Source organism: Glycine max, chromosome 4 (assembly GCF_000004515.6).
Source record: "Glycine max cultivar Williams 82 chromosome 4, Glycine_max_v4.0, whole genome shotgun sequence".
Lineage (NCBI taxonomy): Eukaryota > Viridiplantae > Streptophyta > Magnoliopsida > Fabales > Fabaceae > Glycine > Glycine max.
The window spans coordinates 18127260-18199348 of record NC_016091.4 but is presented as its reverse complement, the minus strand read 5'-3'; the positions used below and the strand labels follow the sequence as shown (position 1 = coordinate 18199348).

Genomic DNA, 72089 nt, shown 5'->3' with positions numbered 1-72089 from the left:
CTTGAAGATGAGACAATCAACCCTCAAATGTCCAGGTTGATTGCATTTAAAGCATTTTAAAGTAGAGGGTGAAGTTTATGTCCTTCTTTTAGGTTTAAAATTGGGTCGCTTTTGATTTCCTCTGACTCTCAAGAACTTGTTGAATCTTTTTACAAACAGACTAATATCTTCATCATTATCCAAGTCAATAGAATCTTCTTTATCACTGTTTTCTTGGATTGCAGATGAGGCTTTAAGAGCGATTCCCTTCTTCTTCTTATCAGTTTCTTCATGCTGATTTAATCTTAGTAATTCCATTTCATGCTCCTGCAATTTTCCAAATAATGTAGCAAGAGACATACTAGATAAATCTTGAGATTCTGTGATGGCTGTTACCTTTGGTTGCATTTCTCTATTAAGACATCTTAAGACTTTATTTACTAGATCTTCATTTTGAAAAGTTTTTCCTAGAGATGCAAGATGATTAACTATGTGTGTGAACCTCTTTTGCATGTCTTGTATACTTTCATTTACATTCATCCTAAAAGGTTCATATTCACGAGTTAAAGTGTTTATCCTAGATCTTTTAACATCTGTTGTGCCTTCATGTGTTACTTGTAGTGTATCCCACATATCCTTAGCACTTTTACAATTTGAAACCCTAAAGTATTCATCTATTCCTAAGGCAGATGTAATAATATTTTTGGTCTTTAAATTATATTGTACTAATCTTCTTTCTTCCTCAGTCCAATCTGCTCTAGGTTTTTCTATTGTTGCACTTTCGGCCATTATAGAGGGAACATAAGGTCCTTGTTCTATGGCTTCCCAAATATTTAAATCTATTGCCTCTATAAATATTTGCATGCGGGTTTTCCAGTAGTGGTAACCCACTCCATTAAAGATGAGAGGTCTATTTATAAAATTTCCCTTGGGAAACAAGTAGTTTGATGAGGCCATAATTCTTGAAGCTTCTAAACTTTATACAAGAATGAAGCTCTGATACCACTTGTTGGACAAGTGGCCTCAGATATCTTAAGAAGGGGGGGTTGAATTAAGATATTACAACTTATTTCCCCAATTAAAAATTCTATTTAACTTTCTATTCAAGTTATAAATTCCCTTAATAATGAATTTCTTAAATATTGATTCAAATAGAACAATTTGAATATGAATATAAAACTAATAAATAAAGGAGTTTAAGGGAAGAGAAAATGCAAACTCAGATTTATATTGGTTCGGCCACACCCTTGTGCCTACGTCCAGTCCCCAAGCAACCCGCTTGAGAGTTCCACTATCTTGTAAATTCCTTTTACAAGTTCTAAACACACAAGGACAACCCTTCCTTTGTGTTTAGAATTCTTTCACAACAAGAGACCCTCGGTCTCTTAATCCCTTTATAGAATGAAGAAGAAGAAAAGAAGAAATCTCTCTTGAAAGAGATAGATTGAACAATTTGAGCACTCAAATAATTCCTTATTGAATCACAAGTAATTTGGCCAAGGAATTTGTAAGAGAATAAAACGATTTTCTTTTTAAGAGGATAAGACCTTTTTGTTCTGAAAAACTCTTTGCGAATTCGTGTCTCAAGTCACATATATATAAGCCTTTGATAGCCATTCAAGAACCACACAAAAAGATGTGACTGTTGAGAATATTTTCTGAAAATCTCCTCTGGTAATCGATTACAATATGTGTGTAATCGATTACACGCTTTAAAATTTGAATTAAAACGTTCAGAAACTATTGGTAATCGATTACCATATATGTGTAATCAATTACACAGTGCAAATTTTGAATTCAAATTTTAATAGTTGTTGTAAATCAGTTTTGGCCACTGGCAATCGATTACATCCTCTGGTAATCGATTACCAGAGAGTAAATTTGTTGAAAAAGACTTTTTAACTTAAATTTCTTGGCCAAATCTTTTGTTACTTCAATTGGAATTCCCTTCCAATTTAATATACCTTTTCTAAGACTCTAAAGACTGTCTTGATCATCCATCTTGAATATTTTTAATTTCTTTGTCTTGAATAAAGCTTTGAGACGTATGTGAAACTTAGGCATCATCAAAACATTCAGCTTGATCCTTTGTCTACACTAATATATGGTTTAGGTCACTACTTTGCTTGATTATGACAATGTGTATACCATATCAAAGCTACTAGTGGTAAGGGACAATGGTCTCTTACAAATACCTATTACATAGAGACATACACATTTAAATTATTAAAACACATTTTATTACATAAGCCCTACACAAACATGATGATGATGTTTTTACTTGAACAAAATGATTGTCATACACATAACCGATACATATAACGCGATGTATAGAATAATCTCTTGGTGGTTGACTTCTAAGAGGAAAAAAACGTCATGCTTTGTTGGAGAGAAAGAGAAACAAGGATGACATTATACCTTGATGCAATCACATATCCCATGTCGGTTATAATCATCAACTTATCCATGGTAACATGCAAGTAACAGTTACAATTACATTTATTTAAAGCAAAATTAATCCATCAAAATGTAACAAAAAAAATTATATACCATGGATAATCCATCAACAAGTAGGGAACACTTTAATTCCTTAAATATGTCTATGGCACCAAGCAGGTTGATATACTCATTAGACCATTTTGCAAGTTCTTTAACCAAATGGTTGCGAACCAAAGAATATGAATCTTCACCCATACCTAATAAGACAACAATTGCATGATATCCATAGTTACCATCAACTTTGACATCAACAATGTTTTCAATGGAATCATGAATGCATGAATGAAATTGATCCAACATCGACATGGTCCTTCTTAGTTTTGCTTGCTTAGATGACGATGCACTACGTTTGATTGAAGAATTACTATTTTGTATAGAATGTAATGCATTAACATACTCCCCGTAAGATGGATCACGCTTTGTTGATCTTTGATGTTTGGTCATCGGTTTCTTCTAAGCAAATTTTCTTTTGACCTTTTCTAGAGGAGCACACATAGAGTTTAGATCAGGGTAGGCAATTTTCCAAAGTTTACTCTTTAGAGTAACTTTGCCACAAACATCAATCTCTTCAAACCGCTTGGATATGGTTTCCATCTCTTCGGTTATGCTGACTTTGGGCTTAGATAACCCTTGGTCTGAAAAACTTAGCCTCCGCCAAAACATATGGATTATGCCGAGAGGTATGCTATCGACAACATATCTATCTAACTCGCATGAACAAGGAAGATCATGAGTAGTTCTCATTACACATCCACAATGAGAACTGTCAATACCAACATAACTTACACGCTCAAACTCAACAACAATCTGGTTTAAAGCATACCTTGATACCATGCCAAGTAGTTTCTTGTATAAGGTAACTTTAAAAAAGTGTCCAGCCACATGTGTACTTGTCCCAAAAGATACCTTAATTTTGGTGTGTTGCAGCGTGATCATGTTGTTCATGGCTTCCCAAACACTACATAGGTCTCCAAGGCTATTTTGTAGTAGTCTCTTTAAGGCCCAATGAGCAGACTCAACTCTACATATGAAATACACAAACAAGTAAAGAAAAACAATTATTTTTATCCAAGAAATCCTAAACCCCAACAACAACAAATATTTACAACTTTCATATCAGTTAGTTTTTGTGTTTTCTAAATGCATCACCTTATTCGTCCAGGTTTTAACAAATCTTTCTTTATGGGGAATCAACCATGTTTGCTTGACATAGTCAACAAACATTGGCCATGGTGAGCAAGAAATTTCAAACTTCTAAAGACATTCATCATACTCTTTCTTGGAAGGATAATCCACCAAACTCCCTCAGGCTTCCATGACATAATCCTATGCATTTTTGTTAACAGTTTGACAAGTGCACCAAATGTCCAAGTAGTAAAACTCGAAAGTCGGAGTGTCAAATTCCACAGGGATTTTATGTTGTACTTTTTATTATATACTTTTCAATTTATAAGAGAAGAAATAATTAAAGAGAGGGGTAGAAGAAAGAATAGGAAATAATAACAGGAAATTATAAATAGTAGAAAGCAAAAGAATTAAATAGGGAATTCAATGGAATGTGAATGTTAGGACCTAACATGCCTTGTTTGCCTATGATGTATGATTTTAGGATTTTTCTTTATCAATTCAAGTGAATTTATCCTACCCACCTCTATTCATTTACTTGCCCTTGATGGCTCATGATGACAAGCCTATTTTATTTATCTATCCCCCAAATTCCTTTGAAAAGATTCAACAAATAAAATGCATGAAGCTTGAATTCTATATGTGTGCTTAAATGCATGGGCATAAAGTTATCATCCTATGTCTAGTAATGATTTCCTTACGATATCTTTTCTTTTTGTTCTATTAGAAATTATCCTCTGTCAAGCGTCTAACCCCTAAAACTAATGCATGCATATTTTCTTTATAACTTTATTAGAAGTTACCCTCTGTCGAACACCTAACCCCTAAAAGAATGTAAAGATGAATAATGCATAGGAGATAAATAGAAAAGACAATAGGATAGAAAACACATGTTGCATTGATAAATAGTAAGTACATCATACATCGCTTTAGCTTTTTAGGTTTGCCAAGCCCTAACTAGAGATTTAGCCTCTCATGGCCATTGGGGGTCTTACACATGAATGGTGATATAAGAATTGATGGAAGAAAAGGGGTCAAAGAAAGAAATGGAGAAAATGGTGGAAGAGAGAAGAGAATTCCCTAAGGAAGAGTTCTCAGGCTTTGGGTAGTAGTGAGAATACTCTAAGACTCGGTGTGTCTTTTTCCTTTGGCTTGACTCCCATTTTATAGTTGATGGAGTGGACTTGAGCCTGCGTACTTGCGCTTTGCTCGCTTAGCTCGAGTGCCTGTTTCCACACTTAGCGCGCGCTGTGCGCTTAGCACGGGCGGTGCGTTAAGCGCGCCTTTGGACTGGGCCTGATGCTAAAGCCTCAATTTTTCTTTGTAATTCATGTAGATTTTTGCTATTAGTCCCTCCAGTTTTTATATCTACAGCCAAAATTTGGAAAAACATCAATTCTTAATAAATAGGCACAAATAACTACTAAATAATTATTTTAAATACAATTTCTCTTTATTTTTCATTATCAACAACACATTTATTTAGCAGTTATCAATTTTTTTGACCAACTAGGGTTTTACATTTTGCCTTCACATTCTGATCAATGTGAAACCAACATAACAAATTGGTAGACTTAGGGAAAACAAATTTCACTACATTCATTGATGCTAGATCTCTGTTGGTTTCATCATTAACTTTGTCATAGCAGTAATAATAATCTTCTCATCCTTAGTCAATCGACTAACATATGGATGTCCAACTAATGATATAGCCAATTCATGATTATGACTCCCAAACATTAACTTCACCATCCATCCTTTGCCTCCCACAACTTGTTTCGCACACGGCTTAAAGGGGCACCCACATTTTCTACTACCAGTAAATGTTCATACTAAATCTTTCTTCTTGTCCTTATACTGGCCACTCCTTTCACCATCAAATAAAACAAACGAGGTCATTCCTCTAATACTAGTATTTGTGTCTGACCTCATAATCCCCGCCACAAAACCAATATCATAAGCGACAGATCGAGCCTAATGCAAAACATCATCACTTACAATGCAATTCATAAATGTTTAGTCTATAAGGAACATTCATTTACTTACTTGAACAACAAAAAATCATATTAATACCTGAGAAGTATTGAAGGCATTTGAACAATCAACGTGTTGATGCACACCAGGTTCTTCTTCATTTTCTTCATTCATATCTGTCATACCCTAATTTCGTCTGGGGACCATCTGTTTGGTGGGATGCGACCTTCGCTTGACCACTTCGGGGTACTTGGCACCCATTGTTAGGCAATCCGTGAAATTCCGTGACATGTCGGGAGTTAAAAGCAAGTGTTAATGCGCAATCCATCAAGTTTTGTAACATTCCGGAAGCCAAAGAAGGGATGATTGCGTAATCCGTAAGGTTTCGAGACATTACGGAAAGAAAACAAGTATCGTTTCGTAATTCGTAAAGTTTCGTAACATTATGGAAGAAGAATCAACAAAAAAGGGCAAATGGGGTGTATTTAGTAAAACGGGTGTGCAAATAGAAATCAGGCCCACTTGGGCCTTCCAGGATCTTCCAACAGAAGGCGGTGCCTTCTGGTGGAAGCAACCCAGCTCGCCTGGGCAAGCTGGGCGGCAACCACCTCCCTCTTTTCCCCTATAAATAGGGGAAGGAGGGCAGAACAAATTCGTTCAACCCTTCCAGGTATCTGAGAATCACTTAAAATTAGTGAGAAAAATTGTTTCCATGAAGAAAATCCAAGTCGAGACGCTTCCGTAATGCTTCTGAGACGTTTCCGTAGGCGATTTCGCGAAGGTTTTCCACCATTCTTCATCGTTCTTCGTTCGTTCTTCGTCGTTCTTCGGTTTTCAACCGATAAGTTCCCGAAATCGAACCTTTCAATTCATTCTATGTGCCCTTAGTGGTCCCCACTTGTTTTGCGTGCTTTTATTTTTATTTCATTTACTTTCCGTACCCCCTTTTGACGTGTTGTTGTCATTTATTTAACTCACTTTCTCGCCTAATAAAAAAATAAAATAAATTTCCACCGATCATTTGAGTTGTAATATCTTTTAATTTCTGTTAGAATAAAATCCGGTCGATCTTTCATGTCGTAACCACGTTTAAAACCAAAAAGAGAAAAAATAATAATATAATAATCGAAAAAAATATCTTTTAATAAAATAATAAAAAAATCAATCGGACGTTTTTCTTTGAGATTTTCTTTCTTAATCGAATTGACTAATAACCAAAGTGAAACTAAGGCTAAAATCAATTCATAAACCAAGCTTTTGTCATCGCCTAAAAACCATTTTTTAAAGGTCCAACGCCTTGAAATGGTCTTTTTCGCTTTTACTGGTTAAACGTGGATTTAAAAGCCTTAAAACAACACATAGCTTTGTCACCTCTTTCAAAAAACCAAGAGATCATTAATGGTCCAATGCCTTAATGTTTTCTCTCCTTTCAAAAGAATCGAAAGATCGTTTAATGGTCCAACGCCTTAAATAACCTTTCATTCAATCAAAATATATCTTGCAAAAAAGGATAAAAACAATTTAACCAACGTTTAGTTCTCAAAGAACTACGTAGGTCTGATTTTCTTATCACAATTGAGGAATACGTAGGAGCAAGGGAAACACCCTTGTCGACCACAAAAAGATAAAAAAATATAAAAGGCATAAAAAGACATAAAAAGCGTAAAAAAGGGAAGATAAAACAAATTGAAGTCATATTTGCACACTTGATTAAAGGCTGTCGTCCCTTGTGATGGACGCGTAGGGTGCTAATACCTTCCCCGTGCGTAAATATAACTCCCGAACCTTTCACACTTAAAGTTCATAGACCACGCCTTTTCCAGTTTTTCCGACGTTTTCCTCGAATAAACGTTGGTGGCGACTCCGCGCGTTTTCCTTCCTTGGAAGATGCACCCGTGAGCCCTCGCGTCGCCTTCCCGCCGAAGGGTAGGTTGTCACAGTTGGCGACTGCACTGGGGACAATTGTTAGAGAGTTAGGCCAATCAATCAGTGTGCTTTCCTTACTATGACTTCCCTTTTGTTCTTTTTCTTTGTCTTTTTTTTCTTATGTTCTTGTATATATAAACTCTTTTGATGCTATTAGTGTGTTTTAAAATGTATGCATGAGGTAAATATTTATTCATTTGACGCACACAAACACCAATACTATTTGCACACACGGTGAGTTGAAAAGGGGCCCTATACCCGGGTCCATGGGAACATAAGGAGTGGAGGTGAATCTGTGGTCATGCTAGGTCTCCGACTTGCTTGATTACAGTGAACCCTCATCTAGAGTTTTTCTCTTTGATAACATATTGTTGCTAGTAGTCTCTACTGCCGCAATATGTTCTTCGAAGGGGATGATACCTCTAGAGACCATCAAGAGAGATATGACCACCTTGGGAATTATCATTAAAAGGCCTTTTGGTTCCTCCCATGTAGGTCCCTAAAATAGGGGCACGGAGCAAACACGCTGCGTGCCGTTTTAAACACTGCCATGCATGTAGTCCTAAATGTCTTGTACGCCTTTGCTTGTAATTATTTGTGGATATTGTCGTACTATGTGCATCCCCGTGTTATGCTTTTGCGCGTCTACATCATGTCGTCACGCACGCATTGTATGTTGGTCTCGTCTTTTGTCATGGGAAGCCGGAAGGTCCATATCACCTTCTTAAACTGCACACATGGGGCACTGCACCCCCAAATGCGCAAGTAAGAAGAGATAATTTTTCGGGCTCTCGTGTCCGTAAATGCATTCATATCATGCATCGCATAAGCATCTCTTCATGGCATCATAATGAACATATTGTTCCTACATTTGTTCGTTATCATATTCCAGCCTCACATTTTGCATGAATCATTGCATCATCATGCATATGCATTCAACATACTTTTTGTTCTACAAACTGCATATCTTTTGTTTTCATGTTTTCTCATGCATGATCCTTGCGTTTTCCTCTACAAAACAAATACAAAAAAAGGAAGCAAGAAAATTCACGCTGCAGTCTTAGTTGCATATGTTAGGTACCATGAGCCAACCATGTTGGGATCATAAACCCATTTCTAAAAATAAAATAAAAACAACAATCAAAATGATTGAACATGGTACCTAATGCATGGTTAACTAAGAAAAGATGTTTCTTCGGGCATCTCGATCTCATAATTACATTTTCCATGCATAGCATACGTATTCCTGAGTCTTTCATCTCTATGAAATGTTGTCGAGTATTGGCGATCAGAATTGTCATTCCTTGGATTATGGGGTTGAACCAAGCTCATGCTTTTACGAAAAAGGTTCATCAAGTCAAGTTGAAGTATGGAAGTAACTACCTTGCAAAAATTGGGGCAAAAGATGGATCGAGTTACATCGCTGCTTCGTCTACTGCCCAACACATTTAGGACTGTCGATGTCCCTGTTACTTCCAGTTTCACCTTGATGAAGATGTCATGAACCATGTTGAAAATCTAAATTGATTCAACCCCATATCCTGCGTAAAAATTCGCAATACTTCAACTGTGCATCATTTGCATACATCCATGCTTTTCATTGGTTGCATTGCTCATTGCATTCTTTCCTTGAAAAAAAATGAACTTAATCATTGTTATAAAAAAGAAAAGAACACGCTTTACGGCGCCCTTACTGAACTCGTGCTAGAGCTAGAGTAATGGGTAAAGCAGAGGAGGTGCAAGATAAGATGAAGGCCGACATGGAGGCCATGAAAGAGCAAATGGCCACAATGATGGAGGCCATGATGAGCATGAAGAAGATAATGGAAGCCAATGCGATTGCAGTTGCCGCTACCAGCGCTGTTGCTAAGGTGAACCCGATGCCTCCATCTGATCTCAACCAAATGAATCATCCAACCTTAGTTATGGTAGGCAAAGATTTGGGAAGTATGGGCGGCCCCCATGATGTGAAAATTCAAAACGAGCACACCTTCCCGCCATATGGCTTGCCTCTCAACTTACACCACCCAATGTGACGTACACTCCCAATGAGAATGTCAATAACTCCACTTATATACTCATTGAGAGCCAACAACCTCAAACTGATCATGCACATGTCTCTTAACCCATAGGGGAGACACATGAAATGCCCCACCACCATCTAGCAGACTTTGAGCCTTGCCTCGAATATGCCACTTAAGGGCAAGCAGTTGGTGGCATACCCCTACAAAAAACTTTGGAGGGCCCTTAGTATCACCCACAACCACACCCCTTGCATTCCACAGCGGGTAAAAACCCTCATGCTATGGCAAAAATGAGAGAAGTTGGATCATCTAGAGGAAAGTCTCAGGGCCATTGAAGGAGGCGAAGATTATGCCTTTGCTAGCCTAGAAGAGTTGTTCCTAGTGCCCAATATCATCACCCCTCCCAAGTTCAAGGTGCTGGACTTTGACAAGTACAAGGGGACTACTTGCCCCAAGAACCATCTAAAGATATATTGTCGGAAGATGGGGGGCATACGCAAAAAATGAGAAACTGTTGATACATTTCTCCCAAGAAAGTCTTACTAGGGTAGTTGTTACCTGGTATACTAACTTGGAACCTTCCCGAGTCCATTCTTGGAAGGACCTAATGGTTGCCTTCGTTAGGCACGAATCTTTCAAAGAATACACCTAAAGGTGGAGGGATCTGGCAGCCCAGGTGGCACCCCCAATGACGAAAAGGGAGATGATAACAATGATAGTAGACATATTAACAGTGTTCTACTATGAAAAATGGTGGGTTACACACCTTCAAGTTTTACGGATTTGGTCTTCGCCTGTGAAAGGATGGATATGGGCCCAAAAAGAGGCAAATCTGATCATCCTGCTTTGATAAATGCAAAAACTGGGACAAATGAAGAGGGTGAGAATGAGGGAGAAACCCATGCTGTGATTGCCATTCCTATACAACCAAGTTTCCCACCAACCCAACAATGTCATTACTCAGCCAATAACAAACCTTCTCCTTACCCACCACCCAATTATCCACAAAGGTCATCCCTAAATCAACCACAAAGCCTGTCTACGGAACTTCCAATGACGAACACCACCTTTAGCACAAACCAAAACACCAACCAAGAAATGAATTTTGCAGCGAAAAAGTCTATAGAATTCACCCCAATTCTGGTGTCCTATGCTGACTTGCTCCCATATCTACTTGATAATTCAATGGTAGCCATAACCCCAGCCAAGGTTCATCAACCTCCATTTCTCCAAGAATACGACTCGAATGCAATGTGTGCTTATCATGGAGGAGCCCCGGGGCATTCCACTGAGCATTGTAAGGCCCTAAAGCGTAAGGTGCAAAGTCTAATTGATGCGGGCTGGCTAAAATTTGATGAGAATCGCTTGTGAATCCTAACATTTACAAACGACACCACACATGGGGCAATTTTGAAAGCTGCTGTCAGATGTCTCTAATGACTCATCAGGATTTTCAAGTTTATGCCATTATTATAAACCACAGTTACAATGCTAAAATGGATGAATTTGACATCCTTGTCTCTCTCATCCTCTCACAAACACATCTTTGCTTATTCAACTTCCACCGGAATGTGAGTGTAAGCCATTGGTTTGTTTGCTCAAAGCGACCTGCGCTCCTAAGTGTTGACTTCCAAGACCGTTCAATCAGAGATTACTCGTCCTGCACGTTGGTGGGGTGTCGTAAACAACGAGTAAAGCAGAAAAGTTCAAAAAGAAAAAAGAAACATTTGATTGACTGTGTTTTCAAGTAAAAATATAGACATTCATGTGACCTCATTTTATCATTCCAGAAATTTTGTCTTTTTAGAGAGAAGTGAGTTATCAAGAATAGGAGTCATTTGACTTAATCCGTCGATTGAAAAAATCCTTCAACTATTTCTCGTCCTTGGAAAATTCTTTTTGCAAGAATCAACCGCTTCTTTCATTCTTCCTTGCTACCAGGTTGTGAAAACAAAGATGGATACCTCAGAGCCCTACACTGGGGCAATGAGGGGCATCGTGCATGAACCTCAAGTGAACCTAGGGGCAGATTAGAAGTTCTCACCCAATAGGTTCCCTGCTACAAGGTCATGACAAAAGACAACGATTGGTACCTCAAAATCTTACACTGGGGCAATAAGGGGCACCGTGCATGAGCCTCAAGTAAACCTAGGGGCAGATTAGAAGTTCTCACCCAATAGGTTCCCAGCTAGAAGGTCATGAAGAAAAATGACAATTGGTACCTCAAAGCCTTACACTGGGGCAATGAGGGGCATTGTGCATGAGCCTCAAGTGAAAATAGGGGCAGATCAAAAGTTCTCACCCGTCGATGTTTTTAAACAAAAAAAAGGGGGACAAACACTAGAATTTCAATGGATTGATTAAACGTCAAACAGCTCCATTGCCGTCACTCCAAAATGGTCAAGTGACTAAATCAAACAGAACATACACTCTAAGGGAGTTCCTAGAGAGATTGCAAAAGATACGATAAGCTTGCATGAATTATCACCTCTTTCAAAAGGACAGTCAATCTGTGTTTTCCAAAAAAATTAAATCAAAATCAAAATCATAAAATAGGGAAAGAATGTTATGAACATTGTACAACTTTCCATTACATTGCATTGTTTCATATGAAGTCCGCATTTACCAAATTTCACGACAAAGGTTGCATGCATATGCATCCCTAAAAATGATGTTAACTGCATAGATTTCCTACATCTAATGTCCAATCTTTTGAATTTGGGATGATCGACCCTCTCAATGAGTCAATCTCATGCTTTCTCATAAGGGTGGACCTTTGGGTACTAGAACCTATTGCCTTCAGAGGACCAAGCGTCCTCGCCATCAGAGGGCTGCACGCCCTCACCTTCAGAGGACTACACGTCCTCACCTTTAGAGGGCAGCATGCCCTCGCCTTCATAGGACTAGACATCCTCACCCTCAGAGGACTACACGTCCTCACCATCAGAGGACTACACGTCCTCGCCTTCAGAGGGCTGCACGCCCTCACTTCATAGGACTACACGTCCTCACTTCATAGGACTACACGTCCTCGCCTTCAGAGGACTAGACGTCCTCACCCTCAGAGGACTACACGTCCTTGCCATCAGAGGGCTACATGCCCTCACCTTCAGAGGACTGCACGTCCTCGTCTTCGGAGGGCTGCTCGTCCTCACCCTCAGAGGACTACACGTCCTCGCCTTCATAGGACTACACGTCCTCGCCATCAAAGGACCACACGTCCTCGCCATCAGAGGACTACACGTCCTCGCCAACAGAGGGCTGCACGCCCTTACCTTTAGAGGACTATACATCCTCGCCTTCAGAGGACTACACATCCTCGCCATCAGAGGACTACACGTCCTCGCCATTAGAGGGTTGCACGCCCTCGCCTTCAGAGGGCTACACATCCTCACCTTCATAGGGCTACACGCCCTCACCTTTAGAGAATTAGACTTCCTCGCCTTCAGAGGACTGGACGTCCTCACCTTCAGAGGACTAGATGTTCTCGCCTTCAGAGGGCTGCACGCCCTCGCCTTCATAGGGCTACGCGTCCTCGCCTTCATAGGGTTACATGCCCTCACCTTTAGAGGACTACACATCCTCACCTTTAGAGGGCTACGCGTCCTCGCCTTCGTAGGGTTACATGCCCTTACCTTTAGAGGACCGCTCGTCCTCACCCTCAGAGGACTACACGTCCTCGCCATCAGAGGACTACACGTTCTCGCCAACAGAGGGCTGCACGCCCTCGCCTTCAGAGGACTATACGTCCTCGCCTTTAGAGGACTACACGTCCTCGCCAACAGAGGGTTGCACGCCCTCACCTTCAAAGGACTATGCGTTCTCGCCATCAGAGGACTACACATCCTCGCCATCAGAGGGCTGCACGCCCTCTGCTTTAGAAGGATACACGTCCTCACCTTCGTAGGGTTACATGCCTTCACCTTTAGAGGACTACACGTCCTCACCTTTAGAGGGCTACGCGTCCTCGCCTTCGTAGGGTTACATGCCCTCACCTTTAGAGGACTACATGCCCTCGCCTTCAGAGGACTACACGTCCTCACCTTCAGAGGGCTACACGCCCTCGCCTTTAGAGGACTACACGTCCTTACCGTCAGAGGACTACACGTCCTCGCCTTAAGAGGACTACACGTCCTCCACTTCAGAGGACTACATGTCCTCGCCTTCAGAAGGCTACACGCTCTCGCCTTCAGTGGGCTCCACATCCGCACCTTAAGAGAATTTAAGGTCCTCTGCCCTTAATGCTTAACCGAGACTTACGCTCCCGGTTAAGGGGCCAGTAGATTCCTTTTATCAGCTCCAAGGCCACCCCCCTGATCCTGGAGGAGGGCCAACTATGCAAGTACAACCAGAGGAGGAGGCTATCGCGCAGCTACTGTGCATACTAGAGCAAGATTTTTCCCATGCCGCTACAAAGAGACGAGTGCGGATCATGCGCACCAACATGACCACTCTTACACAGATATGGATGACATTGCTACTTAGAAACATTCCGTCCAGCAACCACAATGCCAATCTCCCCCTGTGAAAGTATTAGTTGGTTTGTGCCATCGTGACATAGGTAAGTATGCACATCGCTCCATTGATTTCTGATGTCATCTATTATTTGCATGGATCGCGCCCACAAGGCACCTAGTGGACCCGGGGAAGTCCAACAGGGCCCTGGGGTTTCCAGCTCTGGTTATGGGCCTCTGTTAGTCCTACAGGGTGCCCGTCCCCCCCAGCAAGGTCATGCCATCGTGACATAGGTAAGTATGCACTTCTCTCAACTGATTTCTGATGTCATCTATTGTTTGCAGGGATCGTGCCCGCAAGACACCCAGTGGACCCGGAGAAGTCCAACAGGGTCTTGGGGTTTTCAACCCTGATTACGGGCCTTGGTTAGTTCTACGGAGTGTCTGCCGCCCCCAGCAAGGTCATCAGGCCCCCTGCTAACCGAGCTTTCATCAAGAAGTATTGCGCCCCTAGGCAGGCGCAGGGCGATACACCACAACAGCTTGGGGATGGCCGGCAGTGGGCAACAGATGCACCGCCGACACCTCCAGAGCACCTCAGCTCATCCACAAAAAGGTTAGAGTGTTGCCTACGACACATGGTCGTCCAATAGGTGACCAAGTCCAAAGCCAAAGGTAAGCAAAAGTACTGGGTCCGTGACCGACAAGTCATTAGGCGTCCCGCTCAAGACGTTAAAGAAGCGCTACTAGGAGGCAACCTAATAAATTTTAAATTTCTGCTTGTTATTTGATCTCCTTTTGTTTCTTAAGTCATAATAGGACACACCTAGTTGCTCATGACCGTAGGAATTTAAATGAAATAAGCACAAGCTCGGAAGGTAGTCATGCCTCACAAAATATATGTATGTGTGTTTAGGTAGTGAAAATACCTTAGACATGCATGTATGTAGCAAAAAGATACCTCACAAAATATATATATGTATGTTTAGGTAGCAAGATACCTTGGATATGCATGTATATAGCAAAAATACCTCACAAAATATATATATGTATGTTTAGGTAGCAAGATACCTTGGATATGCATGTATACAACAAACATACCTCACAAAATATATATATGTATGTTTAGGTAGCAAGATACCTTGGATATGCATGTATATAGCAAAAATATCTCACAAAACATATTTATGTATGTTTAGGTAGCAAGATACCTTGGACACGCATGTATATAGCAAAATACCTCACAAAAATATACATATGTTTAGGTAGCAAAATACCTCATGGAAAAAGAAAAAGAGAGAAAAAAGAAAAAATAATAATAAGTTGTCTAGCTAAAAAACCAACATGCTTTTGAAAAGAGATAACTTCCAGCTTTTCTTTGAAGAAATTCACTGATCATAACCAGTTTTTGAAAAAAAATGTGAATACACCTGAAGAGTGAATGCTGTGAAAATTTTCCCGAACACCCAAAATAGACTCGGATGAATGCATGAATTGATAAAAGAACATATTTTGAAAACACTAGGTTGACTTAAATAGAGAAAACGAATCCTGAGCCCTAGTATCACATGACCATAAAAACTTGATGCGTAAGTGTCCACATAGGTGCATGCATGACCAGTTTTGCATAAAATTTCCAAATCATCATTGTTGCATGTGTATCATGGAAATAATGTGGGACATCTCCTTTTCCCCGAAGCCTTGAGCCAAAATCCCAACTAACCATAAACCTTGCCCTCGGAAGAAAACTAAGAAAAGAAGGTTCCCGATCAAAGAATCGGAAGAAAGCAAAAAGAGAAAATTCCCAATCAAAGAGTGGGAGAAAGCATGAACACAAAAGAAAGAAAATTCCCGATCAAGGATCGGAAGAAAACAGAAGAAATATGCAGAAAGGTCTTTGGACCAGACAACATCTGAACAATACAGAATTGTCACCAAGTAAACACAAAAAGAAAGGAAATCACGACCTAAAATGGTCCTCTCCCTTTGATTACCAACCAAAATCCTTTGTGTCGGTGGCTTGTTCACCTCACACTAAACAAAACCAAAAAAGGAAAAGGCCAGGAACACTCAAAGCCAAAGTTCCCACAAAAAAAAACCCATTCCCAAGAAAGGTCCTATTGATCCATGATCACGCATGTAATCTTTGATTTGATAGGAAATGATTTGCAAAATCAAGTCATGACATATCTATGGTTCGGAATTAGGATAAAACACTTGTGAGTTTATAGAAATTAATAAATAATCTTTTATCATGCTTTGTTCGTAACTCTAATGCGAGTTCGTCTATTATGGGTGACATTTGTGAGTTTATAGAAATTAATAAATAATCTTTTATAATAGTGACTCATCTGTTATGAAGCATTATGGTCTTTGGATAAGAAGTTATGTAAATACACACTCATGAATTGAGGTTTAATAGAAATTTTGACAAAGAAATGTGCACAAACTTGAATTGATTCAAATATTTTATGAGGAATTTTGACAATATATATAGTACAACTTCATGAATATATATATTGATGTTGTTGTTAATAATAATTTTTTTTTTCATTGTGTTTGAGACACGTGTAAGTATAATTGTTTCAATGCAAGGATAGATGGCAAATTGTACCCTTGCTTCTACTCGGAATGTATTTGAGCGGTTTGGACTTATAGAAGATTCATTCAACGCAAGTTTACAAATAATTAATTATCTTCTTAATTAAATGATTTTATTCTTTTAAAAACTTTATATCTTTTTTCTATCAGGATCATATATTTTTCTTCTGTTTTTTCCAAAACATCTATTTTCTTAATTGGATTTTGTGTTTTTTCTTTTTTTGCATATCAATATATTTTTTAATTGTGATGTTTCCCCCCCTTTTTTAGTCTTTTCTAATATATATATATATATATATATATATATATATATATATATATATATATATATATAATTCACTGAAAGAATTTTAAACTTCACGATAGTGGTTGATTTGATATAATCAAATTTAATATTATTAGATGATTAAATTACTCACATTAATGTTCTTTATTATACAATTTATGCATATACTTAAAATAATTTTATGCTTTTATTTATACAAATTTTGTGATATAATTTAGATATTATAATAATTTGATTCAATTTTATTTATTAATTAAAATTCAAATCTTATAATTTAATATACTTTTGTTTCTAATATAATTTTTTCAAAATCTTAATTACTATTATAGATACTTACAATTTAGATGCTACTATTTAGTATACTTTGTTTTTAATTTGATTTTATTCAATATACTATTATAGATATATTATTATTATTATTATTATTTTAATTTTTCTTACCAATAATAAATTTTCTAAAAAAATATATTTTAATGTTTATTATTTTATTTTATTTTTAAATATGATATAAATATGTAAATATACAAATATTATAATAAAAATATTTAATTGTAATTTTATTTTTTTTATTGAATATTATATTATACTTATTCTCAACTTTATTTACTTTTTGAAATTAGTTACATTACAATATTTTTCACAAGTAAAAATAGTAATTTTCTTTTAATATGCTTCTAAATATTTTAAAAATTCAAAATATTAACGTATATATATATATATATATATTTTATATAAATATAATATAATAAAATCTGTGGGAGTTTAAAATCTAGAATTTTTGAAAAGATAATTTATTTTTAAGAGATTGAAAATAAGCATTGCCCTACTGAGTGAATAAAAACATAATATTTAACTAGCCAATGAGTACAGCTCACTTAGTTGTAACACATATTGGACATATTGAACTGTAGAGAGAACATATATATATATTTTTTAAATATGATATAAAAGCATGATTACTCTATTTATGTTGTAATTTGTGATTTTTATGAAATAATTAATTAATTTCCCCATGGGTTATTTTTTTAAATTTTTTTTCTTAAATAGTAATAATTATTCCAAATTCGTTGAAATTTGTGAGTACTGGTACTAAGCGCCTAAGCGGTGTTTTTCCAAGGCTTGTGTTCAATAGTTCAACAAATCGAAATCGTTCTCTCCTCACTGAGCACTCACTCTATCACTTCAACTCTGCATTTGAGTGAGTGCCTCCACCTTTCTCTTCGATTTTCCAAGTTGGGTGCAATCAAAACGAGATTTTCGTTTATTTTATTCTATTTTCCTGCAGAATCTCAATTGGGGTGTTTTGCTGCCATATATTTCAATAGAAAAAGGGGATTTGCGTGCAAACTTCGTCATGGTAAGCTTCCTTCTTCATTTTTCCTGTGAAAAATTGTCTGAGGTTCAATTTTTAATGGGTAAAATTAAAAACCAAACCCTTGCACCATTTTTTTTTTCTTTTTCTTTTTTGTGTTCGGTGGGTTTGGTTCTCGAAGGGGCATGGTGAATACCTTATACCCAATTGTTTCTATGACTTTAGTGTTGTGCTGTGTATTTATTTATTTATATAGTTGCTAGCTAGACTGTGTAATGCAACTAATTTGTTTACCAGATCTTCTAGTATCAAACTAGATACGTTTTTATGGCTGAACTGCAATTCCATGTAATTTGTTTTTTTTTTTATATGGTTGGGTTTTTATTTCCCCCTCTGTTGTTTGTCATTTGTTTGATTTCATTTGGTTGTGTGTTTTCTGGTTTGTTGTTGTTCTCAGGAGGTATTCAAAAGGGCCATAATACAGCCTGGGCCACCGGAAAGTTTTGCTTTGAGGACGGTTCAAGAAGTAATTAAGCCTCAGGTACGTGCACTATTTTGAAAATTTAACTCCTCTACTGTACTTGGTAATGAGCATTTTGGAACTAGTTTGTAAAATTATGGTTGTAATAATGATTTGAGCTCTTTGTTCTAAGAGTACCTTGGCGGTGGTGGTTATAGAATTGATTGTGTCTGTTAGTCTGATTATTAGTTCCTTGGTTTTTTCTTCTTTTTATTTTTTTTTATTTTCTGAGGGGCAGTGGTGGTGGCCGGGTGTGGGGTGATGTGTGAATGGTTCAAAAAAAGGAAGAAATTTGTATTTAAGGCACTGCAAGAAGAGAGGGGAGGGACTGTCGATTCATAGTTGTCAATCCCAAATAATGGCGTGGAGCAACCAACCCCAAAAATGCTATAACAGGATAGTGGGATGACTGCTCTTTTGAACTGTAAACCTTATATTAACCCGTATATATGCTGAAAAATAAACAAAAAATACATAAGATTAAAGAGAAGTCATTGTTGTTTCATCTGGTTGAGATTGAAGACAGAAGAGAAGAAAGAAGTAGATAATAGGTTGAAATGGCAGTGGGTAGGCAACAACAGTGACTAAATCGCTGGAAATTGGTTGGAGACGAGATGGATCCCCATAAAGCGGCAAGAACAGAGCCTGGACATACTGAAAATTGGCCAGAAAATAGCTACACAGCGGTCTGCGATGGTGAGTAGAAACTGGTGGAGGAGTAAGTGCTGTGTTGAGGGTAGGGGTGCACGAACAAATGTAAGGGAAACCTGAACTGGAAACAAGTCAACTTGAAAACCTGTCTGATTTTCCTATCCCCCCCCCTCCCAAAACGACACTCGGGGGCAGGGGTGAAATAATCTTCAGCCCCATATATAAAATAGCAGCTGTGGAGGCCACAAACTGCTGCAAATGACAGCTTTGAATCATGCGTCTATCCTGTCTGTCGTCACAGTTCTGGCACAGCACAATAGAATGCTATAGTGTGCTGTTAACTACTCTGTTGATTGCAGAAGGGTTTTGCGTTATATGATATCTATAGCTTTAGTTGTGAATAAGACTATGTTTGTCTTTGTCTTTTGACTTGCCTTGTTAATCTGTGATTCCATTTCCATGATGTTTGCATGATTGATAACGCTAACATGAGGTTCCCTTTCTGTTAGTTTTCATGTGATTTTGTTAACTGCTGTAGCTAATTAAATTGACTTGTGTGTGACAGAAACAAACAAAATTGGCCCAAGATGAGAACCAGTTCCTAGAAAATATTCTACGTATGTTGCTTCAGGAGTTTGTGGTATGTCTAACTGTTGCCCTTGTTCCTACATTGGTCTTTTATTTTTTCTGTGCTTGTTGAATGTTTAATAGCAATCTAATTCTACTTAAAAAAATATTCTTGTAAAATACCAATGAGAATGCTCATGCCGTTTATCCATCATGAATGGTGCTTTTTAGGATTTTTTCCCCTATGGTATGCTTTTTATGCATGATATTTATGGGAATGGAAATTTAATATAATTTAATTTTACAACAGGAATTTTATTCCGTTAATTAAATGCACTAGAACTAAAAAGCATTATGCTTGTTAGAAAACAAGATTTCAAGCAATTGATGGAAAAATGGGACATTTAGACAGAGAGAATATCAGAATATTGAAATTCACTAACTACTTGGACTGTTTGTGACACAAAACAGTCTTTATTCTCATATTTATACTAATACTATGACTACCAAATGACACTTATACCTATACTTTGTTTGCCTACAATAACTACTCACTTAATCCCAAAGAGCTTTCATATCATTATACTATATTCTTAACACAAATCCTCACACTAGAAGTTTACTAGGATTTCGACATGTTAAGAAAAGTAACATCAATAAAGCTAGCAAATCAGGATTCCTATGTTTGTTGCATTTGAAGCCTGAGTTATACTACCATGACCTCAACGTGGAAAAAAAAATTCAAATCATTAAGTCACCCACAAATTCCAAAAACACTTAACTTTCCTTGAGTTTCTCATAGTAGTAATCGAGAAACAAACAATTACCAACATAGGCTCATTTCTTTCTTTCTATTTTTTTTAGTAAAAGAAGAAATTTGTTATGACGAAGAAAGGAATATTACACAGGGCTTAAAATAATGAAAACAAAATAGTTTATATTAAGGAACAAGACTAGCAACACGTTGAATTTTACTCAATAATAAAGTTTTATAAAAAGTGCGTAAGATAATATGTTGAAAATATAGTGTCAGTGTGTTGTTAGAATTTCTTTGAAGAACAATGGACATCAATGTAGTAAAGCCATCCAACCCTTAACATATTTGTAAGACAATGTGCTTTATAGTAAGACAAATGTCTAATATATTCCCTAAACAACTGCTTATCCAATGAGTTATGCTACACCCAAACACAGTAAAGTGTATCCAAAACCAGTAAATATGGTCAGCAAAAACTGGTCCAAGTATTATCTTTTTACTCTTTTTCTTTGCATTCAATTGTTATTGAATTGTATCGTATGGAGTGTATCTAGGCACTTTATTTACTCATATAAAGTGACCTCTTATCTAAAAGATTGTTTTAAGAAACATATTTTCAGATATGGGCTTATCTAATGCTGTTGTTGTTCTTCTCCTTTCTCTGTTGCATTGTTTCCTTGGTTATGTCTAACTATGATCGGAATTATTTTGCTTGTACTTTGCTTCAGTCAGCAGCGGTACAGTTTGGGGAGAAAATCATGCAATTTGGCCAATCAATTGATTCTAGTGAAACTACCCAGGGCCACATTCCCCGCCTTCTTGGTCTGTGCACCATTTCACTTATTGGAAAACATTCTTTCTAGTGCTTTACATTAATTTGTTCTTATATTTTGATGTAGTGTATGTTGTGCTTTCCTACAAGGATTTATTTTTAATTATAGGAACTTGTGAACTTCCATGTTTTTGCTTTGCTTAAAGTATAATGAGGGAGATGTTTTGAACTAGAAGCATATAACTTTTTTGATGGTTTGCATCGTTGAAAATCTGGTAGTTTGGTCTTTCCGAAGGAATCTATTTAAAGATTCTTATTTGCTTAGATTTTGAAAATCTATGCTTAGATTTCTCCCAACATGTGATTTGTTTGCCTAACCGGATTCGAGATAACAGATGGCGATGCTGATGGTTGGCCCTTACATGGGCAGTGTGGCAACAGCGGAATAAAATAATCTTTTCAAACGACACTTTTGATGGCAACAAGGTGATGGAGGATGCTATTTTTACACTTTGGATGTGGATGAGGAGTTTTGAGAAAGACTTTGCACTTCCCTACAGTTATTGGTCGACTAACATTTCATCAGTTTTTGTTACTACAGGGGGGTAGAAATTATAGGAAATGGAACTGTTAACAGAGTTTGTACCCAGCTATTGGTTCCCTCTGGGACTGACCTTAGTCTGATTTTGGAACCATGTGGCTGGTAGTCTAACTACTTGTACTGATAGTACCTCTGGTACTGATTATATATATAAATATAATTTATTTTTGCCGATAAAAAAAAAAATTGTGGATTTTATTTTGGTCATTAACTTTTACATTCTAATCCTATTTTGTCCATTTAGGAATGCTTTAATTAGTTATAGTTACATCTTAAATGTAAAGTCCTATGTTTCTCTCCTATTCATGTTGTATGTGGCTTTCAATTTTCAGATATTGTGCTATATCTTTGTGAGAAAGAACACATTGAAGGTGGTATGATTTTTCAGCTGTTGGAAGACTTGACAGAAATGTCTACAATGAAAAACTGCAAAGATATTTTTGGTTATATAGAGAGTAAGCAAGATATATTGGGCAAGGTATATTTCTCAGTTGTTTTTAGCTCTTTGTGCTTGTCTATTTAATTATTTATTGCATAAGTAATTTATCATGACCTATATTTCTCTGGAATTTGTGTTTGCATGACTTACAGCAAGAACTTTTTGCTCGAGGAAAACTTGTGATGCTGAGAACCTGCAATCAGCTTCTTCGTCGACTGTCAAAGGTACATTTGTTACAGATTTAAATAAAAAGTTAGCTTTTGACTAATAACCATCTCTAAATATACTATGGGCCCATTTGTTACAGATTTAAATTAAAAAAAAGTGATTCTGATGTAAAACAATTTATTGATTTTTTTTAAAGATTGTTAAGAAAAGAAAAAGCTAATTTATGTTTGTTTACAATCATAAAAATCATTTTTTGGAAGAGAAATAAACAGCTGATTTTTATGAGAACCATTTTAATCAAATTTTAGATTCTTTTCAACTTCTAATTATTTTGAAAAACTTGAACAAAACATGAAAAACCTTTAAAAGTGAGTATTTTCTTAAAAATGTGATTTGTTTTAACAAAAAAAGCTGTAACAAATGGATCCTACATTATTCCTGCCTCTTTTAGATATACATTTCAACTTTGAGTGCTCTTTTTGTCTCCTTTTTCTCGCTTTACTCTTTTTTCCAATATTCACCTGGGAGTGAATGGTGGCATGTATTGTCTGCTCATTTGGGGGTAAATGAGGACATTTGCATAAGAGTTATCATCTAAATATGATCCAATTTTTATTTGATGACATTTTTATAGATTATAGAGCATCTGTCACTGTTTGCAATCAATATGTTTGTTTACTGGAGAATTTTTTATGACGTGAATTGCTGCCTGAATCACACTGGTAGTACATGCAGACAAACGATTGAAATAGAAAAAACTAGGCTGATTATTAATTACAGAATAATCAATTAAAATATGAAGTCCCTAAACTTATTTTGAATTTTCTATAATTCTATATCCCCTGCTGTGATCTGTTTTTGGTTCCATTGTGGTTTGAATCATGTGGCTGCTGCTGTCCCTATTCTAGCGCCTGCTTCTATTTCCTGCTTTTAGACTTGTTTGGCAACCTAAATATTTATGTCTTCCTGTCAATGATCATTCTGGCAGCCCAGTGGTTCATACCAGTGGTGAATTTTCTTACACCGAAGAATCATTCAGGAGACATTTTTTTTGGTCACCAATGAGTCATATGATGATGAATTGGTTATTTTTTTTTTTTGCTCAGCAAAAATATATACTTTGTATTAGATGAGTACCAGAGGTTCAAAATTACAGTTAGAGATGCCAAGGTCATGGTTCCAGATCAGACTTGAAGTAGTCTAGATAGGAACCAAATCTTGGAAAGCAGGATTACATATTTTGTAATTACAGTAAAGAGAGACCCTCCACTAACAAGTGAAACCTAAACTGAGATTGCTGGACCAATGATTAAAGCTGGTCCCAAAATCCTTTTCTAGATTGCGAAGCCATGTCCAAAGTAGAAAAGCTGCATCGTCCATGATTTTGTTGGCGTTGAAAGTAGCATTGGAGAAGAGTATTGCATTCCGCTGTTGCCATATGGTCCAAGTCAAAGCTAACCACCAGCTCTTCCACCTATTAACCATCACACCCTTAGGCAGCACATTAATAAATTGGAGGAAATGATGCTTTGGGATTTGCGGGAAAGGACCCACAATTTTTACCCAAGACATCGATTCCCACCATAAAGGTGAGATTTTACAGCAGTGAAAAAACAGGTGGCCTGCATCTTCTTCAAAACTGTTACAGAAACAGCACCTCGAGTCATTTACTTCCACTTGACGTCTGTGAAGGTTTGCTCTTGTGGGTAAACGATCCCTAAGAAGCCTCCAGGCAAACACTAATACTTTACTTGGTGCCTTTATCTTCCACAATTCTTCATGAGCCTTGTCCACTGTCCCTTCATGTAGAAACTCCCTCATCGTGTCGTAAGCGCTTTTTGCAGAATAATGACCACTAGAATCTGCCTCCCACACCCATGCGTCTTCTCTTTGAGGATAAATCTGCATACTGTCCACATCATTCAGAAATGAGATTGCCATACCTACCTCGTTATCAAACAGCGGTCTCCTCCAAGAGAACTCCCATTCCCACCCCGAATCCTTGCACACCCTCATCTGCTGAACATTATGATTTTGCTGATTAGAAATGAAGTACAGCCGTGGATATTTAGCTGCTAGTGCTCCTCCTCCCCCATCCAATCATCCTCCCAAAATTTAATTCTATCGCCACGACCCACCTTCCACACTATGCTCCTTGCCAAAGCCTCCCCATGATCCGGATGATGTAGGGCCAGCCTTAAATCTTTCCACCAAGTAGATTCTTTATTATCCCTAGATGCCTCGTGCAAGCTCCTCCACCCTCCATACTTGGACTCCAATACTCTAACCCATAGGGCGCCTTACAACAACAACAACGCCTTATCCCACTAGGTGGGGTCGGCTACATGGATCAACTTCCGCCATAATGTTCTATCAAGTACCATACTTCTATCCAAATCATTAATTTCGAGATCCTTTTTGATAACCTCTCTTATAGTCTTTTTGGGTCTTCCTCTGCCTCGAATTGTTTGTCTTCTCTCCATTTGGTCTACTCTCCTCACTACAGAGTCTACCAGTCTTCTCTCTACATGCCCAAACCACCTAAGTCTATTTTCCACCATCTTCTCTACAATAGGCGCTACTCCAACCCTCTCTCTAATAGCTTCGTTTCTAATTTTATCCTGTCGAGTCTTACCACACATCCACCGCAACATCCTCATCTCCGCTACACCTACTTTATTCTCATGTTGGCTCTTGACCGCCCAACATTCTGTTCCGTACAAAATCGCCGGTCTTACCGCAGTCCGATAAAACTTTCCCTTTAGCTTGATCGGTACCTTTGCATCACATAACACCCCCGATGCTTTTCTCCATTTCATCCATCCTGCTTGAATGCGATGATTCACATCCCCTTCAATTTCCCCATCATCCTGTATTACAGGCCCAAGATATTTAAACCGTGTGACTTGAGGGATAATATGGTCTCCTATTTTCACCTCTGAGTTAGAAACCCTCCTTCTTTTGTTGAACTTACATTCCATATACTCCGATTTGCTTCTGCTTAGGCGAAAGCCATGTGTTTCTAGAGCTCGTCTCCAAGTTTCCAACCTCTCATTCAACTCCTCCCTCGACTCTCCAAGGAGGACTATGTCATCTGCAAAAAGCATGCATCTCGGCGCTATCTCTTGGATTTGTTCCGTGAGGACATCCAGAATTAAGGTAAAAAGGTAGGGGCTAAGGGTTGACCCTTGATGTAAACCAATTGTGATGGGAAAATCGTCTGACTCTCCACCCTGTGTCCTAACACTAGTCGATACCCTATCATACATATCTTGGATAGCTCGAATATATGCAACCCTAACCCCTTTCTTCTCTAGCGCTTTCCACAAAATCTCTCTAGGCACTCTATCATACGCTTTCTCCAAGTCAATAAAAATCAAGTGCAAGTCTTGTTGGGCCATGCGATATTGCTCCATCACCCGCCGTAATAAATAAATCGCTTCCATGGTCGACCTTCCCGGCATGAAACCAAATTGATTCTCAGTAACTTGAGTCTCCTTTCTTAATCTCCGTTCGATCACTCTTTTCCATAATTTCAAGGTATGACTCATGAGCTTGATTCCCCTATAATTTGCACAATTTTGTATATCCCCCTTGTTCTTATAGATTGGCACTAACGTGCTTCTCTTCCATTCCTCCGGCATGTGTTTTGACCTCATAATTTCGTTAAAGAGTTCGGTGAGCCACTCAAGACCTCTATCTCCAAGAGTTTTCCACACTTCAATAGGTATGTTGTCTGGCCCCACCGCCTTACCATTACTCATTCTTTTCAACGCTTCCTTTACTTCCTGTTTCTGAATCCGACGATAGTACTTATAGTTCCGGTCCTCTTCTCTTGTGTCTAGACTGCTAGAGTCATATCCATATCCATCATTAAATAAGTTGTGGAAATACACCTTCCACCTTTCCTTGATATCTTTTTCATGCACTAAGACTTTGCCTTCTTCATCCTTAACACACTTTACTTGATCCAAATCTCTAGTCTTCCTCTCTCTACCCTTAGCAAGCCTATATATAGATCTTTCTCCGTCCCTGGTTCCTAGAGCTTGGTATAGTCCGTCAAAAGCTTGGGCTCTTGCCTCACTCACCGCCTTTTTGGTTTCATTTCTAGCTATCTTATACTTATCCCAAGTTTCAGAATTTCTACACCTAGACCACTCCTTGAAACCCTCCTTTTTTACTCTAACTTTGCTCTGAACATTTTCATTCCACCACCACGATTCTTTACCCCTAGGTCCAAAACCTCTAGATTCACCCAACGTCTCTTTAGCCACTTTAATAATCTCTTGGGACATCTTGTTCCACATATCATAGGGCGCCTTGTTGCTGAAATAAATTCCACTTCCATTTTGCAAGCAATGCAATGTTGAAAGTGTTCACATCCTTGATTCCTAGCCCTCCTTTTTCTTTTGGGCGGCACACTGTGTCCCATTTTACCCAAGCTATCTTGTTATGATCCTCAGTGCCTCCCCATAGGAATTGTCTCTGTAAACGAACCAGCTTATTCACCACCACTTTGGGAACCCTGAAAAATGAAAAGAAATATATAGGAATGGATGTTAAGACAGATTTTATGAGAGTCACTCTCCCCCCAAAAGAGATGTATCTTTGCTTCCATCTCGCTAATTTTCTCTCACACTTAGTAAGTAGAGGATCCCACGTAGTGCTCCTTCTTGGATTTGCACCAATAGGAATGCCAAGGTAGGTAAAAGGAAAGGACAGCAAGCCACAGTTGAGATAATTTGCTGCTTCAAGTTTCCACTGCTCAGTCATTCCAAATGCGCCGAATTTGCTTTTTGCGAAATTAATTTTAAGACCCGAGACAAGTTCAAAAGCCCTCAATATTGCTTTGATTGCTTTTACGTTCAACATAGTAGCCTCCCCAAAAAATATTGTGTCATTTGCGTACTGAAGGATGCTGACGTCCACATTATTTGAGCCCACTTTGAATCCCCTATACAGATTTCTTCCCACAGCTGCCTTTAGTAACCCATTTAAAGCCTCAGTCACAATGTTAAATGACAAGGGTGCTAATGGATCCCCTTGCCGTAAACCTCTTTGCGGGGTGAACTCATATGAGGGACTACCATTCACCAGAACTGAGATAGAGGCAGATTTTAAGCAACCCTCGATCCACTTAATCCATTTGAGGCCAAAACCCATTCTTCTCAGCATATACAATAGGAAATCCCATGCCACTGAGTCGTAAGCCTTCTCATAATCAACTTTAAACACAATGCATGGTTTCTGGCCTTTTTTTGCTTCATCAACAACCTCATTTGCTATAACCGCACTGTGTAGTAAGTGCCTACTTTCGATGAAAGCAGTTTGTCTTTCGTCGATGATCAGAGGCAACACCTTCTTCAGGCGGTTGGCCAGAATCTTTGCCACTATCTTGTAGATGCAACCTATAAGTGAGATAGGTCTGAAATCATTCAAGGATTGTGGTTCTGGCACCTTAGGAATGAGGGCTATAAATGATGCATTGCAACCCTTTGGGAAACTTCCATTTGTGTAGAATTCATCCAGGAATCTGAGTATGTCAGGTCTAATTAGATACCAGAACCTTTTGATGAACTTGAAATTAAGACCATCTGGACCTGGACTTTTTTTGCCCCCACATTCCCACACTGCCCTCCTTACCTCCTCTTCCTTGAAACGCTCCTCCAACATATCATTTTGATGGCTTTCTATGGTCTGAAAAGGTATATCATCCAATCGTGGTCTTACTTGATCTGGTTCTTGAAATCTTCGCATGAAAAATGATCTGACTTCCTCTTTGACCCTTGATGGCTCTTCGATCCAAGATCCATCCACCATCACTCCTTTTAAGCAATTGTTTCTGCGTCTGGCATTCATTACCAAATGAAAATATCTAGTGTTACAATCCCCTTCCCTAATCCATTTAGACCTTGCCTTCTGCCTGAGTAAAGACTCATGTGATTGAGCTGCACTCCATAAGTCTTCCTGAAGGTGCTTTCTGGTTTCTATTTCAGTGGGGGTTAGAGGTCTATTTGCTGCATCTGCCTCCAACAAGTTCAAATCTTCCTCAATTTTCTTGAATTTCTTGAAGGTGTCCCCAAATTGTTCCTTATTCCATACCTTTAGCCTTTGCTTCAGTCTTTTAATTTTTTCTTTCAACACATACCCACCCCAACCACTTTGCTGAGTACCATTCCATGATTCTTCTACCACCTTCCTGAATGATAAGTCCGATAGCCAGCAATCAAGGATCCTAAAAGGTTTAGGACCCCAATCAACAAATTTAGATGTGAGCATAATTGGACAGTGGTCAGAAAAATTTCTGTTCAAGGTTTGCTGGGAACTTGCAGGCCATTTGGTGAGCCATTCGGGGGACACCAGGAATCTGTCCAACTTACTCCTAGCGGTACCATTCGGCCTAAACCAAGTGAACTGATTACCCACCCATGGTACTTCCTGGACATCCAAGTCTCCAATCCACTCATTAAACTCATTTATGTGGCTTTCTCCCCAACCCCTAATGCAATTGCCCACTCTTTCTGACACAAATCTGATATTATTAAAATCACCCAGGATACACCAAAGCCCCCCTTGATTCTGAATTTTCAGCTGTTTAATATTTTCCCATAGGACTCTTTTTTGCTGAATATCACACGGTGAGTATACTGTAATGATATGAATTGGTTGTGTCTCCTGGTGCCATTTCCCTATCAGCATTATGAAGCCTTGCCCTATGACCTTCCTTTCTAACTTGAAGCTGTTTTCACTCCATAGGCATAGAATTCCACCTGCTGAATTCGTTGCTTGTTGTGCTTCCCAACAAACGTCGGAATCCCCCCACAAAGCTTGGCACATGGATTTATTTATAACTTCCTTTTTTGTCTCTTGTAAGCATATCATATCTATTTTTTGTTTATTGACCAGTCTTCTAATTGCTGGCCACTTGAGCCCCCTTCCCAACCCTCTAACATTGAATGTGATTATATTCATTGTGAAACTCTCCTGCATCCCAATCTGTGTGCTTCTTCTCGATCTCTTGTCTCCATGTCCATTATTTTTGTTGCAGGATCCCCTTGCGAAGACCCACTGGTAACCCCCAATGACTTTACCAACTCCCACATATCTGCTGCCTCCTGCATGTTAGAGGGAAGAAAATCTGCCTCTGCATGTTGAATTTGTGTTGGTCTAATGTCGTTGTTCTTGGTGCTTACAAGTTGTTCGGGCCCATGGTTGTCTTCAACACCCTCCACTGGCTGAGATGAGGTTTGATTATTTGGCTCTGGATCCATTTCATCAATTAAATTCAATCCATGTGTAAGGCCCGAAATAGATTTCCTTTTGGAACTCCTTTTACGTGAATAGACTTGCCATTTGGTTGCTGGTGGGCTTAGGTTCTGTTTTGGGTGAGTAACATGGGGGGTGTGGATAGCGTGATCCAGCCCATCAGCAAAATCCCCTTCCTGATCACGTGACCCTTTTGAATTTGAAATATGAGTCTCCAAAGTCTCATGCTGCCCTTCCTCTTCAAGCTTTCCTCTTCCAGACTCCAAAACATCCTTTGCGTCAGAGGTTGGAATCCCAATTGTGCCTGCAGTGCCCTTTTCATGAAAGTCTCCTTGTCGCTCACATGCAAGGTAGGTAACGGCAGAATCCAATGGGCAAGTACCGCTGTTTGATGGCTGCCCGTTGACCGTTGGAGAGTTTGCACAGCGGATAATAGCTTTATCCTTTGGGGGGACGTTCTTTTTTTGTCTGCTGGATAAAGAAGCTCCGACGGGATTCTGGGTTCCAGGAAGGGAAGCTTTATCGCCGACCGTCGTCGTGACCGCAGTGGGAGCTCCGTCCATCATGTCTTCATGGAGACCCTGCCCTTGCATGCGAAAGTCAGGGCTCGCCGACGAGGTAAAGCTATATGGGTTCTGCCCCTCGGCGTTTGGCTCTACCGCCGTGACCTCCACCTCCTGCTGGTCATCCACTCAATGTTGCTGATCTCGTTTAGTGTTCCGGCTTCACTGTCGTCAGATTCTACTTCTTCAGATGAGCCGTAGACACTTCCCTTCCGGCCATAGCAATTGTCAGAGCTGTTACCATTTTCTTCCACAACATGCACAGTATACACCTCCCCATGTATATGCACGTTGACTGCATGTTGTATGTATGGCTGCCGCGGTGTTTTGACGAGAACCCAAACCCTATCCATCCTTCTAACCAACTCGACGGCGTCGTCGACATCCACCATGTCTCCTATTGCGGCCACTATCTTTCTGATCTGGTGCGTGTCCCAATCCGTGAGTGGTAATCCCCAGCAGTAAACCCATGTCAGCCTGTATTCTATGCGCAGCTTAGGGCTCCATTTCTCCAAAGAATGGAAAGGAGTAGATCCTCCCTCTGTTTCCTCCTGCATCATCAGCTCTGCACCTTCGTCGGAGAGGCCCTGCAACAAGACCATGTCGGCACCCATGTATTTTGGCGATATGTCGGCACTGATATCCCAGTATAGGTCATCTTCTACCCTGTCAAACATAGCCAGATTTTTCAATCTTCCCACCCACGCCTCTTTGGCCCTCTTCATCAACGATTTTGGGATATCTAGGTACACTGAAGACCACGATGTACCATTATGGCCGCTGGCATTACCTGCGATTCTCCTTAATCCTGGACCAGTGTTATTTCTCGCTACTACCTCCGCATACGACCCATGGTGTGTGGTCGATATAGGCTGTACATAGCGAGGTATTGCTTCTTCTTTGTGCACGTCCTGCCTCACCTTGTTCGTGACCGAGATTGGCTTCACAACTTTGTTTCTTCCAAATTTTGGAATATTTACGTGCATCTTGAGACCGCCAAACACGATGTTATCTAGTGTCCACTCCAACTTCTGTGCGTTCTCGACACCTTCAAATCTAACAAAACCGAACCTCCTACCATGCTTGTTTCTGTTCTTAGCAATAAAGATTTCCCTTACGGCACCAAACACTTTGAAGTGGTACCATAGTTCTTCCTCCGTCGTGTCGTCAGGGAATCGGGTAAAGTAGAACGATGTTATGTTTTTTCTGCTCCTCCAATTAGCTCTACCATAGCTCTGTCCTTGCCCTTGCCTGCTCCCGGCATGTCTACGATGAGGATCCTCTCTCACCTTCTCACTGTTACGCTCTTTGGTTTGGGTCCTATGCTTAACTCTTACCCACCCATTCTCACCTTCTCTCGAGCTCTCTTGGTCTCTCCCACTCTCTTGCTCTCTCTCAGTCTCTCTCTCTCTCTCACTCTCTCTCATGCTCTCTGTATATGATGAATTGGTTATATATATTCATAACCATGACATGGTGCAGTGTGCAATTTAATTCCTTGCAAGCAAAGGAATAGCATGGTGTTTTTGGGAAAATTAGACAAAAGGATATCTTGGTAAAAATACTTCTAGTTTTGGGAACAATTAACCACTATAGTTGTTTACTATTTTATTGAATCAGTTAGTTGTTAATCATTAACCACTGAATTTTTTAAAATTGAACATTGCTAAATGAATGTAGACTGAGGCTCCCTCCAATGCAGAGTCTGGGAGGTCATCTGTACGTAAACTTTGCTTCTATGTGAGGATGGACTGTTTCCTTTATTTTGGGGGAGAGGTGATAAGACTGAATTTCACATGGGGGTGTGGGATTTAAACGCCTGCATTGAAAGTAAATTCTACTCAGTTGGAGCCTAGTGTCCATGGTTCCTTTTTTTTCTCCAGCTTCCTTGCTTTTTGATAAAATACACACTTTCGCTTCTTTTGATAGGATATTTTGCATAATCAATGAACCAAATCATATTCTCACAATGGTTTGAATTGTATGCTGCTTTCAAGGTAAGGAAAAAAAATAATATGCTGTATGTTTGTTGCTTCTTGGATGGTAGAGACATTGACTATCCACGGTTCTATATATTGCAAATTTTGGAGTTAACAAACAGATATATATATCCTTTGTTCCATTCTTGTAGGCTGTAGCTATAGGATAAACTGTTCATTTGTCGAGCTTTATAATATTGAATGAGTATTGTTTAAGTTAGGTTTGCAGAGGATCCATATTTCTGTATGAAGAAATCTCTGCATTTGGTTTTTCTTTTCAAGACAGTCATAACTCGATATGTTGTTTTTTGATGTTACAGGCAAATGATGTGGTCTTTTGTGGAAGAATTCTCATGTTTCTAGCTCATTTCTTTCCGTTATCAGAGCGATCAGGTATAATTGTGTGAAGCCTATCTTCCCTTTTGGTTTCAATTTCCTTTTCTTGAGTCCGCCTTGTCACTGATGTTTTTGATAAACGTTTGCAGCCTTAAATATCAAAGGAGTTTTTAACACATCAAACGAAACAAAATATGAAAAAGAACCCTTGGAAGGTACATCATTGCTTATTATTTTAGCTTGCTTAATTGCCGTTCTTAATACAAGGTTTATTATATCATTCCAACTAATAATTTATTTTTCCTCACTTTCCAGGCATATGTATTGATTTCAATTTTTATCAGACTTTTTGGGGTCTACAGGTAGGTCTTCAATGAAACTTTAGTTCTTGAAGTTGGAAAAGAGGTCTCTTCCATTTTCTTAGGTTGAAGCCTGTCTTGCTATTTGACACTACCTATTCGACTTGCTTTGCAATGTCATATCTATAATACGATCTTATCATAAATACAACCAAATCATCAAATCAAAGACTGCATTTACGACTTCCTTCTTTGTAATCATTGAGGGGAGGTTCTTTAATTCTTATGTGCTCTTTGTCATAATTTGATGTGTGCACTTTTGTGTCATCTGTAATAGGTTTATTTGTTGCACATTCAGAGGGACTGGATATGCATACATATTTTTGTTATTGTTGCTGTTAGGAGAGTTCCTGATCCATTTTTTATGTTTATTCTCTGTTTCATCAAAAAATTCTTCTATCTTGACAAATCTGAAATTCATGGAAGGTCCTTGTTTCTGTAAGAAAGTTACTAAATGGTCACACTTCAGATTTTAGAACTCTAGGTATTTTGGTAAAGCTTGAGTGTTTATCACTCAGCCAAAAGACTTGTATATATATATATATATATATATATATATATATATATAGACACAAGGTCATGAGTACAAGACAAGAAAGGTTGCAGACTGCACGAAAAGAAAAGAACAGACAGTACAAGCATAAAGAAATATATAAGTACATATACAAAATCCCAAAAGACATTAGTTCTAACACTCCCCCCAAGTTGGAACATATAAATTGTATGCTCCAAGCTTGGAACATATGAAATCAATCTGAGGCTCCCTTAAGGATTTTAGTCAAAATATCTGCAAGTTGATTATTTGAGCTGACAAACTCTGTAGCAATCTCCTTGGACAATAACTTCTCTCTCACAAAATGACAGTCAATCTCTATATGTTTGGTTCTCTCATGAAATACTGGATCAGAGACAATATGGAGGGCTGCTTGATTATCACAATACAACTTCATTGGCTGAACTTCACAGAACTTTTGCTCTTGAATAAGTTGTTTGATCCACACTAATTCACATTTGACTGGAGAGATGGGCTGAATTTCTCCTTGATTGGATGTTGTATGAGTTGGAGGTACCACTGGGCTGAGATAAGGAATAGGCAAAACCTGTTGTATAGAGTTGGACTCTTGTTTGGAGAAGAACATGTTTTCTTCAAAGAAGCTAACATCAGCTGACATGTAGTATCTCCTGGTGGTTGGAGAGTAACATTTGTGTCCCTTTTGAAGGCATGAATAACCAAGAAACACACATTTGATAGCTCTTGCTAAGAGCTTATCAAGACCGGGAGAAACATCATGAACAAAACATGTACAACCAAAGACTTTAGGAGAAACATGATACAAGTGTTCATTAGGAAAGATAATTGAGTGAGGAGTTTTATTATCAAGAAACGAGGAGGGCATCCTATTTATTAAAAAACAAGCAGTGAGGACTGCATCACCCCAATGGTGAACAGGGTCATTTGCATCAAGCAATAGGGTTCGTGCAATCTCAACTAGATGTCTATTTTTTCTTTTGGCTATTCCATTTTGTTGTGGTGTGTGGGCATGTGGAATGAAATTGGATTCCATGTGAGGACAAAAAAGAAGAAAGTTCTGAAGAGAAATATTCCTTTGCGTTGTCACTTCAAGAATTTTAATGATCTTCACAAATTGATTCTTAATCTCATGGAAAAAAGACACGAAAATAGACAAAAGTTCAGATCTATCTTTCATTAAATAAATCCAAGTACATCGAGAATATTCATCAATAAAGGTATCAAAACATTTGAAACTGTAAGATGTTACACGGCTTGGTCCCCAAATATCTGAATGAATGGTAGAAAAAATCGAGTTATATCTTTTTTCAACTTGCTTTGGAAATGATGATCTAACATGTTTGTCTAATTGACAAGATTCACAATCTAATATCTGTAACTTGCTAAGACTTGCGACCATTATCTTCAATTTTGCAAGATTTGGGTGACCTAGACAATCATGCAAAAGCTTTGGAGGAGCTGAAGGAAAACAGGACGTAGAAGGGCTAGTTTCCTAGTAGAAAAAGTCATGTGATTCATGTCCTGTGCCAATCAGCCGACTTGTACCACGATCTTGTATGATAAAGGAATCAACATCAAATGTTACTGAGCAATTTAAGGAATGAGTCAATTGACTTACAAAAATTAGGTTATAAGGGAAATTAGAAACATACAAAGCTGAGTTTAAATTCAAGGAGGAAGAGGAACTTGATCAATTCCTTGAGATGCAACTTTGGATCCATTGGTTAACGTACTAAGGTGAGGAAACTTAGGTGGAGAGATAGAGGAAAACAAGGAATTATTACCGGAAATGTAATTAGAATCACCTGAATTAACTATCCATGGACCTTGACCATCCACAGATTGAAAAATGCAGGCTGTTGAAACTCTTGGTACTGAAGAGGATAGAGCTTGGCAGCTAGGTTTCAGCCTGAAGTACTCCTTATATTCTTCATCAGAAAATCTAGATTCAGCCTTTCAGATGTGGAGACATTTGCTGCCTTATCAGGCCAACCATGTAGGTCATAACACTTATTTTGAATATGGTTTTCTTTTCCACTATAAGGATACCACAGCTTACCTCAACCACCTCTACCACCACGTTCTCCTCCTCTACTACCACAACCCCCTCTACCCCAACCACGAGAGGCAACCATGGCCAAAGTCTCGACCGCTGTGGCTGCATTTTCACCTTTCACCAAAGTAGGAACATAGAGAAGTCTAGCGACTAAGCTGTTCATTGAAGGAATCTGATCACGAGACAGAATTTGTTCATGCACATGATCATAATCTGAATGGAAGCTCTGCAAGATCAAAACCATAAACAGTTTATCAAGCCTCTTCTTCAGTTTCTCTGCAGAATCACATACAAGGAATACTTTCAATTCTTCAACTGCAGCTATAGCTTTAGCCATGTGTGAAACCATATCATGGTTGGTCTGTTGAAGGGAAACAACCTTTTGGGTTGAATCAAACAGACGTTGAATTTCATTAGCAAAAACATCCTAGGCATTCCTCCAAAAAGAAGAACAAGTCTTGAATGATCTAAGTATCTCTAGCAACTCAGGGTCTACAGATTGTCATAAAATAGTACATAGCTTACAGATTGTCATGTTTCATTCACATCCTTCTCCAAATGATCATAGTATCCTTGACCAACAAACCACATCTCAATTGAATTAGACCAGGACCGATAATTTTTCCAGTTGAATTTCTTAGTTGTGATAATGGGAGTTGTAGAGAAGGGAGAAATAGGGCCTGTGGAGGAATTAGTTGCAGAAGATCCTGTAGATGCCATTTTTCGAGCACTGCAAAAATACCAGTGAGCAAGAAACAAACGAACACGGGGTGGACTGTAGACCCACTTCTCAGATGTGACAACTGGAGCCAAACAAGGGTTGGATTGGGTCTAGAAGGAGCCAACAAAGACAACCATGTAGGTGCGACTGTGTTTCGGCAACAGGACAATGGCACGCGAGATTTGGGCGCTGATTGTACCGGCGCGTGAGAAAGCGTGAGAGCTTTTGCTCTCGAAACCACTTGGGCTGGGTTGTGCTCAACGAGGTGCATCTAACGCTGAGTTCGCCGGAAAATTTTTTGGGGGTCAACAACAGTGGACCGATGGTTGACAACGACGGATGACGATGAGACTCCATAATCTAGGCCATAAATCTGGGTATAACCTTTGGCTACCAATCGAGCTTTGATTCCCCTGAGCAACAAATCCCGGTGGTTGCTCCATATAAATCTCCTCTTCTAATTCCCCATGTAGGAATGCATTTTTAATATCCAACTGATATAGTGGCCAATGACGGATGGCAGCTATGGCAAGAAAGAGTCGAACATAAGTAATTTTAGCCACAGGGGAGAAAGTATCTCTATAATCTAGGCCATAAATCTGAGTATAACCGTTGGATACCAATCGAGCTTTGAGGCGATCAATCTGTCCATTGGCCCCAACTTTTATAGTATATACCCATCGACAGCCAACAGGTTTCTTGCCTGGGGGAAGAGGAACCAGCTCCCAAGTACCATTATACTCCAAAGCCTACATTTCATCAATCATGGCTTGTTGCCATCCTGGATGATCTAGTTTTTCACAGAGATTTTTAGGAAGAGAAATAGAAGATAAAGAGGAAACAAAAGAATGGTACAAAGAAGAGAGACAATGATAACTTAAGAAGTTATAAATAGGATAAGGATTACATGTAGACTGATTACCTTTCCCATGAGTAATGGGCAAGTCAAGATTCTCTTCGGGTAGTCCATGGTCGGGTTGTCTGCTGGAGTAGGACATGATTCAGCTGGTCTTTCATTACCTTCAAGTTTTGCGTTAGGAATTCGAGGATGACGTCGATATACAATGGGTGATCTTTGAGTTTGCCCAAGTCGAGGATTGTCAGGAATATCTATGGTAGAATCTACAGTTGACTCTGATTCCTGCAAAGAAGGTGATGGACCAAGATAGGGAATAGGAAAAAATTCTTGAAGAGTATTGGACTTAACCATGAAGGGAGCAAGGTATGGTTTTTCTTCAAAAAATGTTACATCTGCAGAGATATAATAACGATTGTGAATAGGAGAGTAACATCGGTAACCTTTTTGTAATCTAGAATATCCAAGGAAAACACATTTGATGGCTCGAGCAACAAGCTTATCAAGATTTGGAGACAAGTTATGAACAAAACTGGTGCATCCAAAAATACGTGAATCAACATGAAACAACGGTTCTTTAGGAAATAAAATGGAATGTGATATTTTATTTTTAATAGAGGAAAAAGGCATCTGATTTATCAAAAAACAGGCTGTCAAAATTGCATCACCCCAATGCCGGACAAGTACATTGGCATGAAGTAATAATGTCTGAGCAGTCTTAACAAGATGCCTATTCTTCCTTTCGGCAATGCCATTCTGTTGAGGAGTATGGGGACAAGAGGACTGATGGAGAATGCCCTGCACTGACAAAAAAGAAGAAATAGCAGAAAAAAGTATTCTTTCGCATTATCACTCCTAAGGATCTTAATTGTCTTACCAAACTGAGTTTTAATTTCATTAACAAAAGAAGTGAGAATGAACAAAATATCAAATTGTTCTTTTATTAAGAAAACCCAAGTACATCGAGAAAATTCATCAACGAAAGTAATGAAATATCTATAACCAATAGACGAAACACAACTAGGACCCTATATATTAGTGAATAACCGAAAAAGGGGAATCAACACGACTTTCAACATGCCTAAAAGAAGAATGAACATGCTTTCCTAGTTGACTTGACTCGCAAAATAGGTCCTTTATTTTTTTTAAGACTCGGAACCATTATTTTTAATTTAGATAAATGTAGGTGTCCCAAACGTTAATGAAGGAGCTTTGATGATGTGGCGGCACTGCAAACCCAAGAAAGATTAGGCTTGAGGTAGTAAAGACCAATCGTCCGACCCGTACCACGTTCCTGTATGACAAATGAGTTAGCATCAAATGTTACTGAACAATTATGAGAACGAGTAAGCTGACTAAGAGATATTATATTGAAAGGACAACCAGGTATGAGCAAAACAGAGTTTAAAGACAAAGAAGAAGTGGGTGATACATGGTCGATTCCTGTTGTTGCAACTCTAGAACCATCGGCTAAAGTAATGAAATGAGAAATTTTTGGAGGAGAGAGGGATGAAAATAAAGAACTATTATCAGCAATGTGATCAGAAGCACCTGAATCAATTATCCATGGACTTTGATTATTACCAGATTGGGAAATACAGGCAGTGGAGTTATGACCACCTATAGCAGATGATGTTTGAGATTCCTTGGCAGCTTTTAGCTGGAGATACTCTTGATAGTCAGCCTCCGAAAACTTTATCTTAGATGTTTCAGACTTTGAAATATTCACTGACTTTCTGGGGAATCCGTGAATAGAATAACAAGTGTCTTGTATGTGGCCCACTCTCTTACAGTAAGAACATTGATGGTGACATCCTCTTCCAGCTTGTCCTCCTCGGTTTCCCCCACCACCTTGTCCCCGTCGATTAGATACCATGGCAGAAGTTTCAATATTGTCAACTGAATTTCCTCCTATTTTTGGTGAGGGGACTCGAAGGAGTCAGGCAATTAAATTCTCTAGAGAAGGAACTTTTTGGCCAGTTAAGACTTGGTCACGAATATGATCAAAATCTGGATGCATCCCATGTAGTACCAACACCATATATAGATTATCAAGTTTCGCCTTTATGTCTTCAACTTTATCGGCTTCCAATGATAATTTTAACTCCTCCACTGCAAATTGAGCTTTCGAAACAAAGGCAACCATGTTATGATCAGATTGTTTAGAGTGACCAATTTCTGAGCAGCATCATACAATTGTTGAATGTCATTAGCAAAAACACTGTGCCTTTTTCCAAAAAGAATAACAAGTTTTGATGGCTCTGAAATTTGTCAATATAGTTGGCTCAATAGACTACCACAAGAGAGCACAAAGCTGATAATCAAGTTTCTTCCACTGCTCGTGTTTGTCTTCTGAAATCTTTTTTGAGGATTGCTCTAGATGTTCATGATAACCTTGACCAAGAAACCAAAGTTCAACAGAGGCTGACCATGTTAAATAATTTTTTCCATTCAATTTTTCTGAAGTGATTGTTGGTGTTCCAGAGATAGAGAATGCATGACCATCAGTTTTCTGAGAGTCTGAAGCCATTTCAGCACTTGTCAAAGAGTTGTCTAATCGAAGAACTAATCACCTAGGAAGGAAGAGGAGAGGCGGCGATTTTTGGTGAGGGTGACCAAGGCGGCCTTGGATAGTGGGCAGGTTGGTGGAAGGGACTTTTGGATATTGAAGTTGTTGTTTGGACAAAGGGACAAAGACGGGACTTTAGGTTGTGCTGACCAGATGCAGAAACCTTTAAAGAACAAACAAGTTGGCTCTAGATACCATATTGAAGAAACTAGAGGTTGTGAAATGCTTGAGTGCTTAACCCACTCAGCTGATCTATATTTATATAGACTTAGGGAGTAAATACAATGTGAAATTTACAAGAATATTGATGAAGTTCTAGTACCTATGTACATCCATGTGAATTCCTAGATACATGAATATGTGACTAACTAGGTACATTAATGACTATTCTTTGTTGGAACAACTACCCATATAATGTGTGGAACAGCTACCCATACAATGTGTGTAATTCCAACAGTTCTAACATTTACTTCTTTTAGCAAGTACTCTAATAATTTTTGAGATAATCATAAAATTGGTAGCTTGAAATTTTTAAAGAAATTAAACAAGTGGATGAAATACATTGTTTTGAGATGTGTCTTTAAACGGCAAATTATAATGAATGGTTCTCATATTAAAGCCACAGCATAGCACTTTTACTTAAAAAATGTTAAAACAAGTATGTTTGATCAGTCTTATTTTATTTGATGCAGGAATATTTTTCTAACCCTACTTCCATAAGTCATGCTCCGGCAAAGTGGCAGAAATTTACCTTGAGTTTGTCGGTAATCCTTTGTTTCGTAGTTTCTTGTTTGTTTGTGTGTGCATGCGGTTGTTTCTCAAATTTGATATCGCTTCATTTCTTTTTTTTTTACATCAAATTTTTTGTTGGACAAAGGTTGTACTGAATACATTTGAAGCACAACCTTTGAGTGATGAAGAAGGAGATGCCAATAATTTGGAGGAAGAGGCAGTTAATTTTAGTATAAAATATCTTACAAGCAGCAAACTAATGGGTCTAGAGGTAAGCAGTTTGACTATCTTGATGCTTACAACTAAAAATGCATGCTCAATTTTCTGTTAAGATGTTCATGTCCTGACTTAAGATCCCCTTTGTTTTTGTTTCTTTTTGTTGGTGGAATTCCTAAAAGTTAAAAGATCCAAGTTTTCGACGCCATGTTCTTGTACAGTGTCTTATATTGTTTGATTACTTGAAGGTAATAGTTTTTTAAAGATTAATTTCTCTTTGATGTATATTTTACGCAATCTATATGAGCTGATGGTTACAACTTCATTTGCTTTAAGGCCCCTGGAAAAGGTGACAAGGATTTGCCATCTGAAAACATGGTCAGTGCTGCCACCATGAACTCTTTTGATTATGCAGTATATACTATATTGTCTTCAGAGTTATATTTATATTTATGGCTATGAAAGCCCAATACTTGTCTTTCTAAGTGCTCACTATTTGCTATTATTGCCTTTCTTGACGTGATCTATACTATTTCTCTTAAATTACTCCTATAAAACAGGTTGTCTAGATTTATTTCTTGCTTTTATAATTGAAGGTGTGTCCTTCCTTGCTAGAATCCTATTGGAATACATATCCTAGTTATTCTTTCTTCTTTTCCTATAAGAAGCTTATAACAGGGTTTACTATGATGTTGTATTGTCTTAGATGACCACATCTCATCTTTATTTATAATGGAGAAATCAGAGTCAATATTGATTTCATATCAATCAATTGCCGATTATTAGGTAATTACATATCAATTAGAATCATAAGTTTCTATGTAATAATAAATACATGATAATGTAATGATAAATGTAATCTAATATTCCCTCTCAAGCTCAAGCATATATGTCATATAAATGGAACTTGTTACAAATGTGGTCAACCTGATAGAAATTAAAGGCTGCTCACTAGAGATGCGTCACACGTCATGTGCGTGACCAAGGCCCTGTGCAACGGTGTTTTGAGTTGGCTGCGCACGTGGATGGTGTGGCGGTCTTCAGCAGTGTTGTCAAATAGCGGCTATCACGGTGCTACCACGCTATAGCGTAGCGGGTTTTAGGGAAAACGCAATCGCGACGGCATCGCGTTATGGATTCCGCAAAAATTGCAATCACGGGCGTTTTACGCATCACTGAATCTCATTGCATCACGGTTGTTGTGTCGTCGGTTTCCGACAAGGTTGAAACTAGAGAGAAATTGCATCGACAGTGTTTAGGGTTCATTGGTTCATCATTCTCAAAGAAAGGAACCGGGTCAGGTGCGGTTTCGGGTCGCATCTGCAGTCTGCACGACACTTCAGTTCAGAGTTGTTTTGGGCTTGTGGACAAGGTTTATGGCTTTGTTAAAACTCACGTCGCGGATCTTGTGTCTCCATTCAGAAATTGCAGAGTGACAAAGTTTCTCAGCTGTGATAGAGCAGAGTCGAGGTAGTTTCAGATTTAGGGTTCCCGTGAAGGAGATGACTGATGTTTGGGTTTGCGGGTCTTGGACAGATTGGGCTCATGTGCCTTTTTAAAAATAATAAAAATTCAGATTTGTTTTAGTTTTATTCTACACTAAAACTCACGTGTGTTTTTAAACTATGGAGTTGGAGTTAAATGTGACTTGGGCTTTCTTATTTTAAAATAGGCCCAACGTAGCCTTTTTTGTTTCTATTGCATTCAACCTTTGAAGATCATTGCCACTTAAACATTTCCTCTACGTAAACCCTTCCTCCCAAAACTCAGAACCCTCTAGAGTCCAGCCTTCTCCATTCCTTTACTAAGACTTCTTTAGTATTTAGCTCATTTTTTAATGTTTCCAACATATTTTGCGTTGCACAATTTAACTTATAAGTTAATATTATGTCAATGTTTATCCAACTTATTTTTGTTTGCATATAGCTTAATTTTTTTAGACATATTTAATTGTTATACACACACACACACACGTTATATTTCAACTGCTATGCTGCTTCCGCTACTTGCCCGCGACGCTATCCACTATATGCTATAGCAGATTTTCAGCTCATCACGATTTTCCGTGATCTGCTGTTGACAACACTAGTCTTCCGTGATGGTGATGTGTACTGTTCACCCATGAAAAAAAGCAAAAAGATCCACCGGGGATGCCTTGAGGCGGAGGGAGAGAAGATCAGTGTGACGCTGGCCGGAGATGTGTCACGTGTCATGTTCGTGAACTTAACACGCCTGGGGTCGTGTGTAGCGTTTGTTTTGAGTTGGTTGTGCTTGTAGACGACATGACAGTCTTCGGCGATAGGCGATAGTGGTCGAAGGTGAGCTTCGAGGTAAAGGTGTTGGGAAGTCTGCCAAAAGAGGGCAAAGAAGCCATGATAAGTGAAAACAGAAAAACGAAATGTGATTAAAACAAAGAGCGAAAAATAAGGTCACCGGAAGATGGGAGAAAAGCAAAAAGGTCCACCTGGGACAATATCGTGAAATGTAGATTTTGATGATGCCAAAAAGGTTACTTGATGAGCATGGATTGAATCAAGTCAAAAGAGCTAGATCAAATAAATCTAAAGATAAGAACTTAGTAAGTTTGTTTAAAGAATCTCAATTTGATTGCTTTAGTTTGGCCTCAACATCTTTAGTATCAAAGGCTAAATCATTTCAAAAAGATTATCAGAGAGTTTGTGAAGATATTTTTGACTAACGGCACAAAACTGTTTGAATTTTGATTTGTGTAATTGATTACCAGTGAAGAGATTTCAAACAAAACCTTTGAAAAGTCATGACTCTTCAGAAATATAACTGTGTAATTAATTACTAGAATCCTGTAAGCGATTACCAGTGAAAAAACTTCAGAAAAGCTTTTTGAAAAGACACATCTCTTCAAACCATTTTGAAAAGGCACAATGGGCCTATATATATGTGTGTCTGACTTCGAAAAGTAAGAGAGAGATTTTAAAAGAGAACTTAATTGTCAAATGCTCTTTAAACAACTATTGGTCAAACACTTCCGAATCAATTGAGTATTCTTCTAAGATCTTCAACTTGTATTATCATCTCTAAAAGAGAGAAATTCTTTTGTACATTCTAAAAACATTGTTGTGATCAAGAGATTATTTGTCTCTTGACTTGTGAGAATCCTGAACACAAGGGAGAGGGATTCCAAGGTGTGTTCAGAAGTTGTAAAGAGTTTACAAAGTTAGTGGAAATCTCAAGTGGATTGCTTGAGGACTGGACGTAGACACGGGAAGTGGCCGAACCAGGATAAAACGAGTTTGCATTTCTCTCTTCCCTTATCTCAGTTGTTTTATTGCAGATTACTTTGTCTTGTGTAGTTAAAAGAACATTATTAAATTGATTGCTTCTTCTTCTGTATTCTGAGCCTATCGTATATCATTTAAAATGGGGTTAAAGTTTGTTAGTGGAAAAATTTTGAAACTTAATTAACCTCTCTTAAGTTATTAAGGCCACTTGTCCAACAAGTATGTCCTTTGTGGAACACGGGTTTTCGTTATTCCTCTCTCAAGAAGAACCTAAGCTTCAAATAACAGGGTTTACTGGGATGTTTTGTTGTCTTAGATGATGACATCTCATCTTTATTTATAATGGAGAAATCAGAATCAGTATTGATTACATATCAATCAATTACTGATTATTGGGTAATTACATATCAATCATAATCATAAGTTTCTATGTAATAATAAATACAAGATAATGTAAAGATAAATGTAATCTAACAAAGTTTTTCATCTTTTCATCAAGAAAAGGAAGGAAACAGGAGCATAGGATTAGGAATCTTCTTTGTGCTACTAAAGTATACTAAAAAAAAAGAAAGAGAAAAATATTAAGCTGGAAAGAGAAATCCAATCATATTATACATATCTATAAATGTTTGTGGACGCAGCAATGGCCATCAGAAACTCCCTTCAGTGTCTCCTCTCTGAACTAGAATTTAAAACTTAAATAATGTGATCACCTTAGAATGTAAAAGGAAAACTGAAAAAATTAAGTAAAATTTTATTATGGAATCATTATAAGGAATATGTAATTGATCTAGCATAAGCACACTTGGAGTTTATGTTTCATCCTCTCTTTATATCCAGAGTTTCATGTTCTTGTCAATCCTCTGTTTAAAATTCTACATTCAATTAGGTTTTTTAATAGTAGCAGTATTGAGATGCAGTTAGCATGGGTTAGTTACTGGCAAGTTTCTTTTTGACATTAGTATACTCTGTCATGTTTTGTGAAACATCCGTTCTTTGTTATTTTTTTCTTGCTTTCCTGCCCTTTGTGCAAACATGAATTGGTCTTTATGGAAGGAGGAGCCTTATTTTAGCTTTTTTTTTCAAGACTGCTTATATCCTATTAAATGTGTTGATAGAAGTGGAATTGTTTACATGTAACCTTGGACTGCATATTTCCTTATTTAATTCAGAAAGAAGAGATTACATCATGGGAGGAACGTGTTAAAAAACTTCTTGAACTGACACCACCAAAAGGGACAGAATTTCTTCACAAAATTGAGCATATATTGGAACGAGAAAAAAATTGGGTGAGTATCTTCCTTAAACTCTTTCTCCCTATGTTCTCTTGCTTTCTTGCTCATAAACATGTGGTTGCTATTTATTATTAAACGTTAAGATTAGTTTTAGTATTTAGCTAAATATAATCCCATTCTGTACTTTTTAGGTGTGGTGGAAACGTGATGGCTGCCTCCCATATGAAAAACAACGTATAGAGAAGAAAGCAGTACCAGATGGGCCCAAGAAACGGTATGGTTTGTTGAGTGACAAAATGTTTGTCATGTGATAATGGTTTTAGATTATAGGATTAGAAATCTTTCAGAATCTCCAGGAAGATAAAAAAAATTATTTCCTCATTTCTTTAAGGTCATTGTTTCTGAATTAAATAAATACTAGTTATTTATACATGGATGTTGCAGACTAGCCAATCATATGCCAGTTTTTTTTTTTTCTGCAAAAATAATATTCTATTAATTGAGTACGAGTGGTACTAGAATTACAAACTACATTCCAGATTAGTCCCAATACATAAAGGTTGGGACCAAAATCTGGTACAATATCACTTTACATAATTTTCTCTAATAGTCTATCCTCCTCTATTGAGAAATGCTGCTCTGATGTTTGAGGACCAGTAGTTAAAATGGATGTTTGAGGACCAGTTTAAATTGGGGAAGTTTATTTCTGATTAATTGAAACTCACTCTGGTTCGGTGGTTACATGCAATATACACTCCCACACCTGATGGCATTATTTCAATGTTGCTAGTTTTGGCTGGGGTAAAACACACCCATCAATGTTTATTTTTGAGCTGCCATGGAACAGAACTCTACTCAGGACCTTCTCATAGGGTTTTTTTATTTTTTTATTTTTACCGGGGGAAGTGGGGGTGGGGGAGATGAGAATTCTGTTTTGATATGCCATTATCTACTTATATAAGATGTGGTGTTTAGGATAATGAACATATTTAAAGATTTAAAGGCTAGAAACATAGAGGGAATGTATGTGTTCAATTTAAAAACTACTTCTGTGTAGAGGGTAAATAAAATTTATATAGGTCACAACAAAGAAATCCACTTCTGGGTAAAGGTGACAAGTGGATTATAACTAGTCTAAGGCATTTGAAGTTCTTTTTGTAGATTATTATTATTATACCGATGCTTTTGTCAATGCTATGATTGTCTCGCTTACATTGTTCTATCTTGCTATCTGCAGTAGGCCAAGATGGAGATTGGGTAATAAAGAACTGTCTCAGTTGTGGAAATGGGCAGATCAAAATCCGGTATGTTACTCTTTACAGAAGCTGTGACTAGTTTTCAACATGCAATGCCTTTCTGTAGAAGTTGGTGATTGTGGATGCTGAACACTAGGGTCATGAATGAGTAGATATTGTCATGACATTCTGTACTTTACCTTCAAAGCTCTCGTAGTATGTTTTGAATTGGTCAGTCAAAACCCATCACAATCTGTCTAGATATTCCGCTTTCCTAATGATATTTCATTCAAGTGAAATCTGTAAAACTCAGAGAAATTGGGATAAAAACTATGTTCTCCTTTGGAGAATTCTCATTTAAATAATATGATACAATTTGATTTCTATCCTTGAAATTTGCTAAAAGGCTATAAATGGTAACCTACAGCTGGGCTAACTAATTAAAGATATAATTACACAGTTACAGCTATACAATCATGCAAGATATGCTGGTTTGAAGGGCCAACAAATCTACACAAATAATGTCAAATAATCTGCCTGTCAATTCCATTGACATCCCCTATCAAATTGATGCTGGTGAATCTACAAGCATCAATTTGCTGACTAGGAAATTATGCCGTTGACGTGTGAAAGATTTGGTGAGGATGTCAGCTAGTTGAACAGATGTTGAGACATGAGGCAGAGTGATAATTCTACGGTCATAGGCTTCCCTGATTGAATGACAATGAACCTCTATGTGCTTTGTTCTTTCATGGTATACAAGATTTACTGCAATATGTATGGCACTTTATTATCAGCATACAACAGAGTTGGTGTTGCTTGTGAATAATCAAGTTCTGAAAGAAGGCCCCGTGACCAAATAATCTCAGAGCATGCTGCAGACATGGACCGGTATTCTGCTTCAGTAGATGATTTAGAGACCGGTTCCTGTTTCTTGCATTTCCAAGAGATAGACATCTCCTAAAAATATACACTAGCCAGTAGTAGACTTCCTTGTGTCGGGACATCCAGCCCAATCAGCATCATTGTATGCTTGAAGTTGTATTATTGCACCTGTAGGAAAGAAGAGACCACGACTAGGAGTGGCCGGCAAATATTTAATGATTCGTTGTATTGCTGTAAGATGCAAGTGTCTAGTATTTTGCATGAATTTGCTGACTGGGTGGACAGCCAAAGAGATATCAGGTCTTGTGATGGTTAGGTAGATGAGACTTCCAACCAACTTTCTATATAAAGTTGGATTTTGTAGGAGTTCACCTTCATTCTGTCTTAACTTGACATTAACTTCCATGGGAGTGTCAACCGTAGTTGCAGTGGTGAGACCAGCTAGCTGAATTAGATCCTATGTGTATTTGTGTTGAGTGACAAATATGTCTTTTTGTTGGAATTGTACTTTTAATCCCAAGAAATAAGTGAGCTGTCCAAGATCTTTCATGTGGAAAGTTGTACACTCCCATAAACAAGGAGTAGTAGCAATTGTTTGATTGTAGTGATAGCCTCTTGATTTGAGCCGGTGACGATACTGTCATCCACATAAACAAGGAGGATCATGATTCCTTTTGAGGTCCTTTGTAGAAAGAGAGATGGATCATAGCTACTTTGGATGAAGGAAAAGCCAAGTAGTGTTGTGCTAAACTTTTCAAGCCACACTCTTGGTGCCTGTTTTAATTCATACAAAGAATGTTTTAACTTGCAAACAGTATTAGGTAATGGTGAGGGCATACCAGTAGGAAGTTTGATGTAAACTTCTTCTTTGAGGTCACGATGAAGGAAGGCATTTTTGACATCTAGCTAGTGAATTTGCCAAGATTCAGATGCAACAATGGCAATAATAGTCCTCATAGTAGTCATCTTAGCCATCGGTGCAAAGGTCTCTTCATAGTCTGGGCCAAATTCTTGCTTATTTTCAAGAACAACAAATCTAGTCTTGTATCAATCTATTGATCATTTGAACGCAACTTTATAGTGAATACAAATTTACTGCCTAGAGGTTTAACCGATGGAGGACATGAAACAATGTCTTATGTCTGATTTTCCTCTAGTGCAAGAAGTTAAGTTTCTATGGCATCCTGCCAACATTTATGCTCCATTGCCTGTTTATATGAAGAAGGAATAGGAACAACTGCTAAAGTTGCTGTCAAAGATAAAGGTTAAGAAAAATCATACTTTTTTGGTGGTTTACGAATGTGAGTACTGCGACGGATCAGCAGGATCAGCAGCCAGAGAAAATGATTGGGAGGGGGCCTTGGAGGGATTGAAGGGTGAATTGGTGGAACAGTCAGACGTCTTTGGTAAATCATGAAAGGAGACGAGCTTGTTCTTCTGCAGAACTGTTAGGAAACAATGACAAAACTGATTTGGATGTAGAAGAGTGAGTGTCTTGGTTAGTAGCAAAAAAATATGTATCTTCTTGAAAGATGACATTTCTAGAAAAGGGATAATTGGGTTTGGTGTGCTGAGTAACCAAGAAAAGCACATTTAACAGATTGAGCTGTGAGTTTGGCGTGTTCTGGTGGTTGAAGATGAACATGATAGACACAACCAAAGGAGTGGAGATTGAAATAATTGGGTGGCTTACCAAATAACCTTAAGAAAAGGGAATCATTGTTTAAGGCTTGAGAAGGCAGCCAATTAATAAAGTGGACAACAGTTGAGAGAGCTTCACACCCAAAACAGGAGGACACAAAGGAGTCCAACATTAAGGTACGAACAACATCAAGAAGATGACGGTTTTTTCTTCCAGCTACCCTGTTTTGTTGGGGGTGTGGAAGGACACGACCTTTGAGGTAATGTACCATTTGCCTGCAAGATCTCTTGAAACAAATGAGATGTGTATTCCCCCCATTGTCAGAATGCAGAGTTTCAATTTTTGATGAAAACTGAGTTTGAACATAGGCATGAAAGAATTTGAATGCAGAGAATGCTTCAGCTTTAGAATGCAAAAAATAGATCCAAGTAAAACAACCATAGTCGTCAATTAAAGTGATAAAATACTTGTAATGTGCATGAGATATTATAGGTGTGATTTCCCATAAATCATTTTGAATTATGTCAAAAGGCTGATTTACATTTGATTGATGAACTGGAAATAGTAGAATTTTACTTTTACCAAGTTTACAAGAATTGCAATCAAATTGAATAGCACTTAAAGATGGGGAATGTTTATTGCCAAGAAGTCTGGATTTCATCAAGTCATGAAGTACATTGGAATGTGGGTGACCAAGATGCTTATGCCATAATTGGAAATTAACAGTTGCAGAATTGCAAGAAATGAAAGGCAGAAAAGAACATGATGACAACGATGAATAAAGAGAAAAAAGAAGTCCAACTTTAGGTCCCTTCGTGATCATCTTCCTTAAGTGTTGATCTTGCACAAGACAACCAGATTTTGAGAATTTAACTCTGCAATCATTATCAACTAATTGACCAATTGAAATAAGGTTACTGATGAGATCAGGGGAAACATAAACATTAGTAAGAGAGGAGGAAATATCACCAATTGCTTTGATAGGTAAATTGTTTCCGTTTGTAGTGTGTATTTGCAAATTACCAGAGTAATTTGTAACATTGTTAAGGGCAACAACATTGTTGGTCATATGATTGGATGCGTCAGAGTCAAAATACCAAGGAGAGGTGGGTAAAGAAGCTTTACCTGAAAGACCCAAAGCAGAAAATACTGAAATGATCATTTGTTGAACCATTTCAGGGGTTAAAGTTGGCATAGAAGAAGATGAATTCTGACCCCCAGAAACAGGAGTAGTAGAGGAGTCAACAGTGGCAGTGAAGGCTGTTGCATTTCTCTGTGGTGGTCTGATTTGACATTCTTTTATGATGTGACCTATTTTGTAATAATTGCATAACTATTTTGGGCAGTGGGAAGCAAAATGTCCATGGCCTTTGCAGTAGAAACATTGGACAATACTTATGTCTCGTCCTCATGGTTTGCCTTGTACTGCATATGCCACAGGAAGGGAGGCAGATTTCTATTGTTCCATGTTTGTCTGAGTGAGGAGACGTTGTTCTTCACAAAGCAGTTCATTTAGGCATTCATCCAAGGAGGGGACCGTAGCCCTATTCATTAGGTTGGTCCGAATGCCCTCAAAATCAGATCTCAATATCATAAGAAATTGATCTCGTTTTGTGGTGTCATGAACATTTTAGACTGCAGTTTGTCCTTCAGTTGACAAATCTTTATAGACGATGTCAGTATATTCAGCTCAAAGATTCATGAAATGAGAATAGAAATTAGAAATTGAGAGACCATCCTGTTGAAAAATGGCAATTTCATGTTCAAGTTGGAACCTGCGAGCAATGTTGTTCTGGTTATAAATTTTCTTCAGGTAGTCCCACATCTTTGCTGCTGTGGTGAAGGGTCTGAGATTGAGGACGATATTAGGCTAAATAGAGCCTATGATCCAAGTCATGACCCATCTTTGACCTCCCATTTGGCATGTGCCTCCTTGTGAGTAGTTTTGTCAGGAGTTTCTGTCAACATGACCCCAAAGCTCCTTGCCTTTGACAAAGATCTGGAACTGGAATGCCCAGGTGGAGTAGTTCTTTCCATTAGGACGAACAAAGAGGACATCATATTTTTCAGTAGACATGATGCTGAGAAAAATTGCAGGAGGAGAAAAAACAAGAAAAAGAAACTAGAGAAATCAAGAGCAGAACTAAGATCAACTTGAACAGTAACCGCACTGTGAACAGTACCACGATGTGAACAGTACCACGCAAGAGACTAGAACTGGAAACTTGGAGACTGGGAGCACAACGAAGAAAAAAAATTAGGTTAGGATCAAAACCTAGACTGATACCATAACTCAGAAATTGGGATAAAAATTGTGTGTTCTCCTTTGGAGAATTCTCATTTATAATATGGTACAATTTGATTTCTAGCCTTGAAATCTGCTAGAAAGCTATAAATGGTAACCTACAGCTGGGCTAACTAATTAAGGATATAATTACATAGTTACAGCTATACAATGATGCAAGATATGCTAGTTTAAAGGGCCAACAAATCTGCACAAATAATCTGCCTATCAATTCTATTAACAAAATCTAGCTGATAGGACACCAAAAACACAAACCACTGTAAGTGCTATTCAATTTAAAAGAACTGAGCTGAAGTTCTTACAAGGACACAACCAGAGCCTTGGGCTCCTCAGAATGATATTCTCTGTCAAAATACTAAAAACAAATACCCTTGCATGCTGCATGCCTCACACCTGCTCCTCCGAATATTCCCACTACCTTCCTAACTGTTTGCCAACTCAGCATAACAAATCATAGTTATTAGAATCTTACATTCATGATTCAAATCGTACGGTTAGATATGATTCAATTTGTTACCAATTCATATCATCAGATGAATATTAAACGACCTTGAATCATACGATACATTAATGAATCGATTAAGTTGTATTTATTTATCATGATTCATGGTGTCACCGATGATGCACCTAGAGCTAAGTAACTTTTTCTATACATTGAACATTCTGCTGCTTTATGGCCCAATATAGTTTGTTAGAACTGCTTTTATGTACCATCTTAAGATGCTAGACTTTTAAGTATTTTACTTTAAATTCCCTAGGGTGGGTTGTTATATATCCTTCCATCAATCTGAGTAAAAGGAGAATCTCAAAATGAATTATCTATTGTCTTTGCATTGATGTTATACTTAGTTCTTATTCCCCATGGTTAAAAAACATTTCTTTATTTCCACTCTTTGGTCATATAATATGGATCGAATTTTTGTTATTATCAATTTACACTCAATTTTTCTGAATTACCAGAATGCTTTAACTGATCCTCAACGTGTTCAAACACCTTCAATTATGGAGTACTGGAAACCCTTGGCTGAAGATGTAAGCTTCCTTATTCTTTTGCAATGAGCATATTGATTTTCCCTTCCTACCTTCAGACCCTGTTTAATATTTCAGGAGTGGTTATTAGGAATTTTCCCCATTATTTTTTTGTTTACTTTTTTCTCTCATTTTACTGAATATCAAAATTCTTTGTATTTTTGAAATTACAGATGGATCCCTCTGCTGGAATAGAAGCCGATTATCATCACAAGAATAACAGGGTAATCCTCTGATTAAAATTTTATTTTGGATGGCAAAAGTGGTTTTATTTAAGAGAAAAGAAGGAAAGGAGAAATTTGAGAATTAGTTATCTTCAAAAATAAAAAATGCTAAAGAACAAGGAAATTACTAATATTGCTAGGCTGCTTATTCTCTCTTCATCTCAGAGATGAAAACTCCCTTGACAGTTGAAACAACCATGAGTAGAATAGTGAAGACAACCAAAAATATAAGCCTATCCAAAAATACTTATTTTAGGAATTAGACATGTTTGGCTGCTACCTATTGCTCCGGAGTCTGTACTGTCTATAGTAGCCATGGCTAAATGGCATGGAAGGTGGTGGATATGACAGCTGCAAGGATGAATAGCAGCCAGAGGAGGAAAGTTCCTCATCATTCTCTTATTTGTGATGTAATTTTATAGAGCACTGTGCCTTTTGACCTTGTCTTTCAATTAAAAAACTTATTAATTTGACCAAAGCATACCCTATGTCAAAGCATCTTTCATAAATAAAGGCGTGACATGAGGATTAGCGGCTGTACCAAGCTTCAACTTCACTAGAATAACCAGACTTTGGCAAAAATCACCTTTCATCCTTGACTTTTTTCTTTTTATGTATTCTCTCCAGCAATGTGATTTTTTGGACAGGGCCAAACAAAAGAGTTTGGTTGGGGATATTTTTTTCCCCAAATTGGTTTAGTCCAGCACTTAAATGCTGACTCACTAGTACATTAAAGATCACCTTTTTCAACCATTTCTATGCTCTCGCTCTATGATACATCCCTGATTTCACCATGCTAGTGGGTGTGGTGAGAATTGCTAGTCCTATAAAAAAAATCATAAAATTCCAACCATGAATTTAACAGCCTTGGTCTCCATGTATATGTAGCTAAGAGAGGAATTAAAGCTGTTTATGGGTCAGCTGGATCAGTTGAGTAACCAATGGTTTAGCCTCCAAATGGACAATGTTAAAAAGTATTGCACCTTCTGGTAACATCAAAATATCTTCATCAGTAAAGCAACTTGGACTCAGTTGCAAATCGTTTTGTTTAGTCATATTCATTCTACTGTTTATGTCTTTAACTCATAAGTTGCTTACTCTTTAATCTTAAATGATATACTGCTAGTGGAAAACATTAAAACATGTTAAAGTATAAATTAAAAAATAATTTACAATAATTTTATTTGAAAAAAAAAGAAAAATGCAAAAAGAAGATAAAAGAAAAATTAAGAATAAAGCAAGGCCAGTGGAAAAACAGACATGAATACAAAAGAGCTCTCCCATTACACCACACTTACTAAAGAGTAAAGACATTCTTGTGAAACACCCTTATGCTGATTGCAAGTGGGGTACCACAACAGCGTCCTTATCTAGTAGCAAGTCTGAAGAGAAATATTTTAAATTCAAAATATGAGCATTTTGCCACACCCAGAGTCTCAAAATCTCTGCATACGTATGATCTGGCCATAGAACAGAATTTAAATTAACAAAAGAAATCTTCCTAATTTAGTGGGAGCATGTTTATTTTCTGATGATTAGCCTTCAACTTGAGAACATACATATGATATATCTATTTTTCTTTTCAATTCAGGTTTATTGTTGGAAAGGTCTTAGGCTTTCAGCACGACAAGACTTGGAGGGATTTTCTAAGGTATCAAGGTTTTTTTTAATCTGTAATTTGTTCTGCTCATTTTCTTAGGTCCAATGATTGTATATTTTTTGGTTGCAGTTTACTGATCATGGCATTGAAGGGGTTGTCCCTCTAGAACTTTTGCCACCTGATGTCCGATCTAAATACCAAGCTAAACCAAATGACAGAAGTAAGCGTAGTAAAAAGGAAGAAACAAAAGGCACTGCCCATCAAATTGAGGAAAATCAGGTTTATTGATTCAGATACACCTTTCATTTTTCTTTTTTAATCACATCAGCTCAAGAGAAATATCTTTTTTATAGAGGGCTGTGTAGAATTTGATGGTTCCAATTGTTGCTGGTTATATTCAACATTTTATTCCTCCCGCACAGAGGAAATTGTTGGCAGGATATAATTCCTGTATTGCTGTGCTTCTAGTTCAACTATTATATTTAAGCTGGAGCAGACAATTCACTTTTAATGTCAGAGATTTTATATATATATATATATATATATATAAAGGTGATGATATGCAAAACGTCAAAGAGGCCAGGACATCCCAACTAGGTTGGCACTCCAAGAGCAGCTCATCATCTGCAGCATAATATCAATTTATTATAATTTCAGAGATTAATGCATTAGCAACTTAGCATATTCTAAGCTGTTGGTTTTCTTGTGTCACATAAAAGGCCATTTCTTTATTGAGAGATTATGCCTGTGACTTTGTAGCCGACTAGGATCTAGGTTCCTTTGAAAAAATTTAATTCTAGGGTCAATCCTTGGTTTGTCTCAATACTTGTTCCAACTAGTATCTAGGTTTTTGGACCTCCCTCGTAACCCAAGAGAGAAAAAGGAGAAGAAAATACCACCTAGTTTTCATTTTTTTTTTTGTTTTCAAAAAAGTGTATGGGAATTAGTGAAAAAAATAATAAAGTTGCTTCCACTGCTATACAAAATACAAATCTTTGAAAATAGAAGATAAAATGAAAGCAATGTAATTTTTTTTTGTATTCCGAACTTGAAAGTAAAGAAAGATAAAGGAAAACAAAACATTTTCTTAAGGTAAACTAGCCCTTAGACTTCCAAAGGGTTTTATCGACATGCAGAAAGCTCCATTGAATGGATGAGTTTTTGAAACTGTTGAAAGATTTTACTTGAAAATGCCCCAGAAGCTTTAAGAGGCTAAATCCTTTTGTTTGAATTAGAAAACAAATGGAGTCAATGAAACCCAAAAAACTAGTATAGAAAATTCCCTATCTTTCTGTTGTACAATGCCCATCTAATCTTTCTTGTTCAGATTTTCTGTATGTATATATGACAAATAGAATCCATCTATGAAGTTATATACTGCCCTTGATGGTCATTAGTTATGTACGGTTTTATGTTTTTTGTAGTATATTTGTTAATTGAATAATCAAATAGTAATTGCTATCAATGCTACCCCATGCGATGATATTGTAAGATTAGCTGCTATCTGCACCAGTTTCTTTCTTCTCTCCATTGTATTTGTTCTTCTTAGAATATATGGCAATATATTCTAACACTTCTTTAATATCATTCAAAGCTAATGAATCATCCTAGTTCTCCATTCCATAGTAAGCTTTTTAGCTTGAGGAGGAGTGTTAGAAATTAGAATATATCAAAATATCCAAAAATATTTTATCGTACCTTACATTATTCTCTAGGATTTGTTTCCTTAATTAGTTAGGATCATAATTAGTATAAATAATGGTTAGTGCTCTTTGTTTTATGAACATATGAAATACACCAATACATTGTAACAGATCATTCTTTAGTCTCAACAGTTCTCTTTAGAGTATATAAGTGGGGAGTTATCCTTATCTTTCAAGTCGATTTTGTAGGATTGAGTTAAGTCCCAACTTACATTGTAACACTCTTTTTTAGTATTTGTAATAAGGAATCCAATGTTTAAAAGGCGTCCTTGAAACCACTTTAGCTCATGCCATTTTTTTCTCTTTTGAAATAATAGATTGCTACAAATGCAACTGAGATCGATGGTGATGGCATTAGAACAGATACCACAGCAACATCTATGGAATTTGATGCTGCAACTGCCCCTGGTACACAAGGTGGGACCACAACGCCTGAAGAACTTCAGAAGCTCAGCTCAGACACTGATGGTGGTCAGGAAGCAGGCCAATTGGAAGCTGATGCCGAAGTTGAGGCCGGAATGATAGATGGAGAGACAGATGCAGATGTTGATTTAGATACTGTTGGCTGAGGCAAGGCAAGGCAAGGCAAGTTCGCGGGTCAACATGCCAAGGATGATGAACTTTTAGAGTGAATATCGGCATCATGTTTTTTATGACAGATATAGCTGCAACATTCACCAGGCCAAGTTCAAGGCACTTGTTTTTTTAATTCTCTGGTGCAGGAAGGAAATTATATGGACTTTTGGTATGAATGTCATTTGAAAAAGGAATGGAATATACTAAATCTGAGTTTTTCCATAACGTGCTTTCCATGCAATCAACACTTGAAAGTTGAAACTGATTTTATTAATGTCAAATGCAAAGTTGTTTGATGTGAATATTACTAGTAAACATGAAATTTGACTCCTAGGGTTAGGTGTGATAAATGAGAAATTAAAAACATTTCTATTTTAGATTTGTAATTAGTTCCCGAGAACAATGGCACGTCACGTTTGCTGTGGCTTATTAATTCCTTTACAACCTTTTTTAATTTCGGTTGTCATGGTGATTGATAATGAAACCTATACCTTTTGTATTTTTTTATTGTTTTTGTAGGAATTGTATTCCTTGAGCAAAACGAGGAATCTCCATGACAAAAGAATTTTGTAAAGATGAAAAGTAAATTTTTCACTAAATTGTGAGAACTAAAAAGATATTCAAACCTTCAATTTATATAATGTAAAAATAAATATTTATTTTAAATAATCAAAATTTATAACAAATAAATATTTTTAAATATATAAATATATTATAATTAAAATACATAATATTTTAAACATGTAAATCATATTTTGAACTTATAAAAAATTATATTATGATATCAAATTATTTTAATGATTGACAGTGTCTTTTTTTTTAAAAAAAAAAATACTAAAATTCAATTTAAAATTAAAGATGAAACAAATAAATTAAAAGAAGTATGTTAAATTAAAATTCCTTAAAACTCACATTGAACAAAGACATCTTAAAATTAAAAACACTCACATTCAAAGAATAATCCTTAAAAATAGCCATTCAAAATAACTATTATTTCTTGCATTTGTTTTTATCTTTACAAAATTATTTTATTTTTAATTCTTGTAAATTATGTTTGTTTTATTTTTTGTTTTTATAACGTTTTAGAAAACACTTTTTTCACTGTTCAAAATGTTATCTACAACACTCTAATGATATTTTTAGGCATATGTTAATGATGTTATCTTATAATTATATTAGTTCACGCTCTCGCGTGTGATGCACGAAGGCAAATTATTTGTAAGGGAGTGGTATTTTTTATTAGGCTAAAATATATTTTTTGTTCTTACAAATATTAAAATATTCGAAATCCGTTTTTGTAAAATTTTAAGTTTTTTTTTGTCCTCAAAAAATTAAAATCTGTTACTTTTTAGTTTAGACATAAGTTCGGGTAAATCTGAACCTCTATGTCATTCTTTCATTGGTTCCATACTTCCATTGTTGAGTATGAAAGTGGGTGATTTCTGGGCTTTAAAAATCATCACAAAATGTAGACCCCCCCTTCTTCTCTAACCTCATTCTTCCCCAACTTTCTTCATCTTCTTCGAACCATTAAATCCCAACTCCACAATCACCCGTCTCCTAACGTTTGTATGTGTATAGAGCCCGCATTTCAACCTGCTTAAATCACTCACTCAATCACATAATAAAGGGCATCATTTATCTATCTTTGCTTAAACCCTCATACCATACCCCTCCCTTATTTGCGTCTATAAAAGGCAAGCTCTACATAGCCCAACCCATCCCCCATCCCTATAACATTGTTGTACCATGGCCATGATGGGCTTAATGCTGAGTCTGAGACCCCTTCTCACCACTATCTTCTTCCTCACTTATAGTGCTTAAGGTTTCAGCATCATCCTCAATGATTTTCTACAACAAGTGCCAACACCTAGTGTGGCCCAAGATCCAACCCAGTGTAGGAAAGCTTGTTTTGGCTTGCAGAGGCTTCAAGCTCGCCCTAAATCGAGCCTACTCCCTTTAGCTCCCAACCATGTGGTCCATCCGCTTCTAGGGCTGCCATGGTTGTGCCTTCGACACTGGTGGGCGGGGGCGCTGCATAGTCAGGGACTACGGCGGGTCCTTGTTCTGCAACAACATCGACGAAAGCCCACTGGCAACCTTGGCGGAGTTCACCATGGGCAATGAGTATAACTTCTATGACATGAGCTTGGTGGACGGAGAAGATGAAGAAAGTTAGGCAAGAGGGATTACAAATTTTGGGTTTTTTCTTCTTCTGCGGTTTGTGATGGTTTTTAACCCCCAAAAATCACCTACTCCCATAGCCAACAATTGCACTAATGAAAGAGTGACACATAGGTTCGGATTTACCCAAACCTGCGTCTGGATCAAAAAGTAATAGATTCCAATTTTTCAAGGATGAAAAAAAGATCCAATTTTGTAGATACAAATTTTGAATATTTCGATATTTATAGGGACGAAAAACATATTTTAACCTTTTTATTATTTTTTAAAAATAAAACTTAAAGAGATAAATAATAATATTTTTATAAATATTAATCTGTTATGACAATATCAATCTATTTTTAACTTGTCATAGTGACTCATAGTCAAACAACTTCAACCAAGTAATTAGGCACAAATGGTTGATGTGCTGAAGTTAATGTTGAATTATTCGGGTAGTACTCAAGTTTGATCTTTGGACGAAACAATTTTTGGTCAGGTTTTACTTATCTTCCTATCGAACTCTAGAATAGTCAACATCTCTTTCCCTTGATGAACCGGAGGATTAAACACACAAAAATAGTTAAACAACTTCTAAGTTATGATTTCATTGAAAATATTAACAAAATTCCTAAATCCAACATGTTCAAAATATTGTCCCTGACTCATATTTGTTGCTGCATAAAAAAGGAACAATTGAAAATTATTTACATTAAAATTGAAAAGAAATTCTAATATCAGGGGAGTAATTAATAACCTCGTAATAAGCTATTAAATTAACTTTTTTCCTAAAAAAAACTTATTGACATTTAATAGAATTTTAATATTTTCATTTAAAAATATAAATTTATTAATCAACTTATTTGATATAAAATAAGTTAATATCATACTTTTTATAACCATTTTTTAATTTTAAATTGAAGTAAAATATTAGCTATAATTATAGAAACAAAGCACCGTTATATATAAGGTTGTTGATTATTTTTTCTTTTTCTAGCATTAATGTAGCACATTCATTAAGATATTTACATAATTTTATATTTTAATATATGTTAAAATGTCCATTATTCTCTCAATCATAATAATTGAAATTTTAAATTTTATATATATATATATATATATATATATATATATATAGAGAGAGAGAGAGAGAGAGAGAGAGAGAGAGAGAGAGAGAGAGAGAGAGAGAGAGAGAGAGAGAGGAGGGTGATTTTTTTATATAAAAAACATTTTACTCTCTCAAATTGAAAAAATGTTTAACTACTTATGTTTAAGTGAATAAGTGTGTTAAAAGATGATTGAAAACATATAGTAGTAGTTAACCACATGTGAAACAAAATTAATCATATTTCTATACACGATTAATCATATGCAGTGGGTAGACGTCAGTTATACATTACTTAGATAAACTATACAGCTATATTTTTCATAACTTTTTTTCTAGAGTTGAGCTTTAGTCGTACCAAAGTGGTAGGCTTAAGTCTTAGCAGTAAAATCACAAATTCTCTCCTTTTTTCCTTCCAAAATGGTGGTAAAGCTTTTCACTTTTGAAGTGGTTAATATGGATAGCAAAGAATGCAATGAGCTACCTATGCTCCTTGGTCCTAGAACGAATATCACTCAATCACACAACATGGGCGAGTGTATCTTACCTTTGTCCCACAATGTGTAAAAAAAAAAATGAAATAAATGAAAAGTGAGACCTAGGTGAAAGCAAATAAGTGGTGTGACTTAATGAGAAAATTGAGATACAACTTTCTTCTAATTATTGAGATTGAATTGAGATTCCATTTTCTTTTTGCTCTCATATTCTCTAGGTATTTGACTTCTATGAAAAACCAATTTTTATATTAGCCCAACCATGTTAGAAGCCAATAAAGCCCTTAGTGATCCTTGCTTGTATGTGTGTTGATTGTGAAATTTTGAGAAATGAAAAGCAAAATCTGTGTGGTTTCAATGTGTTGCTTGAGTTTTTCAATTTCGTCTTTTTTTTTTTAATAGTAACCAACTGTTACACTATATGATTTCCTTAGGACACCCTTCTTCACAACACTTTTGGTTGTCTAGTAAGACATCCCAAACTTAATGTTAGACCTTACCTTTCAAATTTCTCTCCTATTCTTAGGATTGAGAAGACTTTGCCTTTCTTTTCAGGGTAAAGGTACATACATGAGAAAAAGAATTCATTGTTTAGCTCAAAAGGGTGCAAATGATTTTATTTGTTCAAGGCAAAGTTTTTTTTTGCCACTGGCTAAAACTAAGAAGCAAGGCCTTGATCACTTCCAAGCAAGCATGCATGCAATCCAGACTCAAGAAAATCAAGCAAAATCAAATGTGCCAGAAACAATGGTGCAACTCAACATATATATATCACATTAATTCTTCACTAGGCTAGGCCTCATCAAGGAAGCAAAGACAACCATACAAACATGCCACACACATTAACCACCATTAGAAAAACACAGAATTTAGGAGTCCAACCACAATCATGCATTGAACCAAAACCATTTTTATTCATGCTTCAATGAGAACATGAAAGCAATCACTACAAGCTAAGTCACACAAGTAAAGGCAAATCACAATTATTCTAAAGACAGAAAGCAATAAAAAAAAAAGAAAACTTAGGGGAAAAAAATACCAACCTTGGAAGGACTAGTATAATTGATTAAACTCATCAATACCATGATTAGGGGAATTCATCAAGAGAGTCTTATACCTCTCCCAAGCTTCACACAATGGTTCATCCTTCCTCTCGCGGAAACTCAGTATATCAGTTTTGGCTTGGCTTCTTTTTAATCTAGGAAGAAACGGGGTAAGTACTTACTTTCAACGTCTCCCTTAGTAGTAAGGCTTTGAGATGGACGAGTATTGAGCCACTTCAAGGCATCTCCAATTAGAGAAAAATGGAAAACTCTAAGATAATGGTTCTCCTTTTTATTCTGAGCCATCCTTATTGTACTGCGTAGATCATAGATAATGACAAGGTGGTTGTATGGATCTTCATGGCCAAGTCAGCAAATGCATGTTGACCAAGAAGAGGGATGGATGTCGGCTTAGCCTTTGTTGTCTGGTTATTGTTTCTTGGTTTGGCAATGCTGGAATAGAGAGCTGACCGTTATTGTTGACTGTTCGACGGCCGTCAAGTGCACCGGATCGTGCAAGTAGTATAAAACGGTAAGAATCGAGTATCGAACTCTTGGGGAACTTATTTTACTTGGTAAAGCTGTGGTTCAGTAAATAAGCGTCTTGTTGTAAAAGGTTTGTGTGTAGTATGAACACGTGTGTAAAATAACTAATCAAAGGTAAATAAAAAGGTGAGCAGTGGTAGGTGTGAAAGAAGATGGTCAACATGTTGGTCTTCCTACTGGGTGACTGATGCTACTAAAAATGTTCTCTACCTAACAACATTTCTGTGTTCTATGTTGTCTCTTGGACTGCTAAACCCCGATGTCTCGTGCATGTTTAGCCTAATCCTAATCAAGCGTCGTCCTCAGATCCCTCTTGTTGGACTAAACTTGACCAGAACTGCATTAAGACATACATACCAACAACTAGGTTACCGTACCTCGATCCCTCGTGAAAATACGATAAACTAGCCACGTCCTATCAAGTTCTAAGGATCAAACCTTTTCCCAATGTTGAATGACCCTAACTATGCATGCATCTACGTGATCAAGGAAAAATCATACTAAAATGAAATATTGATAGCACAAAGAACACATGCAACATCATTAGATAAATATAAGAGTATTTACATCAAGTACCCCGTAGGAAGAACCAACTGAGGATTTAGCTCTCCATAGCTGGGAAGCTTTTCTTGCAAAGATGAAAAAGAGAAAATGAAAGATTAGGAAGTACAAGTGGTGAGGATGTCTCTATCACCTCTAGAAACCTCACAATCACTTAAACTCTCATTCAATACTCCGCAAGATAACTTCCTCTTCAATCTCTATTGTCCCTCAAGATCTTCACACCAGAAGTTCTCTCTGCCACTCAGCCCCTTAGATGAATGCTACCAAGAACAGAGAAAACACCAAAAATTGAGAACTCCCTTCCATTTCCGATTTCAGGCTTTAAATAGTGTTGCTGATTTTTGGTCGTTAGCTTAGCCACATTCTGGTTCGCTCAGCCGAATTAAGTGACATTTGGCTTAGCGCGCCTCTTCTTCGCTTAGCCTGGAGGTGCAAGCGGTGCGCTTAGCGAGTTTGACTCTCACTTAGCGCACCTGTACTGGTCATCTTCTTCCAGGTTCTTCTATGCGCTCAGCCACTCATGCTGCTCCTAGCGGATCATGTGCTCAGCCAGAGGAAGATGGCTCAGCGAACTGCAAAAATCAAACTTCACCAAACTTGCTTATTTTTACCTGAAATTGAAATGGAAAGGTTATTAAATACACAAAAGTGGGATACTAAGTACTTATTACCTAAATTTACAAAAAGTACTTACAATACTACAAAAAGAACTGTAAATGGAAGGAGTTGAAAACAATTTGCACAGTTTTTTTACACAAAAGTTAGTCGTATTAACCGACTAACATTAACACAGTCCGCCAAGTTTCTCTTGACAATTGGTGCTTCTTCTACCATGTCTTCATCTTGTGAACTAGAAGAGTATTCATGATATGAATTGGAAGGTGTCTCCTCAGGTGAGTGGGAAGAATTTTCCTCTAACGTCAACTCTTGTGCTTGTTATTTTGCTCTCTTGGTTAGACGACTAAGTCACCAAGCAATTGTCTCAATTTCTGGAGTGAAACAAAGATCTTTGGGATTGGTTTTTCTCCTTGTACCAATCATACCTGGCATGCACAAACCCATAACAAACTAGAGCAACTAAAAGATAGTTAACACTGGGTGAGGAAAATAAAAATAAGAGTAAATTGAGAATAAATAAAAGAATGTTTAAAGTCCACAAAAAATACCAAAAAATTGCCCAAACACCTTGACACAAGTCCCCAACAACGACGCCAGAAACTTGATAAGGGAAAACTACAACTGCACAACAGTCATCAAGTAATAATATTGAATCCTCAGGGATCATGTTTTTGGACTTAGCAATTATCATAATTAAAAATAGAAATCAAATAATTGGTAAAAGATTAAAAATTGATTTGGAAATATTTAGAAACAAATTTAAATATCAATATAAGATAAATTTAAAATAAAGAAGATAAGAGAATATTTGATTTGGATTAGATTCAAATTTGAGAAATTCCAGGATCGTGGTTTCACACTAAGACTCTTGTTTAGTTAATATATCAATTCAAGGTTCTTTCCAATTCTTTTCTAATGGTGAATTAATCTAAGGTATTTATTCTCTTTCAAGAAATGAATATATGCCTAATTGAATTAACCTCTATTGTCATGGTGCTATCTTCAATTAAACCCTCGACGCTTTTTACTAATTCATTTTATTCACCTAGGATTAATTCTATTGTCGTGAATTAAATCCTAAATTCTCCTCTTATGGTTCCAATGTGTTTGGTTCACATTTCAATTCATCCCTATGCGCCTAAAATCAAGCAAATAGTGATCAAACGTCTAACATGTATAAATTGCAATAAGAGAAGAATTAAAGACGAAATTAAAGAAAACCTCAAAGAAATTAAATTAACATAGAATAATTGCCAAGGGTTATACTCACACACGATCATGAGTAATCCCAAAGAAAATAATAAAGAACAAGAAATAGTACCAATCGGAGAAGAGAAAATCCAAGAAAATCCCAAGCTATTTGCTAAGCTGTCAATACTCCAATTCAATACTACAAAGCCAAAATTTTCTAATGCCCAATTACAAAACAAAATTAAAAATAATAAAACATAAAATATTGATCGCGCTCATGCTGTTATGATCATGGTCATGGGATTATGATCTTCTTGCAAGTGTTATTTGTTAGGTTTGGATGATCCACTAACAACAAGACGACCTACCATACCTTAGATTATGATGTTTACAAAAGTATAAATTGTTGATAAACTAATGAGTTCTTGTTAAGTGTGCAGGACCAACTTCAAAAAAGATCTTGCTCATTATTAAATCAACATCTATAGCTCTAGTAAGTCATGTCCATACTTAAAGAGGAAAATAGTTTTGTTCAGATATATCCAACGTCCAACGCGTTGTTAAATCGACCGCATCCACTTATTGTGAAAACCAGTGTTCTCACACTGAGTTGTTATGTCCATTAAACTTTAAATCACTTGTACACCTCACAAGTGACATCCAACAAGTTACTAAAGGACTATGTTAGTCACAAAGGAAAGTGCAAGATCTTGTTTTTCTATTTTTAGTTTTGCATCTCTTTAGTTGAACTGCTAACATTTAAAATTTAAGGAAAATACAAAATAGAAGAGAAAAAAAGGTATTTACAAAATATTCCTTAAAGGTCACTTTCTTCGTAGAAAAGAAGCACATACAAGTGTCTGTATCTTTATTCCTATCCTCGCCAATTAGAGTATGCCACATGTTTTCATCTCCAATTGTGAGACAATGGTCATATTAAGGCTCAACATTGATCCCATAACGGATTCTTCACTAAATTCTATAAAAGGTGTTTCTTGCTCAAGAAAAAAAAAAAGAACTGAAAAATAAGCATAATTTTTCTAAAGTGAAACTCTGCTAGATTAGTTAACGATATACTCAACACTTAATCTTCCCTACTTTTTGCTAAGCAAAGTTATTTGTACTTAAGCTTAACTGTTTATCCACTTTTTGAGTGTTGTTGAATCATTGTATTTATTCAAACTTTTGTTTGTGAAATCTCAGAGTGAATTAGTGTTAAACAATACTTGGGTGGTCTTAGATTCAAGAGGAGTCTAAGGGTGTGCCAGGAATGATAAAGAGAATACTTGTATAGCCAGAAGTGGTATGTGTTCACTTTCCCATGTGGTTCCTTTTTTCTCCAATTTTTAACAAATATAATCAAGGGAAATGAAATACTGGCAAGCGCACTGGGGCGTCAAGTATTTAAAATTAAAACGGAGTGATCCAAGTATCTAACTCAGGGAACTTGCTTATTAGACAGAGTTTTATTTAGAAGTAAGGCATTGTTGGAACAAACATTGATAATTGCAGGTTAAAAACAGAAATAAACTAATTCTATGGTAAAAACAATAAATGCAAATAGGTAAAAGTTGACCGAAATAGGTAAAAAGCGTTGGGTCTTTCTAACAAACAAGTTGATGTATATGAGGATATTTCTCTAATTAATCATGTTCTTGTGTTCTATGCTGTAGCCTAAAGTAATAAACCTCGATACCTCGTAAGTTTAGACTAATTTAACCTAAGCTTCATCCACATATCCCTCTTGTAAGACTAGGCTTAACTTAAACAACATTATCATCACATCATATTCAGAAAACCAAAACCCCACAATCCATCCCTGGTAATGTAGTTATTTAGTCCTGGTTCTATCAAGTTCTAAGGCAACAATACATTTCCCAATGCTAAAGTCACCTAACAGTACACAAAAGTGGGTGATCAGGCCAAGAGCATGCAATAATTAAGCATTGAAAGAAGCATTGAACACACAAAACACAATTAATTAGATATGAAAAGTAATTACATCAACTGTTTATTAGAAATCCCCAACTAGGGTTTTTAGCTAGCCATACAAGGAACCCTACTACAAATGAGACAGAAAGTACAGAGCAATTGTTGCTTACATAGGAAGGGGGATCCCTCCTCCTCTTCTTGGCACCTCACAATCGCTCAAACACTCACTAATCTCTCAAAGCGATGAACCCTAGCTTCCTTGCTTAGCTACTGCCTCTCTGCTGCTTCTAAAGCACTATTCTCGAAGTCTGTGCAAAAATATACAGCTCTTGTCTCTCAAAATCCTTCCTTAATTCTGACAATTCAGACTTAAATAGGCTCTGAAATCGTGACGTCGCGCTTAGCGCGAGTTAGTGGATTAGGGCTTGGCGCTAGTCGTGCGTTGAGCCTGGCTAAAGTTAAAAGTCTTGCTTAGCGAGGAGATCTCACGCTTAGCACGCAGCCTTGATTCTTGTGCTCTTCCAGATTCCTTTGTCACACTAAGCACGTTGAAGTTGTGCTTAGTGGTGGATGCGCGCTGAGCCCACAGGGTCCACTTAGCACGACTGCTCCTTTTAGCACTTCAGATTTTAACCTATTTTGACCTGAAATTGTGCAAATTTTATCATTAAATCACATGGGAGATACTCTAAAGACAACTATTCAAACAAAACAAGATTTATAATTCATACAAAATAACTATAAATTGGGGAAACTATACATGTTTTGAAAAAGATTTTTCTATACAAAAGTTAGTCGTATAAGACGACTAACAGTATGACAGAATACTTGTTTGTAATTAAAATTTTGATTAGTAGAACCCTTTACAATTGCATAAAGGAAAATTGGACGTAGCTTTGTTTGAGTGAACTAGTATAAACCAAGTATTTCTACGTCTCTCTTAAGTGGTTTTATTGAGTATTCTTTTAAGCTTATCTTGATATTGTTTCTCACCAAGTGCTTACTTGAAAAACTGTTGTGAAAAATTTCTTTATCATTATTGGATGATCAAGCTTTTTTTTCTTATCAGTGGACGATTCCATTGTATCTATCTTTTTGGATTGGTGATAAAAGTTTCTATTTGGAAAAAGTTATTATCTTTGATTAACACACTATTCAACTCCCCTTCTAGTGTGATTGTTTATATTTTTTTATTTGGGTTCTAGTTCTGATGTCTAACTATCGTAATCCTAATCACACCCTCATGATCTTTTCTGCAAGTTACAACAAAACTTCCTTGAATTTAACTCTGTTGTCAAGTTTTTTGTGTTCAAACTTCCCTTTGTAAATCCTTTATGTGAAAAGTGATCTAAACTAAAATGAAAACAAGGAAAAAGAAGTGCTAGGAACACACTTTTTACAACACTCCTTCAAATACACATTCTCTAATTGGATACAAATTTACTGAAAATTATAAAATCAAGAGAGAGTCATTGAATATGATGTGAGACCCATCAGATTTTGTCATTTTCAATAAATTTTAGCCAATGAGAGAAAGTGTGCGTGAAGGGGGGGTGTTCCAAGCATTTCTCAACCAAGGAAACACCGTGATAAGTCCAGAAAGCATGAAACACTACAAATTGAATAAAATTAAGCTAAAAGACAGATAAATGCAACCTATCATAAGTAAAATGATATGCAAAGCTGGCCTAAAATGCAATGCATAAAAAAGTACATGTTGAAAGCACCGAAGGTACTTCTGAAAGAACAAGTGTGACTATTGCAAGTTGTCATTGTGATCAACTAGCCTGTATTGAACAAATTTTAGTGTATTTAAAGCCCTACTAAGTTTTTTTTTATAACTTTTTATAGCAAACCAAACATAGCAGGATACTAATGAGGAGAGAATTTATAAGGTTAGTAAGTCTGTGATAATTGATACCCTATTTTGTATTTGCATGTGTTAGAGCACTAGAGAGAATGATCAAAGCACCAGGAGAACTATATTGGGATTACTTTATTATTCAATCACTGAATAAGCACAAAAGCGTAATACAGAGCTTGTGGCTCTTCAAGGAAAATTTTTTGCCTATATGGAACTCACCAAAAACATGCCTTCGACCCCTATACACAGTCTATAATGTCACTGATGCAATTCTACCCCCCAAGGGCATTGGATAGAAGACTCCAAGAAGATTGGGCCAGAGATGCAAGAGAAGACCCTAGGGTTCTCATGAGCCTTAGGGTAGATTTTGGACCCATGGGCTAAGTATGAGCCCACTTATCTTTGTACATATTAGATTAAGGTTTCATTATTTTTGGGCCTTGTATTTAGGGCTCCATAGTGTAGGGAGGGTACCCTAGTAATGTAGGATTTTTCAACCCTTGTATTTTAGGGAACCTAGACTAGTTTTTGTATTAGGGGTAGTTTTGTAATTTCACATGCATTAAGTGCACTATTTGATGTTGTAGAAGCATATATGATATGAAGTTTTGATGATGCCAAAGATGAGCGCGATTCAAGTCAAGAATTCAGAAATGCAAGAAGAACGATGTACTTAGTTAGGATCTTAGAAAGAATTCCTTAATTGATGCTACCTAGGTTTGGCTAAAGAAAATATTTTACAAAAGTTTTTTAAGAACAATTATCTTTTCAAAAATATGATATTTCCTCTCTGGTAATCGGTTACCAGTGGCTAAATTGATTTATGAAACAATTTGAAAATTTTGAATTTGAATTTAAAAGCCTGTAATCGATTACACAAGGTATGTAATTGATTACCAGAAGTTTAAACTATATGTAGCAACTTTTAGAAACTTGAATTTAAATTTTAAAAGCTTGTAATTGATTACATCATTTGTGTAACCGATTACCAGATAGAAAAATTCAAATTTCAAGTCTGAATGTCATAACTCTTCATAAACTAATCGTGTAATCAATTACCACATTTATGTAATCGATTACTAGTAAGGAATTTTCAAAAATAACTCCCAAGAGTCACAACTGTTCAAGAAGTTTTTGAATGACCATCAAAGGCCTATAAATAGGTGATTTGGGACACGAAATTGCTCAGAGTTTTTCTGAACAACATTGTCTTATCCTCTCAAAACCAAATTGTCTTATCACTCTCAAAATATTCCTTTGCCAAAATACTTGCAAATTCAATAAGGAATCTTGATCAATCTTCAATTGTAATATCCTTCTCTTAAAGAGAGAAAACTCTTCTTCTTATTCAAAGAGATCTATTTAAGAGATCGGGGGTCTCTTAAGTTGTAAGGATATCTGAACACAAGGGAAGGGTGTCCCTATGTGGTTCAGAGTTTGTAAAAAACTTTTTACAAGACAGTGGAAATCTCAAGCGGGTTGCTTAGGGACTTGACGTAGGCACAGGGGGTGGCCGAACTAGTATAAAATTTGAGTTTGCATTCTCTCTTCCTTTAAACTTCTTTTGTTTATTGCTATTTATCTTTTACTTTCAAGAAGTTTATTTTTGAATTGTCTTTTGAGTAATTCATATTAAGGGTGCATTGTTAATTCAAAAAGACAGTTAAATTGTAAATGAGAATAATTTTTGTATCTTAATTCAACCCCCATTCTTAAGATAACTGAGGCCACTTGTCCAATAGATGTGTGTGTTGGGAGATAAGTTTAATTGAATTGGGGGAAGCCCAATCCAATTAAATTTTGGACCATCTTAAGGGGGAGGTGAGCATTTGCTTGCTACACCCCTTTGCTACATCATATAGTCACACTTTGTGCATGTCCTTCATGCTTTACATGCCTCATGATACCTAATCACACTTAGTGGAGAATCTTGGACTTGATCTTCGATTAGTGGGCTGAAACCATAGCTAAAAATTCACTAATCATAATTAGTGAAATTTTGGCTTCAAATTTGGCTACACCAATTCAAATTCAAATTCAAGTGAAATTTGAATAGAAATTCAAATTTCCCTTTAATTTTGTTTGAAACTTAGGCTATAAATAGAAGCCTTGTGTGTGCACTTTTGTAATTGACAACCACCTTAAGAGCTATTGGACTAAGAAGCACTCCAAATTGAGTGAATCACCAAAGAGAGCACAACCATCAAAATTGAGGATTGTTTTGTAATTTTGTAATTGATAATTTACTTACCTTCATTGCTTTCAAATTTTGTAACAAGAAGGCCTTTCATTGGAAGTGTGTTGGGAGCCTCCAATAGGTTACCAAACTTCCATTTATGTGTAATAATTTTAGGCAATTTTCTCTTAGGATAGTGAGTGTTTTGTTGGGAACCTTAAATGAGGTCATCCAAACACTCTTAGGATTCGCCTAGTTTACATTTCTTGCATTTTAATTTCTTGCTTACTTTCATAGCTTATTTTCTTTACTATTCACGTCTAGTTTATCTTGAAATTACATAATACTTTCTTCTTGCTTATCACGTTTATCTTGAGTTCTTTTGAACCATAGCTTTTACCTTTTACAAACCCCCAACCAGAAAGAACCACAACTTAGGAACCAACACGAGTCATCATTCATCTAGTGTTAATGGTGAGGGTAGTAGTCATAAGGACCCTTTATCTAGAATCTTAGATGAGTTGAGTTCCCTCAAGTTACGGAAAGAAAAACTAGAAAGAAAAGAAAAAGGAAAATAGAGGGTAGAAATAAGTTAAGATGAGAGAGAACAAATAAGAGAGAAAGAAAGAAGAAAAATAATGAAAGAAATAGAAAAAGAAAAACATGCCTCCTATAGTAGTCACGACTCTTGCAAGAGCCTAAGTGAAGAACTTAGTGGCTATTATAGAGGAAGGCATAGGTCACATCCTAGACCTCACTCCCATAGGAAAGAAAAGAAAAGAAAACCTAAAGAGGCTAACATTAACCTCCCATACTTCCATGGGAAGAACAATGTAGAGGCTTATTTAGATTGGGAAATAAAGGTTGAGCAACTCTTTGCTTGCCATCATACAAGTGAGGAAAGGAAGGTTCCTTTGGCTACCCTTAGCTTCCAAGGGTATGCACTCTATTGGTGGACTTCCCTTGTTAGGGAAAGAAGGATTTATGGGGATCCTCCAGTAAAGCATTGGAATGACTTGAAAAGTGCCCTTAGGAAGAGGCACATCCCCTCCTACTAGGAAAGAGAGCTTATAGACAAGATCCAAAGGCTTAGACAAGGGAGTTTGAGTGTTGAAGAGTATAGGCAACAAATGGAACTACTCCTTTTGAGAGTTGGGCATAGGGAGGAGGAAAGAACAAGTATTGCTAGGTTCCTTAGTGGGGTTAATATGGAAGTGAGGGACAAGGTTGAGCTTCTTCCATATAGGGACCTAGATGACCTAGTCCAACTTTGCATTAAGGGTAGAACAACAACTTAAAAGGAAGCCTTCTTCAAAACCTTATGGCTTTCACTATTATCCAAAGAAAGACCGAGGTCAAGGCATCTTAGGGGATACACCTTCTAAGCCCAAAGATGACAAGGGGATGACAATAGAAAAGCAACCTCCTAAGGCTAGTATGCAAGGGAAGATTAGCTCTATAAAGTGCTTTAAATGTCTTGGAAGAGTACACATTGCTTCTCAATGCCCCACCAAGATAACCATGATTATGAGAGGCCAAGACATTTATAGTAGCTAAGATTGTGGAAGCAATGCTTTCCAAGATTATTTTGATGATGCCAAAGAATCTAGAGTTAAGCAAGTTCCAAAGAATCAGGAGTCAAAAAGCTTCAAGAATCAAGTTTCAAAGAATCAAGATTCAACAATAATCAAGTTTCAAGATTTAATCAAATTTCAAGAATAATCAAGATCAAGACTCAAGATTCAAGAATCAAGAGAAGACTCAATCAAGATAAGTACTAAAAAAGTTTTTCAAAACATTGAGTAGCACAAGATTTTTTCACAAAATCTTTTACCAAAGAGTTTTAATCCTTGGTAATCGAT

At 37.1% G+C, this 72089-nt stretch overlaps 1 protein-coding gene across 1 annotated transcript; it reads left to right on the top strand.

The window, feature by feature from the left end:
* Positions 1-17928: 17928 nt before the first annotated feature.
* LOC100781333 (THO complex subunit 1) lies at positions 17929-56833 on the top strand. Its single transcript, XM_003522846.5, has 22 exons — positions 17929-18066; positions 18154-18225; positions 18638-18721; positions 19917-19991; positions 21404-21497; positions 22381-22526; positions 22640-22711; positions 32784-32856; positions 32949-33014; positions 33115-33161; positions 40585-40656; positions 40770-40895; positions 41023-41088; positions 41177-41218; positions 45270-45386; positions 45524-45606; positions 46570-46636; positions 52360-52431; positions 52602-52652; positions 54244-54303; positions 54382-54531; positions 56273-56833. Exons 2-22 carry the CDS (start codon positions 18223-18225, stop codon positions 56522-56524), a joined length of 1818 nt encoding a protein of 605 aa, XP_003522894.1. The 5' UTR covers positions 17929-18066; positions 18154-18222; the 3' UTR covers positions 56525-56833.
* Positions 56834-72089: the final 15256 nt, after the last annotated feature.

Bases quoted from the DNA above. Each gene is read 5' to 3' on its own strand.
- LOC100781333 (XM_003522846.5), top strand. The intron at 22,712-32,783 runs GTACATTTGTTA...TTGATGTTACAG, and splicing joins TTCTTCGTCGACTGTCAAAG to GCAAATGATGTGGTCTTTTG. The intron at 52,432-52,601 runs GTAAGCTTCCTT...TTGAAATTACAG, and splicing joins GGAAACCCTTGGCTGAAGAT to ATGGATCCCTCTGCTGGAAT.